At 41.3% G+C, this 72,089-nt stretch overlaps 1 long non-coding RNA gene across 1 annotated transcript; it reads right to left on the bottom strand.

Annotated features, from left to right (window-relative positions):
- Positions 1-6,551: 6,551 nt before the first annotated feature.
- On the bottom strand, positions 6,552-25,302 carry LOC308586315. The gene is made up of 3 exons (XR_014007798.1): positions 25,175-25,302; positions 8,675-8,829; positions 6,552-7,040 (listed from the first exon to the last, which is right to left on the bottom strand). It is a non-coding gene; the product is annotated as an uncharacterized lncRNA (long non-coding RNA).
- Between the last annotated feature and the right edge of the window lie 46,787 nt (positions 25,303-72,089).

The following is a 72,089-nucleotide window of genomic DNA, read 5'->3' on the forward strand; positions in this document are numbered from 1 at the left end:
TGTGGACAGTCCAGAGGCATCTAGTTGGTCCCTGTGGGAACTTGGATGCTGTACTAAATGCACCTTCAGTCTAATTGAGCAGGGTTTGTCTTACGTTCCTGTGTCTTATGTTAATAATAATAATAATAATAATAATAGCAACACAACTAAGATTATGTCTCTTGCGGATTCAATTTTTGCTGATGAGAGAGTGTGCCAGCTTCCATGCTTTACTGACTTCTTTAGGCAGAATGAGAAGGCTAAAGATAACTTTGACTTTCCAAATAAAGCAAGCAAGACAGCCAATTAGCAAGATGCACATTCTAATTTAGTAGATGGGGTGAAAAATAATTCTCTAGCACACTGGAGTAGGGCTCAAATGAATTTAACATTCAGAATCTGCCTTGAGGTAGATTTCAAGGTCAGATGTTCAAGATGAAACAATCAGAACCAATCTCCTTGCCACAGTTTGAATATCAATATTGAAAACGAGTAGGTATTAAGCTTGTTCCTTGAAGCTCAACCCTTTCATATTTTTCTCTACTTCCCTGTAGCAATAGTTGCAGAATCTTGAGAGCAAGTTAGACCTACTAATTGGGTAAATAGAGATGGCACAATTCAGCTAACGATGGATGGATCATTTCCAGTTCATGTTTGTTTCACTTGTGTTCATTCCATCCTGTTTCCACATTAATCTGTCAATTATTTTTTTTAAAGTCTGCATGCATATCCAGTATAATCCAGTATAAATCCACCGTGGAATGCACAATGATTGAGCCAAAGACATGTTGCAGAATACAGCCCCACCAGAATACAGAATGCAAACCCCACCAATCTGGAGGGACCCTAGGAGAAGATACAAGAGCTTCCACTTACCCTGATTTGCAGTGATACAAACTGGACCTGGAGGGCAAGCCAATGGGCAGTCATGACAGTGGAGGTGTACCTACTTGAAGAAGGACCATAGCTCAATGATAGAGCACCTGCCTTGCAGGCAGAAAGCCCAGGTTCAACCCCCAGCATCTCCAGGTAGGGCTGGGGAAAAGACCTCTGCCTGAAACTCATCTGCTGCCAGTTAATGTAGTCAACACTGAACTAGATAGACCAATGGCCTGGTTCAGTATAAGACAGCTTCCTAAAGGAGTGGGCCTCCTGGGGGCAATGTTCTTAGGCTCATAGGAAGCTGCCTTATTTTGATCAGACCATCTGTAGCAGTATTTGACAGTAGCTCCCCAGAGTTTCAGGCAGGACCTTTTCCTAGTCCTATCTGGTGATGTTGGCAAAGGAACCTGAGATGTTCTGCATACAAAATATGTACTCTGGCCTGTTGAATGATGGACCCTTCCCAAGCTCCACCCCACAAAATAAAAACCTGAAGGAAGCACTGTTTACAGGGTGGAGATGTCTCACCAAGGAGTTATGCTGATATGCATGGGCAGACGAACTAGTATTGCAAGGTAGTAGTTTTTTGGTTGTGTTTTTTTTGAAGTTATGTGGTATCAATTATATTGATTTTAGAAATGTCCTTTTTGAGCTGCTTCCTATTTTGCTGATGAGCTGGCATTTTCTTCCCCCACAGCCACCCTTTTCAAAACTGGTCATGTTTTCTTGTTTTCTTGTTTTAAATGCCATCATACTCAGAAGCCTACTAATATTGGCAGGAGGCAGCCCACATTAAAGTCTGTTTGCCTCAATAAACACCAAATTGTTTTATAATCTTGTCTCGCGTAGGTGTTGAACAAGCACAAAACTGTACAAAGGTCTCTCTCCTCTCCAGCTGTACTCAGCGTGACAGAAACCGTAACAGGCCAACAGTCAAGGTCTGCAAATGGCTCCATGGTTGTGTATACAAACACACAATAGCCTTCCCGTTGATTTATAATTTCCAGCAGTGGCAGATTACGCTCATAAAAGAAAGTGGGATGGCTCTGATCCTTCCTCATCTCGCAAGGGAAGTAGGCAGTACCTTTTGAGCGCAACAGAAGTCGAGCTTCTCAGGTGCCGTTCCTGGACCTGTGGGAAGGTCACTTAAGGGAAGGAAGAAACTGCTGAGTCTCCCATGCTTTTTATTCCCCAGGGTAGCATGCTGTACAACACTTCTGCCTCCACTGCTGGAGGCAGAATGCCTCTAAATTTCAGTCGCTGTCCTCGACACTGCTTTTGGGAAATTCACAGAGAGGGCTTCCATTGGCAGAGCCCAGCAGAGGCAAACCTCCGCCAGCTTCAAAACCCCACTTGAGGCAGAGGTTAAGGGCAAGGGTTGCTCCCTAGGTGTCATTTAGGCTGTGTACACAATCCCATTTAGTCTGCATCCAGCGCTCTCCCACTACTGAGTTGGGAATTGGCCTAGCTGCAGTCCATGTCTATCCTGAATCTATTCTGTCATTTCTTATGAAATACTGCATTTTGATGTGTCCCCTCCCAAAACCATCTTCGATTGGAATTGAGAAAAAGAACAACCTGGCTGTGTTTTTAGCTAGTAATGTGTACACAGCCTCAGACAAAGAGTACTAAATGAATGAGTAATGGATGCCATCCAAACATCCATATGCGCAGCCTAGTGGCCGCTAGGACATAAGCAGGGGTATCTTTCCTCACTGGACCCTTTTAAAATGAACTATTACAATCCATTCTCCTTGGCCAGGGCACATAGGTGACATCCACACCATACACCTGAAGTTCTCATATCCCATTATAACCCCCTAAATAATCCTGGGAAATGTTTTTTTTTTTAAAGGATGCTTTAATTACAGTTCTTTGATGGGTAAACTACAGTTCCCGGGATTATTTTGGGGAACTTGTGACTGTTAGTGCTTTAAATGTATGGTGTGGATACGACCACAGAGACCTACAACCATGTTTTTTGGAAGGAGAAGGCCTCCCTGTGTTTATCTAATGCTGTCATTACAATTTAAGGTAAAATGAGATATGATGTGGTAGGCTTGCATAAATAAGAAAGACCACAACAAAGCAGGGAGTTCCTGATGTGATCTTTGTAATCCTGATGACACCCCTGATAATAAATATGAAAAAAAACCAACCCACACAAAGACAGATCACCAAGTGATGTGTTCAGAGTCTCTGTCAACACTGGTCCTCAGTAAGTCCCAGTGTTTTTTAAAATGTGCTAATTTTTACTATTATTTTTTCATGCAGTATTTTCTATTTGAATCTGTCTTCTCCAGTTCTTTGCATGTTTGCACATTCCTTTACCGTGTCAAGCGCTTTGATTAACTATTCATCTGTTTAGAGTCAAGATGAGGTGCTTTGTTCTCTCAGGTAAATCAAAGACATATGTTTGGGGCATCTGCAAGATGAGCAGGAAAGTATTTTCAGACTGATGACACAGAGCAAAATTAAAGTAGCACACGAATATGTAATTATTTGCAAACTTGTTAACCGAGTCACATTATCTTGTTTTTAGAAGTGTGTGTGGTTTTGTGACGGGTGGGGAACCTGTTGCCATTCAAGTGCTTCTGGAGACTCTAGCCCCCCACTATCCCTCACCATTGATGATACAGTGTGGGGCTGATGGGAGTTGGACTCCAATAATGGCCATAGGTTCCCCATCCCTATTTCAAAGCATTGCCTCCTACTGCGAGCTGTTGGGAATGGGCGAAATGGTCAAGTGTGGTGTAGTGGTTAAGAGCGGTAGTCTTGTAATCTGGTGAACCGGGTTCGCTTCCCTGCTCCTCCACATGCAGCTGCTGGGTGAGCTTGGGCTAGTCACACTTCTCTGAGGTCTCTCAGCCCCACTCACCTCACAGAGTGTTTGTTGTGGGGGAGGAAGGGAAAGGAGAATGTTAGCTGCTTTGAGACTCCTTCGGGTAGTGATAAAGCGGGATATCAAATCCAAACTCCTCCTCCTCTTCTTATCAGTGAAATAGTCTGCAACCCCTCATATAACTATTTGTGCATTATTAGTCCCATTGAAATAAATGCATTTTTATACATCAGAGTGGGACCTGCAACAGAAAGTTGAAAGGTGGAAGAAGAAGAAGAAGAAGAAGAAGAAGAAGAGGAGGAGGAGTTTGGATTTGATATCCCACCTTTCACTCCCCTTCAGGAGTGTTCCTGTTCAAGTAGACAGCCAGCCAGTCAACCATGGGGAAGTGTGTCCTTTGAGATAGGCCTGTGCAAAGTTTTGGTATATTGCCAAAACTAGACACTAAGCACTGAAATTCTAGAACTGTAGAATTTGCTGTATTTTCTAGCATTTGCTTGTGAAAACTATGTCTCCCTCTTTTTTTTGGCTTATCTTCCTGTATTGTACTATGTCCCACATATATATGATAATAGAATTAATGTATTCAAGTTGCAGCTTATAGTGGTTGTTTTGTTCCGTAAGTCAACCATTGCTTCCTGAAAACCTGAACTTTTAAGAGCTTGAACACAGGAAGCTACCTTATACTGAGCCAAACCATTGACCCATCTAGCTGACTGGATTCCAGGCAGCAGACTTTCCCGTCACTGCTTAGAGATGTCAAGGGCTAAACACGGGAATGTTTTCCATGCAAACCATGCACTCTATCACTGAGCTACAGTCCTTCTGTGGGTGGGCAATCTGGGGAACATTGACTTTTTTCTACACAAAGGAATCTTCACCCCCCCCCCCAAGATGTACTAACATAACTGAATCCATGAAAGTAAAGCAATTCTTTTACGTTCACTGTTGTGGCAATCCAGACCATGGCCTCCATGATCATTTGCTTTTTAAAAGCCACCCATACAATTGCTAATTGCATGAATGGTGTCTTGTCTAGTTTGGCCCAAGTGTGATGCTTTCAGAATTAAAATGGTCAAAATTCATTTTCCAGATAGCTCCCTGCCTCCCTCCTCCAACAATTAGGGAGAGTTACATATATTCTCTTTCTATTCATATATTATATCAATGCTGAAATAACAGCAGCAGCAACAACAACAATTTGGTTGTGTGGGCCAAGTATATTTTTGTGTTTGTGCATATTTTCCATCGAATATCTATTCTGAGTGTTATGTAGCAGTAATTCTTCAAATTTTGAAAAGCATCACATGCCTTGGGCTTCATACCGAATGGTTATCTACTCCAACCCCTTGCAATGCAGGAATCTCAGCTAAAGCATCCATGACAGATGGTCATCCGACCTCTATAAACTGGTAAAAAAAGGTAAAGGTAAAGGACACGTGACAGTTAAGTCCAGTCACAGGCGACTCTGGGGTTGTGGCGCTCATCTCGCTTTACAGGTCGAGGGAGCTGGCGTTTGTCCGCAGACAGTTTTTCTGGGTCATGTGGCCAGCATGACTAAGCCGCTTCTGGCACAATGGAACACCGAAACCAGAGCAGTGCACGGAAACGCCGTTTACCTTTCCACCGGAGCGGTACCTATTTGTCTACTTGCACGTTTTGGTGTGCTCTCGAACTGTTAAGTTGGCAGGAGCTGGGACAGAGCAACGGGAGCTCACCCCGTCACAGGGATTTGAACTGCCGACCTTCTGATTGGCAAGCCCAAGAGGCTCAGTGGTTTAGACCACAGCACCACCTGCATCCCTTATAAGTTGGAGGTTACCCAAAACCTGCTAATATAGCATTCTTTTGGTTGGCTTATACCATTTCAGCTACGTAAGGAGTGGCACTCACAGCCTGAACATTGGAAACTCACTCGCTCTCCCCTCCCCTCATCCTGAGAGGCTTGCAGGAATCTGCCCCTTAGCTGGTTATCATATAAATGTCTATGAATGTCTCACCCAACACAACAGGATTGCGTAAACAGCTTCTGTTGCACTTGCCAGACGGAATGGCTGGCAAGATTACTACCCTTCCCGATAACAACTGTTCCTTCAGTTGTCACTGGAAATGTGAATCAAATCTGGCATGGATATCTCTGAACATGTGCTCTTCCAACTGAACCTTTTATTTACAGTCATCTCCTAGGCCCACAGCCTTCCTTATATAACATTTCCTGCAAGTATGTGTGGGTTTCACAAAGAATCTTGCAATAGGAAGGATTGCACCACTAAGTGGCACAGACATTCCTGCTTAGATTTGGTAGGGCATGCTTATTTGTAATATAACTCAGGAATTGACTTCCTAATTGGTAACTGGTTCAACCTTCCTAAACCTCTCCACTTCTCAGCCTCTCTGTTCTCTGCTGCTGCCGCCGCCTACCTTTCACTTGGCATTCTCAGTGTCTTTGATTATTTTGACTTCTGTTGGCATGTTTCATGTTTTCAGACCCTTTTGGATTTTCATTAGTCCTTTTCCATAACTTGAATGATTTTTCAAACATAAGGTATGAGTGATCAAATGCTTTTACTTTTACCTTACACTTTTGTTGATGCTGCTGTCTATAGTTAGAATGTTTTCACCATATATGGGAGACAATCTATGGTCAGAAATCATGTATAAAATGTCTGGTCAGAACGAGTCCTTCCATGAATGAAAAGGGCCTTTGATGAAGCAGCCATTCCTTCCAACAGAAAGAAGGTAGGGGTGTGAGTAATTTCTACTGATCACTGTTCTAGAGGGCACCCCATCCCTCCACAATAGATTTTATGGGAGGACACGGGGTTCGATAGAGGGGAGATCGGTGAACCTTGTTGTGGCGCTCGCACAGAGCCCCCGGTCGTTCCATGGAGTATTGACCCTACACCACCACGGCTTATCTCTTCCACTGCCACCAACCAGGTTTCCCCGGTAATATATTCAGACTCAGTCAGGTTGTAATGTATTAACAAAGATTCCAGTTTATTGTGAACGCAAACAAGTTTTAAATACTTTGAAACACTGTACTCCGATTCACTGTCTCCCCTCTGTCTCTAACTCACTCTGACTCCTATGCCTCCCACCCACAAGAAACCAACTAAACTCACTGCCAAAACCCCTGTGTTGAGCCTTAAACACAGTTAGGCTCCACCCCCAGGCTTTCTTATTGGTCAGCCTATTAACACTTTCGCTCTCTCTGCCAGTACGACATCTCTGTAATGAGTGGGCAAACGCTTCTTCCCCTTCTGTTAGACAGTGACAGGAATATCCTTCTTGGAGTAGAACTTTGGCCACATGCTCTTGAGAACCGATCCTAAGTCTGGAGATAAGGGGGAAGAAAGATTATCACCCATCTAGGACATTGTAGGGAATTTGCAGCCAAATCCTAAGAGCATGGGCTTTTTCCTAAGAAAAAGGAGGGTGCAAGTACGTTGCTTTGCTTTGCTTTATATTTCATTTTATTATTTAAACAATTTATACCCTACCCTAAAAAAATGTCCAGGGCACCTCAGAGCATTTAAAGTAACCTTACAAATTCAATTTAAAACAGCATAAAAGAGAAAGGTAAAAAAAAAAAAGTGAATTCCATAAAATAGTAGCAAAACAACGCCAGCAAAATTAGCAGAATTAGCATAGTAGATTTAAATCAGGCTGTGTGTGTGTGTGTGTGTGTGTGTGTACAGTGGTACCTCTGGTTACGAACAATTCTGGTTATGAATGCTTCAGGTTACGAGCTCTGCTAACCTGGAAGTAGTTGCTCCTGGTTGCAAACTTTGCCCCAGGATGCGAATGGAAATCGTGTGCCAGAGGAGCTCAAGCAGCGGGAGGCCCCATTAGCGAAAGCGCGCCTCAGGGTAAGAATGGTTTCAGCTTAAGAACAGACCTCTGGAATGAATTAAGTTGGTAACCAGAGGTACCACTGTAGTTAGTTACAGCATTATATATGCATTATACAGCACATTTCTGAATGATCAGATCAGATCATAGATCATATATTATACTACATTATTATATTAATCACCATTCAGTGCTTCTGTGTTAACCTTGAGTCCTGGTTTTCTGGGTCTGGTGTATATTTCTTTATCAAAGCACCAACCCAATAGTGAGTTAATACATATTATAGATGATTGGCTTACTCAAGTACACTACGAAGAAATTTAGTTAATAACAGCCCCCCCCCCATATCTCCTATGTTTCTAATGTCTCCTATATCTGTTTCTGACTTTTATTCTTTCTCCAGTTCCTTTTCTGCTTCTTTCTTTTGCCCCCCCACCCCGCATTTGTAGTGGGAGGCTGCAGGCTTCTTTGATTAGTCTGCCTGACGAACCACGAGCTAAGATGGATGAGTTCTCCAAACCAATCGAAGTCAGATTACATTGACAGTAAACAGAAAAAAAGGAAAACTGTGCCCCTCCAAAAAGCGGAGTGTGGGAGGAAAGGGTGAAGCGAGGGACATAAAGCAAGCTGGTCTAACTCCAGTAAGATCCTGTCTCTGTCCCACCGGTTGCAACTGATACCTGCTGAAGCCCCTGTGATATATTCAGATCCTAAGAGGAGCAAATCTTTGATTTCAATGACGCATTGCCAAGTAAAGCACTTAGAGGTTCTGCGTGCCTATAATACCCGATCACCCTGTTGTTCATTTTAAAGAAAGGTCTGATAAAATTCTTGAGTGTTGCGCTGTGTTCATATAGCGGGAGATCTTTAGAAGACTTAAGTGCTCCTAATACACGGTTCTTCAACTACTTAAAAGTGGTGACCACAACCTCCTGTAGCCATATTTTCAGGAGGCTTCAGCTTGCTAACCTATTCCTGCAGCAGATAGCATTATAATTTCCAGAAACCAGTGTTGGTAATTCTGATTCAGTGAGACCTACATCTGAGCCAAAGTACATAAGATTGTGCTATAAGGCTGTGTATTCCGGAAGACCCACTAAAGTTACTAGGTATTACTTTTGCAATACGCTTTATATCCCAAGGAGGGTGGGAGGGAATGTTCTCCACCCTCGTGTCTTTTTTTCTTTTCTTTTTTGGTGCCAGACATATTTCATTGAAGGTGTCCACCAGACTGGCACTAAAATATTGTCTTAACTGGCCATCTGTCTCGCCTGGTTGAAAAACAGAAAAACAAAAGCATGCCTCATTTATGAAAATAAAAGTTTTTTGGTCTGCTTAGCGTAAAAATTATAATATGGGAATATGGAAAGCAGCTGGGGCTTCTGGAGGAGAATGAAGATGGCAAAGTTCTCTTTTGAAACTTTGGAGGATAGATAGACCCCACCCTGAGCAATTTTGAGGCCGTTAGCACATTATACACATACTTTCATTTGTCATAGCTTGCTCTGTTTTTCTAGCCCATGAATGACTGTATTTTCTGGATAGTTTATATGTACACAAATTGTGTTGTAGAAAAGGGAGCTGATGTGAAATATCAGTCATGATTGTTAAGAAATGAATTCAAGATACTTTTCCTATAGTGCTTTTCCATCTCATTTTTCAGAATTGAGGGTAGCATTTGGTACTGTAACTGGGCAACAAGGTTTTCTCCCCACCCTCTGCAGCTCAGGTCATTCACTTCATGATGCTTCTCTTGCACAGCTTTGAACAAAAAGCCAAAAAGGTGTGCTGTGCTCTGTGGCTCTTCTAGAACATTACATTCTGATGTTGCTTCATTCACTGTTCTTTATAAGCAAATAAGCAATTGTAGAACTTCTACGTACACTATATTTTGCATAATTCACACCTCCCAAAACAACATGTGAACTGAAACATCTCTGTCTTTTGAAATTCACATTTCTATGAATTTTGCATTGTAGTTCTCCAGTTGAATATTGTGTACAAAAAAAATTCATACATTAGGTGTGAAGAAGAAATATGTGTATTCGTGAAAATAACATACAAAAATTGCATTGTATTAGGGAGAATTGTTCTGTAAAGAATGTGTATTTGGCAAAAGTGTGCATTAGGAGCTATTCACACTAAAATGAAAATTCAAACTGACATGAAAATGTGGAAGACACTAAAGTTAAGTTTGGGGGGGGGGGAAATGAGAAACCGAGGAAACCCGAACTTGATAGTCACCTATCACTATTCTGTACATACTTTCTTACACAGTAACAAGGCAATATACAAAAAAGCAAGAATACGATAAAACTGCAATTCAGAATAAAGCAGCATTTATTTTGCATTGCAAAACATCAGGTTAATTTTTGTACATGGAAAATGCTGGTTGCATTTCATATTTAGTATTAGCTTTGAGTTGTATTTCTAAATTTAGAGCAAATGCTCTTTCCTGAAATTAATCCTGTTAAACTGTTTTATATGTAAACCGTGCTGAAATTCTGATCAGTTCATAGCGTTTAAAGGAGGTTGGAGTAGCGGGTAGGGAATGAGATTTTCCTGCTGAGCAAAAGAACCTGTTTTGTCTGCCAAGTTTTAGACTCAAATGCAGACATCTTGGACTTTGAAATGCCAGCCAACTAGGCCACCAAGTAACCTGTGATAAACTTTGACTGAGTACTTTAAAAAATGTGTAGCCAGACTGCTTGCACTTTGTCTATTTTTCCTACCAAGTATGAAATCACTTAAGTATAACCCAGACAACAGTTTTGCTGACGTCTCTCTTTCCCTCGTCTAGCAGCTATGCTTTTAGACCCCAGCACCCTTAATATAGTTGTATAGACATCAGTCAAAACATGGCCAAATAACTGATTTACTTCTAAATTTTACAAAACTCTTCCTCGGATATTTCAGTATTTGATAGTCATGCCAGATCATTAGTAATATTGGATTACTGAGAGGAGGATTTATCGACATAGGATCTCTTCCTCACATGTAAACATTTTTTAAAAACTGCACAATGTTAGACACAAACACCATTCTAATTTTTTAAAAAACAAAGGCCTCAGACCTTAAGTCAGCCAATCTCTGTACACAGCCTTAGCCCATGTAGCCTTCCTTTCTCCTCAGCCCACCCAACTGGTACATGTGCAAATCCAAGCTAAACCAGAGTTGGGGGGGAAAGATGCTGAACAAATATTGCACCTGATAATTCACTCTTATTTGCAAGTTAAGTATCATGAAAGGTAGTGTCACATATTTTCAAAGACTGTGCTTACGACTGAAGTACAATAAATAATTTGTACACAAACTGTCTAAAGGCGTTTATCCAATCTCAGACTTGATTACCATTGGTTGTTAATCTGTGGTGTGTAGTACCAAGTAGATACATTGTCAGCTGTTATCCCATTGGTTTTTATGAATTAGTTAACTGATTGCAGGAAACAGAAGCTGCTTCTAGTGGTACTGGTAATGGAGTTCTTGCTTATATAGCAGTTGTCCAAAGTCTGCAGTCTCTCTCTCAGTTGATATTTGTGCATTGTCTAGATAAAAAGGAATTCTATAAACTAAGTCTTCACTATCCAACCAGGTCAGTTTCAAGGTAATGGTGTACTGCATCTGTTTCGGGAAGCTTTTAATGTTTGATGTATTATAGTATTTTAATATTCTTTTGGAAGCCACCCAGAGTGGCTGGGGAGGCCCAGCCAGATGGGCGGGGTATAAATAATAAATTATTATTATTATTATTATTATTATTATTATTATTATTATTATTATTATTATTATTATTATCTGGTGCTATTGGTTGGATGTTGCACAACACAGCATCTAAGGTGCGCTAAAAGTAAGTTGGAAAAATGCAATTAAAAACAACATTTCTATTTAGCACATGCTACTTGTATGCTGAATAATCCAGAATCAAACTGTTTCCTTGAGGAAGCACCTAGTGATTGCAAAAGCTTTCAGATCTTCTTTCGGTTGTTGTCTGCGCTATTTCAGATGCTGCTTTTGAGCTTCCTCAATCCACATTTTGAGGGACGCAGTCTAAGCCATTGAATATATACTGACACATGTCACAGCATTCAGTTGGGATTATTTCCATCTTAATGTGCATAGGATTGTGCCCTTTATCTGGGATAATGCCTGTTGTCTGCAATCTAGCTGTGATACAGATTAGTAGGATTAATTGCCAATATAATGCAAAATATAGAAGAATAATAATATAGAGGGGAATCTTGCAATAGGAGCTGTATGGGTCAGTGAGTCATAATGTTTATTACTCTTGTATTAATAGTCATATTTCCAAAACCAGTCTGAATGTACAAACATGGGAGAAGTTTCAAGGGTGTATCTGTTGGAACAGTTACAATGTGGCTTTCTCAGCAAGAGAAACTATTGATCTGTACCAGCCCAGTGGTAATGGTGTTGACCTGCAGTCAGTCTGGGTAAGTTATTTGTTACTCATGCAGCAACAGATATTCATTATAAACTATATATGCTGTTAGTTTGCTCTGTTTATACAACCATTTAGTGGTCATTTATTAAAAAGTAAAAATTATGTATAGTTATTGCATGTACAATTTGGCAGGGAAGTGATCCTGGCAGAAATTTAGCCAAAGAAACCACACTAACACCAGTCATATTCCATGTTGTGATAGAAACAAATTCTTCTTCTTTAAATGTTTGGAACTGAAGCTCTTTTATCTTTGCAGATGTCGAGGGACTGTAAAAGCACACAATTTCTTGGCTTCCAGTGTAGAAAAGATGCTGTTAACTGAAGGCTGGAAGGAAGAGTAAGAAATTATCTGCCCTTTCACAGGTATACCCATTCATTGCCATTTCAATATAGTGTTGCAAAGTAACCTTGTTGACAGTTCCTGATAGGATGAAGTGCAGTGAGTTTGAGGACTGAAGTGGGCTGGGTGTGATGTTATTCAGACTGTTTTCTCTCCACATACTTTTCAAGGAAATGTTACAGAGGTAAGTGCCTTAGCCATGGGCACAAAATTATAGGAAGTATGGCAAAATGAAGGGATTATAAATGGTTTTTGGAAGTAGAAATGGAGAGAGCTCATTGGAACTGATCATGAATGGAAGGTGGCAAGTTGTCTAGAGGATCCATAGCTGTTGAGAGTCTTCCTCAGGCCACAGATTAGGGCCACAGGGTAGAGTTGTGTGTGTGTGTGTGTCCATGCACAGCCCTGCTCCATACCTCTGGTCATCTTTGTTTCCCTCCACTGAACCCATCCCAATTTGTTTACATCATTTTCGCATTCCACACCTGAATTTCACACATTCCATATTCATGGAATGGATGCACATCTTGTGAAAGTGTAGGCCAGTTGAGAATTATTGGAAAGAAGTTTGATGCATGATGGATTATTGTATAAGATGCAATCTATTGGTTGTTCTATTGAATTACTGCAAACACTGCAGAACCTCAGGATAGATCGCCTATTGAAGATCTAATTCTAGATGCAGAGATTGTCTTGGCTGTGTACTAGAATTTCCCTAAGGTTCCATCAATCTCTGAATAGCTCAGAAAGGTTTTGAATCTGGCTGAGATAGAAAAATCTTACTTTGGTTATGAAAAGAGAGCCTGACTCCTTATGATGGATGGTTTTGTAGGGAACTTGAATCCATTCATAAATTACTGGACTACTCAGTTCTTTGAAGCAATATGTATATTCAGTTCCATAATAAAAACAAACATTCATTGAGACTTTGATCAAAATGAGATTATTATTTTTTTGAGCTAGCAGTTTAGGTGATGGAAAATAACAAAGAAGAAATGTTGCTAATGCTGTGATTCCCAAGCATATCATGTTTATTCAATCTAACACTTTGTTCTTTTTATAGCATCGCTCTTAGTACTATGCACTACTTTTCTTTAACACCTCTGTCTATTTGAAGCCACTTACTGCATAACACTATTTAGAAGAAGCTGAACATATCTACACGAATTTCCTTAAACAAGCCTCAATAGTTAGTTTAATTATAAGTCATTTAAAAAGTGGTACTTACACAGGGACATTTTGTCTCTGTTGTTGAAACTGCAGATGTGAGCAATAACAAGAAATGGCATGATTCATTATGTGTCAAAGACTTTTCTGTAGCTGAGAATTATTATTATTTTTAATTATTGTGCTCAGGTTCTGCTAGCTAGCTTACCATTGGTGTCTGTGAGAACAGGATGCTGGACTAGATGGGCTATTGGCTTGATCCAGCAGGACTCTTCTTAGGTTCATAAACTGAATGGGTATAGCAATATTTAGATGAGCACTGTAAAAATGTAAAGGACACCTGTATGGTTAAGTCCAGTCAAAGGCGACTATGGGGTTGCGGCGCTCATCTTGCTTTCAGGCCAAGGGGGCCGGCATGTGTCCACAGACAGCTTTCTGGGTAATGTGGCCAGCATGACTAAACCGCTTCTGGCTCAACAGAACACTGTGATGGAAACCAGAACACACAGAAACTCCATTTACCTTCCCACCACAGTGGTACCTATTTATCTACTTGCACTGGCGTGCTTTCGAACTGCTAGGTTGGCAGGAGCTGGGATCATAGCTGTCAACTTTTCCCTTTTTTAAAGGGAAATTCCCTTATTCTGAATAGGATTCCTCTCAAGAAAAGGGAAAAGTTGACAGCTATGGCTGGGCTAGAACACGGGAGCTCTCCCCGTTGAGCAGATTTGAACCGCAACCTTCTGATTGGCAAGCCCAAGAGGCTCTATGTGGTTTAGACTACAGCATCACCCACGTTCCTATGAGCACTGTAAGACCCACATCTCAAGATACACATGCATGACCATTTAGGAGTTCTTATGTGCTCATGTCAGAAACCAGAACTTATGGAATAATGGAAGCAGAAAAATTGGTCTCTGACCCAAGGAATCTAAATTTTAACTGTGGGGGAAACAAACAGAGGGAGTGAAAAAGCCAGAGTAATGAGTGATGAATGTGAGCAAACATAGTGTGGTGTGGTAGTTATAGTTATAGTTATAGTTATAGTTATAGTTATAGTTATAGTTATAGTTATAGTTATAGTTATAGTTATAGTTATAGTTATAGTTATAGTTATAGTTATAGTTATAGTTATAGTTATAGTTAGGGACTAAGATTCTGGGAGTCTGGGGTTCAGATCCCCAATCAGTCAGGAAGCTCACTGGGTGACCTTTCAATCACTGTCTCTCAGCCTAACCCACCTAACAGAGTTGTTGTGAGGAGAAAATGGATGGGGTGGACGGACCATGTGTGCCAGCTTGAGCTCCTTGGAGGAAGAATGGAATGTTGTTGTTGTTGTTGTTGTTGTTGTTGTTGTTGTTGTTGTTGTTGTTCTTCTTCTTCTTCTTCTTCTTCTTCTTCTTCTTCTTCTTCTTCTTCTTCTTCTTCCTCCTCCTCTTCCTCTTCCTCTTCCTCTTCCTCTTCCTCTTCCTCTTCTTCTCCTTTCTTTCCATGTATCTCATTTGGGTTGGGAATATGGACTAATGAGGTTTAATGGAATGAGAGAGAGGCAGTAAAATGTATGAATTCTGGAAGTAATTTAGAGGCGTATTTATTTGATTTTTATATCCTTGGTGGCTTTGAGAACTGCATGAACTGGGTAAAGTAATAGAAAAATAGGTAGTCAGGCATCACATGTCTTCTTTGAGCTTTCTCTGTATTTACGTCTACTGTCTACGTCTACTGTCTGTAGTCTCAGAAGGAAGAATATTATGCTTTTGTTTATGGCAAACTGTAAAGGCAGGGATGGCTGTTTCAGTACATACACTCCTGTTTCCCAAACAAAAGAGAGAGAGATTAATTCTCAGCAGTTTCAGCTGCCTGGCACGTCCAAGCCAGTCAGAGTATCACTTCAAAACAGCAAGTTCCAGTATGTACGCTAAAGAAGACAATTCATTCCTAAGGTATTTTGAGCTGGTTGATCTTTTCCAGCGGGGGAGGGGGGACTTATAAAATAGAGAGCACATTACACACCATCACATTCTCAATTTTGGGATTCATTAATTTTGTTCAGTAAAACATTCCCATCTAACAGGATACCTCAAATTATCTGTGATACCCAGTGTCTGGCATGTCCAACATAAAAGACTTTCCATTTGTCATATAGTGCTTGTTCAGTTTGATGGGATAGTGCCCCAGTAATGCATCTTGCCGATTCAGCTGCAAATCTTTGCGCCAGGTCTGTGGTAAAGGGCATTTTCTGTGGTTTTGCTGCACAAGTGACGTCACAGATATTCTTAATTAAAAAGGACAGTAAGCAGAATATAAGAATTTTATAGCAATGTTTCTTTAAAGTTAATTTCGCTTCACAACCATACCTAATACAACAAATTCTACCTGTGCAAAGGCAACAGAGAAGGACGGGCGTGTTTGCATCTTGGGTCCTGAAACAGCAAACTAATAGTATATACAGACACTAGTAAGAATGGCCAATTTTGGTTTTTCTTACTTTCCCCTTTTCCCTGCCTTCAGTCTGCCAAATTTCTGCAAATTTCTGCCAAAAAGTCTGCAAATTTTTAAAATTGAAAAATCCTCGTGAAAATTCATCAGCACATTTTTTCCAAGTGATTACCTGTAAAATAATGTATTTTATATGCTATTATCACAAATATATGCATTTTTATGCACACTTTACCATAATGCACACATCTTGGTACACAGTATTTGTTTGGAGGACTGCATCACAACATTTGGAGAAGTGCAAATTTCAAAGAATAGTTGTGTTTTGGTTCACATACCGATTCAGAAAATGAGAATTAGGTAGGTTTGTATTCGAATCTGAACCAAACCAGATTTGTCTCCCATCCCTGGATACAAGTGTTATCAATCTGTCCTTCCTTCTTTGTTGTTTGTCCTGGCTGCTTTTGCAAACTGCTTCATTTTTTGTTGAGTGCTCTTTCACCAAATTCCCTCCTCACAAGTTTTTACTTGTACACGTCTGCCCAGGGGTGGGAGGAGGGTACTCTGCTCGTATGCTAACTGGGGATTAGGAAATGGCTTGCTTGATGATGGTAGACCCAGTTGACATTATATCCAGCTCTCACTTTGAACTGGGTTCAACTGGAAATGAGCTAACCCCCTGCCTCTGTCACTCACTCCCCCAGCCATCTCCAGAGATGAGGGGTGGGAGACCTTACAGAGAGAGAATTCTTATACCAGGACTTTTAAGTAATACTTTTAAAAAATACTGGCTCAGATCAGTTTTGATACTCTGCCAAGAAGACATTCCCAAATAATATTCTTTCTGCTTCTGAAGAATATGAGTACCAGAGCGCTGAGAGTGGGGCTATTTGAATTTCTCAGTAGCTGGCGGATACAGGGAGATGAATAGGTGCAGCACACTGACAAATCCAATTCTGCCAGAAAGAAACAGCTTCACTTTAAAAACAGCTTTGCTCAATATCTCGAAGATGTGTACAGAAAGCAGCCGTGTAGCATTTATGCAAACAATATGCAGCATGGAGCAACTTGCCTACCCCGTCTTGGATACCCCCACCCCCTTGTTACGGGGTGAGCAATATTTTGTACTGATGCATAAGCTCATCTCATTTTTTAAAAAATAATTGGATAAACAATTGTAATAGTTTATTATTTATACGCTGCCCCACCTGGCTCATAATAAAGCATTAAAAAATGTTGAACATTATAAACTTCCCTAAATAGGTCTGCCTTCAGATGTCTTCTAAAAGTTGTGTAGTTCTTTATCTCTGTGACATCTGATGGGAGGGCATTCCACAGGGTGGGTGCCACTACTGAGAAGGCCCTCTGCCTGGTTCCCTGTAACCTCACTTCTCGCAGTGAGGGAACCACCAGAAGACCCTTGTAACTGGATCTCAGTGTCTGGGCTGAATGATGGGGGCAGACATGCTCCTTCAGGTATACAGGGCCGAAGCCATTTAGGGCTTTAAAGGTCAGCGATGACACTTTGAATTGTGCTTGGAAATGTACTGGGAAGCCAGTATAGATCCTTTATATGGTCCTAATATGGTCCCAGTGGCCAATTATGAACATTACTTGAGGACATCCCATATATATAAATAAAGTGCCCCCTTTTTCCACACCTTTCTCAAACATGCATGTGTTTTTGCATGGTTTAGTGTGTGTGTACATGTGTGTGAATAGAAATGGTGATGAATGTTTTGAGTTGGCATTCAGTCATTCATTATATGTGTGTTCTGCTCTTTCTGTAATGTTCAGGTTGTGATAGTAACCCACCAGCACATAGTGCACTTCATGGTAGAATAGGTCTTTTAAATCCAGGACTTCCTGATCTATGACAAACACAGTGCTGTACCATATGGCATGGGTAGGGAACTTGTGACCCTCCAGATATTGATGGACTACAATTCCCATCATCCCTGATTATTGGTTCTGCTGGCTGGCTGGGACTGATGGGAGTTGAAGTCCAGCAACACCTGGAGGGTCACAGGTTCTCCATCACTGCCATATTGGTTTGCAATATTTCAACAGAGACGGAGAACCAGTAGATACACTTTCACCCCATGCGTCAGGCACCAATATACAAAAAATCAGCCCATTTCACAACAACTGATATTCAGTCCACAAAAGAAAGTGTGCAACAATTTAAATTCAGTCTGGGTTGAAAAATAAAAATGTGGTTGGCCACATTCAATCCTGGGATCTGTTGCGTATGTAAAAGAACAGCAGTGGAGGGAGCAGAACAAGTATGTGTGTGGGTGGAGAACTGTGGTAGTGGGTGGGTGATACCAAAAGCGAGTTCCTTGTTCTTGCTTGCTTTTATCAGAATGCTTTTCCTTTCAACCCGGACTGAATCAAAGCATCCATGCGAATGGGCCAGGTTCACAGAGAGCACCCCTCCGCACAGCTGAGAAATACATTAGCAGGAACATTGCCGGTAGATTATGACAACAGAGAGGTGGCAACTAGAATCTGCAGCACCTTCTCTCTCAACTCAGGGCTTTCATGTCCTTGCAATCATCAGGTTTTGCTTAAAAAGCACTCCCAGCATCTCTGAGCTGGGGTGACATCACCACAGTGGTATTTTGGGCTTTTGCCAAGTTACTTCTAGGCTTCCACTTTCAGGGTTTCCAGCTGTCGAAATCAGCAACAGTCTCTTTGTATACACAAAACCACAGAACTGTAGAGCTGCAGAGCCCTTTGTCGAATGCTTGCCTGTGTCTGCATTTCATTTTGCCTCAGGTCTTCCTGCCCTTTCTGGAACTTGCCTTTCTGTCCCCATCTCCTGTGCAGCACAGCCTGCCATTCCTGCTGCAGCAGACCCTTATCTCCAGTCACGGCAAAGTTCTCTCACTCTCCTGCCCAGGCCCTTGCAGCATGAACTCCGGTTGCCCCTGTTTACCAGCTGGATCATCCCTACTTTTTGCATGCATGGTGGGCTTCCCTGGATCATTGCCCCTATTTATTTATTTTGCCTTGTTAAGGTTTTAGCACAAACATGTAAATGCAGGCACATGAATGTTCAAGGCGCAACATAGGGCAAAGACTGCCATTTCACATGATGCTGAGGCTCATTATGAAAAGCTTGGTGGTTTATGATCTTTGGGCATCTCTTTAACTGAAAGAACACACACTTTAGGTTTCTTTACAAAAACAACATGTAGAGAGGAAACGAGAGACAGGGCATTTTCAGTTGTGGCCACCCAACTGTAAGGTTACTCTCCCCAAACATGGCATCTTCTTTGGTGTCAATCAGCACACAACAAACATGTTATTTTCCCAGGCTTTTAATACCCGCCGTAGCTTTAAGCTGTTTTTACTCTGTGCCTTGAATAGTTATGCTACATTTACTGTTTTTATTGGGATATTTTTAAAATTTGTATTTCAAATTGCTTTATTTCTTCTTTTGAGCTCTGAGAACTTTGTTGAGGTGAAACCTAGGAATACTGGCTTGGATTCAGACTTCACTTCCATCACCAGAAGTGGAAGAGGAGGAGATTTTTGCCAATTCTCTCTTGTGCCCTTCAAAAGTCTGCTCCTGAGGCTTAGGGGACATCTCTCTGGAACAGTTGGGTGGGAGGAGGCACTGGCAGTTGTAGAAGGAAGAGGAAAGTTGGCAAAGCTGCCTCCTTCAGATTGGTGGGATCCTCCACTAGACCAAAAGCCTTCAGTGGATGGAAAGAAACCTTCTGTTCATAGAGGGTGAAGAATGGACAAAAGCCATTTAAAAAATAAATACCTGTGAGTCGAATAAATGTCGTCTTATAGTGTCCAACATGCTATTGCAGATTAACCGAATATAGCATTCAGCAAAACTAGAGCCTCCAGCAGCAAGGAATGGAGGGATGGCATGGGGCTCAGTCAGTGGGAAAGGGGGTGTTACAATAAAGTACCTTTTGTTATTTGGAGGGGTATAGAACTGGATGGTGCATTAAGTTTTTAGATATGCTGTAAGCCACCCAGCCAGATGGGCAGGGCATAAATACTAATAATAATTTAAAGTTTTGAAATACATTCAACAGGATCATCCATTTAGTATTTCTCTCCTGATTAAATTATATGGTCAGGATTCTCTTCTTTTGTTTAAACAGTATTGTTATCTGGTAGTATCTGCAGCACAATGAGTTTAGAATAATAATAAAAAGTCTCTCTTTTCAACTAGTATATACTAACTGGTCTTCAGTTGGTGGGTTGGGAATTGTCAGTGGGTTGTCACAGCCTGATCCAAGGCATAGCTGAAAATGTTTCCCTTTTTTAAGGGAAATTCCCTTATTCTGAATAGGATTCCTCACAAGAAAAGGGAAAAGTTGACAGCTATGATCCAAGGTGAGTCACATCAGGAGGATAGTTAAAGAATGGTTCCCCAAATGCATGTTTGGGTCAAAAGTGGGTTCTGGGTCTGAAAAGGTTGATGAATTTGGATGCCGCTAACTCAGAGATAGAAAGAAGACATAGTACGTACCAGAGAGGAATGGCAAACTAAGCTGTTGGACTATACTGAAATGCCAAAACTGACTGGAAAGCTCAAGGACCAAGAAGACAAGAAATTCAAGAAAGAATGGGAAAAGTTTATAATTTATTTAGGAGAACTCTGTAAGCAGATGAAAACATTAGCAGGATTTTAATCTCACTTGTAATGTAACAGATATTACGGACAACATGGACAGATAAGAAATATAGATTACTAAATAAAATGCAGTTGAAAATGTTGATAATAGGACCCGTAGAGGGGATGGGGGAAGTCTTGAGATTCAGAGTAATCTCTTTAGATGGATGTGTATTTGGTATGGTTATAAATTTATATTTGTAAAATCAAATAGAAATGATTTCAAAAAGAGAGAGAGAAAGTTGATGAAATCTTCACTAACAACAATAATTACTAACAACATCAAAAGGCACAATATACCACAGAATTTGACCTGGTCTCTGTAATCTATTCAGCTGGAGGTAACATTATATTTGATTAAACAAAGCTGCTGGGGGCTCATTGCTTTCAATAAGAAAACAAGAGTGTTTGCTTCCAGTGGGGCCACATTAGCATTGTTTTAAAATGATTATACTAACTAATACAATAAGGCAAACTCAAAATACAACCGCAGGGCCTTGATGAGAATGTAGATTGACTTGTTCTACTTGGTGGAAAACCCTCTGACCCAAAACACACCACTCCATCTGTCAACGTCTAGGCAGCAACAGCAGGGCAGAAAAATGAATGAGATGGCTTCAGAGGAGTAACTTTCTGAAACACATTTGCTCACTTAACATTTAATCTGTGCCCTGCACTGAAATATTGTTCTCTGCTATATAGCATGGGTAGGTCATTCCCAGAATTAAAAATGACTTGATAGAACAAGAATGAAAATAGCCACACTTTTTTTTTTAAAAAAGCACCACTTTCTTCAAACACTCTGAGTGAAAGAAGCAGTATTTATTTAAGTCAGCCTCCATGCATAGCAATAAATGAACACAAATTTGAGATCAGAAGCAACCTCATCTAGAAATCAATGGTAAACTTTTCAGTGTCCCAGGGCACTGATGCTGACCTTAAAGGGCTCCTTCAGATGATCTGTTTATTGAGCATTCATCCTGATTCACTTGCACAAAGCTTACATGTTTTTTAGATTATGCCTGGTCTTTACTGAACATTCATTTGAATTCATTTACAGGGCAGTTGCATGGCAATCAGCATTCATCCTGATTTGCTAATGGGGCATTTAAACATTTTCCCATTGTTCATTCAACACTTTAAAATGCATTTCCCCATCACTTTCCAAACCGCGAAGAGTTCATGGTTTTTGCATTTGTTTAATGTGGATTTGCCAAGTGCTTTGTTGTTGTTGTTTAGTCATTTAGCCGTGTCCGACTCTTCGTGACCCCATGGACCAGAGCACGCCAGGCACTCCTGTCTTCCACTGCCTCCTGCAGTTTGGTCAAACTCATGTTCGTAGCTTCAACAACACTGTCCAGCCATCTCGTCCTCTGTCGTCCCCTTCTCCTTGTGCCCTCAATCTTTCCCAACACCAGGGTCTTTTCCAGGGAGTCTTCTCTTCTCATGAGGTGGCCAAAGTATTGGAGCCTCAGCTTCAGGATCTGTCCTTCCAGTAAGCACTCAGGGCTGATTTCCTTAAGAATGGATAGGTTTGATCTTCTTGCTTTAATCCATGTTAAATCAGAAAACCTAAAATTCCACAATGTGCTTGACTTCCTCCTGAAAAATAATGACCGCCTGGAGGCACCCATGGTCAGCATACTACAATTTTCTTACTTTACTTTACTTTTTTTACTTTAAAGTGAGCCTTCACCACCAAATTGCTGAACTACAGTGTATCAGCAAATTTGATTCTCCTCAATTTGGACTTAATCAGAACTGTGAGTTTCTTGCACACTATGCATGTTCAATGGCATAGGCATAGCTATGACTGCAGTTGAGAATGCATCACTCAGTTCTCATCATGTATTGATCTGGATTCTGCATAGAAATGTCACAAGCCTACTCCTAGCCCTTTCAGTTTTGGGCTCTTGGATATGCTAGCTATAGCCACCTAAATCTATGTGTGCGTATGAAGCATAAGACTCTTTTTTTGTATGTGACATAATAGACTATGAGCCATAAAGGTCCGTGCCACAACCAGTTGTAAGATTCCACAGAACTCTTCCTTTTGCATTTGCTCTGGAATGTATGCCTACAATAGCTCACCAATATGTCAGGACATTTTTTAACAACATAGGCAGCCTTTAATTAAACTACTTTGCTTTCCATTGGCCTTTTTGACCTTTTAATGATGGTGTTTGGTTTCCTTGTTTATCTGACATGCTGTTATCATGCTCTTTACATTCCAGGCGTGGTATCTTTCCCATGCATGTGCGTAAAAATCCTCAGATCACAAATCAGTAAACAAAGTAAAACCCTCGAGAAATATCATGTTCTGAAGATACCCTCCTGGAGGAAGTGAGTGACGGGAAAGAAAATGTGGGAGAATAATGACTTCAGAATTCATTTGCTACACATTAGTATGGTAACGTTTCTCAGGTCACTTTCTATGAAAAGCCACCTCTCCTACAAATGAAATACGCAACGTTTTATACAAATCTGGAGTTTTGCAAAAGACCTGGGTCTGCTGGTTTTATTGTTATGCTTCTCAAAAATGGTTGTGTTTGCCTCGTGCTTTGCCAACATTCATAGGCCTTTCTAAGGCACACTCCTGTGTGCATGAATTGGGGTTTAAGCCCTGTTGAACACAGTGGAACTTGCTTCTGAGTCCCTGTGAATGGGACCAGACTGCATGTATGACAGAAGTTGATCCTGAAAGACGTACACCATATAATGCACCCAGGTTGTAGGCATCCTTCCCTGTGGAAATCCAGCTGTTCATGTTGGTACTATTCAGGCAACAACTTGGACGATACTTGCTAGTTTGGACCTTTAGTACATTGGTGGAGTAGACCTCAATAGCTGTTGGTTGCTTTGTATTATTATTATTAGCTGGCAACTGCAGTGGCAGTTCTGCCAGCATGCCCCCTACCTTCCCCTTGCTCTTCTTCTCCCTTTGTCATTGCCTTCTCTCCCTGCTTGCCCCCCTCTGGTGGCTACTCCAGCAGTTGCAATGGAACAGTAGGTGGTAGCAGCAGTGGTAGGGGAATGAGCCCCTCTCAGTCTCTCTCCCTACTCACTTCTTCTCCGATACATGAAACACAGTTGAAAGTAGTGTGCCAAGGGACCTCTGAGAATTGCAATCTTCCCAAGGTGTTCTAGATCTCCTTGGGAAATTGACTTTCCCACACATTGGATGAGGAAGAAAGATTGAGGAAAAACAGGAGAAACTGAGAGCTGTTGCTACTGGAGAAGGTGGGCATTCTTTTCTGGCTTGGATTCAGATCTGAGCCAGAGAAGAACTCAAGTACATAATGTTTGCATGTTGAGGTCCCCAAGCCACCCCTCAAATAACTCACAACTCACACATAATTTTTGTTTAAGGGCTTTGGCACAATTTTGGCCACAACTTTATTAAAATACGTATCTGTGAGTGGTTGCTTAGGCATTGGTTAAGACTATCTGACCCCCCCCCCACCTAGGGACAGAACTGAGCTCCGCACTCCCTCGGAAGCCAGCAAGGGAAAACAATATTGGGGAACAATGGAGCTGAGTCACAGGCCCTCAGCACTCACCCACATGCTTCCCGGGGCTTGCCGGCCCTAGCCCCATTCTAGGGATTCGGACGAAATCGTGGCAAGCCCCTGGATTCCTTTAACGGAATTCCCTTCCGCAGCAGCATGGGAGGGGCAGGCCCAGCCAATCCTTATCCCTCCTCCAACCAATTTGATAACCAATGCCTAACCGCAACCTTACAAGTTGTGACGATTTGCTACGCAGTAGGCAAAAACCAAATGGCCCAGCCAATTGGCCAGATGGACAAAATTCCTACCAGGCCCCTGCCCCAAGAGCAGATGACCCCATGACAGACATAGCAAGGTCAAAGCAAAACCCTCGAAACTCAGGGTGGGTGGGCGGGTGATCTGGTTCACACAGCGAAAGAGAAAGCACCAAGCTGCGTGCCCGGAATTTAAAAGCTTCGATCCCTCCCACCAAAATTGCAACAAGTAAATTTCCCCGGCAACCCAGCCAACCAATCAATTGCCAGGGGTCAGATTGGCCACCTTGCCTGGCAACAGAGGGGTGACTCAGCGGACCCCACCGCAACACGTGCTCTCATTTCAAGGAGAACACGCTTTGCCTTAATATTGAAAGCTAGTCTAAGAACATCATCAGTGTGGCCCTCATAGCATGACTTTGTGCACTTCGATTGTCATTGTTTAGGAGTGGGATTGAATCACATACTGACAAATTCAGGTTGCACAATTAAAGCTAGCACTCCACCAAAAGAAGTGACAGAAAAATGCAAAACCTCTTAATACATACTGATAGAAACCCTTTGCACAACTGCGTTTCAAAGACAAGCTACTAATGGGTCTGCTGCTGAATATTAGAATGCGGTGTTGTTTCCATGCAAACTTTTCATGCATTCTATATCTGTTTCAAAGCAAAAATGACCATCACTCCCACACAGTAATAACGTTAACATTAATTAATATCACACTTTCAAAACAAACGAAGTAGAAAAGGCCTCCAAACATCTGCTGAAGATATTAACACTGGTCAGTGCTATTGTATTACCTTTGTAGCATTCTGAAGTACAGTATCATGCTTGCAAAAGAATATCTGTGCAACATAATTCTTGCTTCTGATGGCCTGGAGAATACCTCATAGTAGTTCTCAAAACAAACACACTTCTAAGATATCCTGCAGTTGAGAGAATGTCTGAGGGTGGACCTGAGTGATTGTGTGCTTTTGTAGTAGAGATGTGATATCGTCCATTCACATTATATGTATTGCTTTCTATCCAACAAATGGCCCATGACAAATTGAAAGAAGCCATGCACATTTTTTTCCTTTTTTTAAAAAAAAAGACTTAATACTTTGTTTTTAGGGCTGCATTTTTGATAGCCCCCCCCCCAATTGATTGCGAATAAAAACAACAGTATTCCACAAAAAGAAGCCAATTTCAAGAGTTGAATTTGCAGGAAAATGTTACAGAAAGTAGCCTTTATCAAAATTTATTTTCAGTGTTAAAATTTAGCAGTTTATTGAGATTTCACAATACCAAATCAGAATATGCCAAAAGCTTGAGCTCCTGCTTAACCACCAAATCATATTCAGATGGGCATGCAAAATTTTAAAATATATTTCAGTGCAATATCTTTCTTTGATACTGAGAAATTAGAATTTAATTTCGTGTGCAATTTTACATTTAGTGTTTTGATCTGAAGCTCAAACCCAGCATCAGTGTTCAAGTAGCCTGGAAACCATTTCTTTCCTTGAGTGCTAATACAGTGTAACCCACCTTCGGACTACATGGTGAAGGGTGGATTAAAAAGTCTAATAAATAATTATTTGATTATAAAACTTCATAAATACTCGTATAGCACAGTTTTCCATTCAAAGTCTGAATTCTAATGCGATCCCCACACAGGAGAGCAGGAGAAAGCAGTGTATGACTCTGTAACTTCTATTTAATGTTTCTTATATTTTAGATCTATTCTAGGTCGTGGAAGCAAAAAGAGATTAATAGATTTCCGAGCCCCTTGAACAGTTTTATTAATTGTCTGAGAGCAGAAAGTAATTTGATTTTGTAGAATCTGGTTTTGGAATATCATGTTTAATTGCTTTGGGTTACTAAAACTGTAAGTGCTTCGAAGCATGTCTGTTTAGATCTAAATTGCGCAGTTTAGTATGTTGCTGGACATAGTTTAATTTGTGTATTATTCTTGGTAATAACTAACGGAAAATATCAATGGAACCCTATCAAACTGTTCCTGCTAATTTAAAATTATGGATTTTGAATAGATCTGTAACTTGGATGTTGTTGTTGCTGGAGAAAGCGTGTTCATTAAAATGAGACCCTGAGACTCTGAAAGCTGCTGCAGACTATAAATATTCAGCCTTGAAGAAATATGCCAATAATTCAGGTACAGAGTTTGGAATGTTTAGTTACAGAGTGCAACTAATATTCGTTTGCAATTTGAAGGGGGGATTATATGATCTCTCTTCCATCTGCCACTCTTAGGGAGGAGCAGTTCCATGCGCAAGAAGCTTGCATAAAGCATGCCAACGTAAATTAAGCTGATGTAAAGAAATGGCCTTTTAAAATGAGGCATACATCTTTTTCTTTTTAAATTGACATTTGCCATGATGGAATGGAAGAAGGAGGATTCTCCCTGAGGTCACTGTGTTATGCATTATCTTTTACCCTTCTTTTACCACACTGGAGAGCCAGTGTGGTGTAGTAGTTAAGACCAATAGAGTCGTGAGGACTTCCGGGTTAGCGCGATCGGCTAATGGCAGATTCCCTCCAAGCTCCGGAGGGAATCGGCTCTGCTGGGGACGGGTCTTGCCGCGACGGCGACGCGGAGACCCTTAGAAACCGCAGGCGCGGATGCCTGCGGACTTGGTGACTCGGTGGGCACCTTAAGCGCCCCCTCCGACCCACGAAGAGCCTTTTTAAAGGCTTCGGAAAGGGTACGGAGAGCGGCGCGGTGCTGAGAGTAGACCGCTACTCCAGCGGAGCGAAGCCGTGTGCCATGGCCGGAGAGCGCTGACTTTTTTTCCCTAAATTTGGACCTAAAAAGAAATTACCCGTGAGTAGAATGGAATTCGGACTTTAAAATACCTATCTTTGAATTCGGTACGACCGGGGGATGTGTTAAAGGGAAGTCCGCACCCCCCCTCTTACAAATGATCTAAAGCAAGAACAGGAGAACTAAGGTGGAGAGTCCATCCTTCTCGGCGAGAGCTAAAAGATATTAGCCTCCACGATTTGACAAAAGAAGTTTTGAGCTGGAGTGTGAGAGTGGAACTTTAGAAGTTTTATTTTGTGTAACCCCCCCTCCCGGACCCGGGAGCGTCCTGTGTCTGAGTCTGTTGAAGAGGAATAAGGAGTTTGACAGCTGTCAAAGCTGTCAAACGGGCAGTTTGAAGTTAAAAAATTTGATATTTAAGATCTCTCTGGACTAAATGTTATAATTGAATTAAAGTTGTTGGAAACAAAGAAGCAAACAACGAGGTAAAGGATTGTTGGAAAAAGACTACTAAGTAACCAGAATCCCTCTAGGGGGAATTCTGAGACATTACAATGGCTACAGATGGAAAATTACTAGCTGAGATAGAAAGAATGTTCTTCCTTGTGGGAATTTTACAAGAGCAGAGTCTGGCTATGAACAAACAACTTACGACCTTGATTTCTGGAACAAGTAGCTCTACTGAATGTACCAAGGACTTGAATGAGAAAAAATCTGCAGCTGAATTAGAAGAGATATCTCAAGAATTGAAGGAGACTAAACAAGGAATGGAGAAAGTACAGATGGAAAGTACCTACCAGAAACCTATACTAGTGGATTACAAGGAAGAAGACCCTCGGATTATATGGATTACAAATCTGCGAAAGATGCGAAAGATGAAGGAGGAGGCCCCTGGAGTATTTGGAATACAGGAACTTAAAAGAAAGAAGAAATATGATTGGGGCCCCCACTCTGAATATGAAGGATTGGTGGAACTTTTGCAGCAGCTGTCATCAAGTATTCTTGTGGAAAGAAAACCTGGTTTGATTGGGATAGAGCTCCTTCGAGATTCGATGACCAACAAAAAGGACTACCAACAAAACCGGCAGAGAGGGACTGAAAGAGATTTGAAGGCCTCGGACGTGAGGAATCCAGGCTAAGAACTGTTATTCTGGACATGTACTTGGGAAGGGACGGAAACCGGGGATGGGAGGGAGGGGAAAACAGAACCTTAAAAGCGCTTAGGATTTTTGGGTTTAGTTAGTATGATCCATATTTAATATAAAATGGGAAATCGATGGAAGGGAACTTGGGTCCACCTTAGGAAAGAACTTAATTTTTCACAAGAGACGTAATATTAATACCAATATGATAAGGAGGAGAAATAACAACTTGCTGACTTAATTATGGGAATTGGGATGTATGAAGGGGGGGTGGGGGGAAGTCAAGGAATAAGGTTAAGAAAGTAAGGTTTTGAAATTATACATGTTTTTGTTTTTGTCTTTTTTGTGTGTGGTATGTCTTTATAAAATGTGAAAATTTAATAAAAAATTTATATATATATAAAAAAAGACCAATAGAGTCGTAATCTGGGGAACCGGGTTCGCGGGATATCAAATCCAAACTCTTCTTCTTCTGGCTTGAGTCGGTGTCCTGCAACATGGGGCTAGGTTTTTAAAGTTGCCTGTAAAAAAATTTATTGTTTAATCTAGCCTTTCAAGGTATGTACAATGTTCATCTGTGCTTTGATCTGGTTTTTAGTCTACTGTTGATTTCAATGTTTTGATCACTTAAAATAGCTGTTTTAATGTTTTTAAAACTGATAATTTCATCATCATCATTATTATTATTATTATTATTATTATTATTGACTGATTTGAGGTGCGTTCCCTGCCCCCCCCCCCCAGGAGGGCATACCAATGAAGTGGTCTGTAAATTTTATGAAATAAAAAGAAAGTCTATTTGACAATAAACGCATGCTGGAGAATGTAGGTTTGCTCAAGCAACCCCTTCCTGTTTGGGGCCCTTACCCTATATTCCACAGGCTTCTGCCCTGTAGTCTTCACTTATAACAAGAGTTTGTAGCCCTTGCAATTCTATCTGTGCCCCTGCAGGGAAATTCAATGAATGACATTAAACCTTCATTGGAGGAAACATGGGATTAAATGCCCTAACTTTGAAGTAAGGATGCATCAGTTCCTATCATGCATATTAAAAGTTTGGTGTGTGTGTGTGGATATGTGTGTGTGTGTGTGTGTGTGTGTGTGTGTGTGTGTGTGTATTATCCTGCTCTGCTTTGCCGTTCTTTTACGTTAGCATGATATATGATATTTGCTGCTATTAAGTGAAAATTATGTGAAACAGCTGCAGTGACAGATAAGATTAATTATCTTTTGCACTGCTGACATTTAACCCTGCTTGTAACTTGGGCTGCTTGATCAGGCTTCTGTAGCAAAGAAGGCAGGGCAAACCAGGGCTGCTTGCCTGCCTTAGTAAGGGCATATCTGCATCAACTTGTCGTGCTTTGACATGGCAGGAAGTGGGAAATGAGGCCCCGAGGCATGCTAAACCCTTCGAAAAAGGAAGGGTATGATATAGGAGGGACCCCACACCAACACTGTTGGGCAGCTTCACGTGGCAGCTGTAAGATTGCAACAAGTATTGCACCAACATACCATTCGGTTGTTGTTTTATGGCCCACAAAAGTCCCCAGGTAGCCCTCTTACTATTATTTTAAAAAGTGAAGGCAGATTGCAGTCGCAGGTTTAGGGTGGGACCTGAAAAGACACACTTCAGGTGTCAGCATTCAATGAAATCTGCATAAATATAAATAAAAAAATTGTCCAGTAGTACCTTAGAGACCAACTAAGTTTGTTCTTGGTATAAGCTTTTGTGTGCATGCACACTTCTTCACACAAAAGCTTATACCAAGAACAAACTTAGTTGGTCTCTATGGTGCTACTGGACAATTTTTTATTTTATTTTATTTTTTATATATTTTGACTGCGTCAGACCAACATGGCTACCTACCTGAATCTGAAAACTGTATAGTTTGAAGTGACTGGAAGCATAAGCACTGACTCCTTTTGGAAATAAAGCATTGTCCAGACCCATAAATTTTTTATTCACAGTTTTACTTGTGGAACTTTCTTCACAACAGAATTAAAACATCAAAGGTACATAAAAAAAATACCTGTACAATATCTTGTGCTGTCCATCACAGGCTCAGCATCTTATAAAATATGAAATAATTCAAACAGACCTTTAGGCATCCATTTTGCCTGGAGCTGTTTTCTTGGAGAGCTTCATCTACATCTTCCTTCCATGGAGTTTTGAGATAAGAGACTTAAAGGCAACTCCCTTCAGAATGGAGATTTGCAATCAAATACCTTTGTCACCTGATCTAAGGTTACTCACTCACGTGTCAGCTAGCAAAAAAACAACAATTAGTTAATTATCAACTCGGCAAGAGCTCAGAGTGCTCTTCTTGCTGTTCTAAAGCTTCACTGGAATCTCCCCATGTTAAAGCTTTTCACTACACAGACATTCCCATTTCAGTGTCAATTAAAACAATTATACTTAACAGTGTTGTGGAGTGGTTAATAGTGGTAGATTCGTAATCTGGTGAACCGGGTTTGCATCTCTGCTCCTCCACATGCAGCTGCTGGGTGACCTTGGGCTAGTCACACTTCTCTGAAGTCTCTCAGCCCCACTCACCTCACAGAGTGTTTGTTGCGGGGGAGGAAGGGAAAGAAGAATGTTAGCCGCTTTGAGACTCCTTCGGGTAGTGATAAAGCGGGATATCAAGTCCAAACTCTTCTTCTTCTTCTTGGTTTAATCCAGCCCTTGCTGGATTATTTCCTGGGGTAAAATCCTAAAAACCCTCAACAACTTCAACCCTAAAAGCTCAACAACTTTGAGGTAAAATCCTAAAAAAAGCTCAACTTCAATTCTAAAGAAAGATCAACAACTTTGGTTGGCCATTTGGTCAGCCCTCTTTGAAAAAAGTTTGGACACCACTAGGGGTACCACGGAGAATGCCTCTCTTGGGCTACCTGCCCCCCTCCAAGGAGGTGGAACCAATCTTGAGCTTGTTTGGAGGTTCTAGCAGGGGAGATCAGCTATCGTATACACTTGACCAGAGAACGGTACACTCCTTCTATCTGGGATGGTCGTCCTCTTCCACCGAGTGCGCAGCTTCGGGAGGGACGCACATGGAGCGGTGAGGGAGGAAGGGGACACCCGCCTAGCCAGCCAGATCAGCCGAATCAACCCTGGCGATCAATGGGGTGACAGATGTCGCAGCCAGATCACCCTCACATCTGAGGTGGAACCAATCTTAACACCCAGGAGGACCTGGAGGGGAGGGAGACAGCATTTAGGGGCTTTAAACACAAATGTGAGCACCTTGAACTGGGTCTGGAAATGAACCAATGGTAAAGGGGAGTGGGGCTGCCCTGTTCCTTCTGCCTAAGTGTTCATACCACTTAGATCTGCCACCCTGCATCTGGACGTCTGCAAAATACCACTGATGGCGTGAGTTAACTCAGTGCATGTAACCATGCTTCTGTATGTTTACGCAAGAGCCAACAGTAGGGTGCTGCTGGAGAACTGCCACTTACCAGAATGGAGCAGGGCAGGGGGGCAGGGGCACATCAGTGGGACCACTGGATCACTTCATAATGGCTCTCCTGCCATGAGACAGCAATGCCATGGCTGGGAGGCCAGCTCTGCAGCTCAGCTCAGCCCCTCCAGCTGCTCCTGTGCTGAACCACTAATGCATAAGCTCCCCTCTGCAGAAGTCTGTACAGATGCAGTGTGGGCAAGGGCCATCGGTACAGCTCTGCTCTCCCTTATCTTGCATACATGGATAATGATTGACTAAGGCTTAAGCTGTACAACAACCCGGCTTTCAGGTATAACAAAGAACTTCAATACCTTTTGAAATGTTTCCTTGCACTTCTATCAGAGCTAGAAACGAGCAAATTGGAACAGTTCATTTCCTCATTCTTCCAATCTTAAATTCAATTTGTCGCATCCTACATCAGTTTGAATTTTTTTATATATATAAAAAAACCACCAGAAAATTCATCCTCATGTTTTTCCTAATGCACACATTTCTGCATGCAGTTTTGTGCAACAGATACTTGTTTGGAAGCAATTCCCCTAATATCATGCACTATTATTGGCTTGAACCCTACTGCATGTATTTCCAGGAGTGGGACTGTCACTCCGGCAGCCCCTAAATTGTGGAATTCCCTCCCCCAGGAGTGCATCTAGCACCATTATTGCATCACTTCTGCGGTATGCTAAAGACTAACCTTTGACACCAGTGATTTATATTTCCTTGAATATTTATGACCACACTTTAATAAAATATGTCTAGGAAGCTTACAACATGAAATATAATAAAAACAATCTATAGACAGCATAATTAATATAATTAAAAACATCAATAAAACACTAGTAGATAGTGGACAGTTAAAAAGAGAAGTTCATATTGTGAATGCCTGTCAAAAACATAGTTTTCAAGAGATCTGCTCAGTCCCTAGTGAAAATATACAAATATATCTGTTTTGGACCTGCCCTTTTTTCTGATTGCAATACAATTGATTTTAATATTGGATTTTTATATTGCTGTAAGGATTTGAATAAAACCATAATAGTTGTCATAACAATAACAGTAACAATTGAACACAACAAATTAATAATAAGAAGAATACTGCCTGCATAAAATAAAAAAAGCTCAGCCCCCCTGGGCTTTCTTTAAAAAGGCGCTCCGAATAACAAATTCAATTAATCTCAATTTCATAAAGTAAAAAACAACACGCAACCCTCAACTGAACGGAAGGGACCAGCTCTTAATAGGATTGGAGAGGGGGAGGGAAAAATACTTAATTGCATAGTTCAGCTGAGTTAAGAAACATGAAAAGCGGGAGGTAGTGCAAAGTGTTAACTTGATTTAATTCAGCGCACGGCCCCTACACCTGTTGTTCTCAATATTCCCAGATCTGCAACATGACCCTCTGAGCAGCGCGAGGTAGGAGGGCCAATGAGAGCGAGCCGTGACATTTGGCTGTTTGGTGCCTTTTGGTCAGTGGGTTGAGGGGAAGCCAAAGATGAAGTTTTCCTATTGCTCACCCTCCCCCCATACACACACAAGCTCAAATTTGCTTGGCATTCAACATGTGCTGACCTGGAAGCTCTCTGTGCTGATTCTAGATCAGCGGGATGTGTTTACTTAGCGAGGGGTGTGGGCAAAGCACTCTGTGCATGTTCAAAAGCACAATTTATTTTTTTTAAACACTCCAGGTTTCAGAGAATTGAACCTGGCGGTGAAAGTTGCTTGGTTCATCCTTCTGGTTTTCTGTTTACATGTCAGCTGTCACGACTAAACTGACCCAAGCGAAGTCTTTTGGATCGACTCTGCTGTCAAATGTGTGCCTGTTTGCCCCAGTCTACTAGTGCTGTGGTTTTAAACTAACAGAAGTCTGCTTACTACATGGAAACAAAAGCCAGTGTTGAAATACAATATTTATTGTGATGGCTTTTTTGAAGCAGTTCAGACTTTATCACCCCAATGTTCTCTGGTGCTGACAACCTAAACAATTTTCTGTTCAACGCAGACTTACTTCTAGGTTTTTATCTTTCAGTATGAATGTTTCTTGCTGAAGCACTTTTAAACAATTGCACATATTATTCCTCCATAGGACTGTCCCTGAGACTGAACGCTCCCACTTTTCTTCTGATAGAAGCTTTGTGCCTTTCAAACAATTGCAGGGCAAAGATTAAAGTGCAGCAAGGAGATGCAATGAAAGGGAAAGCAACACCTGTTGAATTTCTGGCTGCCATACAAAGTCTCCGTCAAGAAAAAGAGGTGGTGATCCTAAAGGTCAAACTTAAGCATGAGATGGCTGGGATTTTCCTTCCCAGCTGTGGGCAAGGAGGCAATTTGGATTGGGGAGTTGTGGTCTCATGGCATGATCTCCACACAATATTGAGCATGTATGTACTTGATAAATGTAGTGTGGGAATTTTGGGTGGATAGCTGCTTTAGAATTTGCGTATTATTTCAGTCAGTAGGAATTCCCCTACCTGCCACTGTTTTGCCTAATATGAAAATTTTTGCAAAGCAAAATCCCCTTATAAAATTCATTTTTGTATCCTATTTCCACTAATACAGTGGTACCTCGGTTTTCAGACATAATCCATTCTGGAAGACCGTTTGAGTTCCAAAACATTCGATAACTGAAAACTCAATACGGAAAACTCAATACAGGAAACTCAAAACGGAAGCTGCGTGGCATGTTCGACTTCTGAGACGTGTTAAAAAATGGAAGCATTTACTTCTGGGTTTACAGCATTCAAAAACTGAAATGTTCATGCATTTTTACTAATATGTCCACTGTACTCTAGAATATTATTTTTAGGACATGTTACATGGCCAGAAAACTACATTGCAAAATTCAGAGATGTGCAGCTTTTGAAAGGCGGCTATACAAGTTTGCATATTGTTTCAGAATGTGCAAATTAGATAGATTTACCTATCAATGCAAACAGAATCAAAAGTCTCCTCTATCCCTATCTGAGTGTAAGTTCCATTCAATTCTTTGGGGATTTTTTTTCTGAGTAACCATGGATAGGATACGATAGGATTGCAATTTTCATGCATTGTAACCTCTGCAGCCAATTTTGTCTCCTTTTTTACGGGGAGAGGAATCTGGTACTATTTTTCTTTAAATCTATGTGGTCTATACCTGAATTTGATACTTCATTTATGTCTCTGTGACCATACTTGTGCCCTCACTAATTATCCAAAGATGGCTTTGACTTTCAAAATAGATATAGAAGCGCTCAGGTACCATTTGCTATTGGATGACACTTAGCAGAATAAGGAAGTTGTGTTTGTGCGTGTGTGTGTAATAGAAGTAGATGTCACATTTCTAGAAGGATTAAAAATTGTATTCATCAAAATGTCTTTGGCACCACATTTTGAAATAGCTGTATGTATTACATAAATTATAGGATGTTCAGTGAAGATATAATTTACATCTTTGAGAATCACAGGGATTTCATTGTGAAGTGGATTGAACATCCTCTAAGCACATCTTATTTTTGAATCCTTTCTCTGTGTGTCTGTAATTTAGGGCACTTAAGTGTGGCTGAGGAACAGACAGTTATAGTTGGAAAACTGGGCGCATTACAAAGGGGGAACAGATCAACGCCATTTATGTTGCATGTCATTGTGGGAACGCCAAAACTGAGTGGCTCTTTCTACATTCTGATAGTAAATGAAGGGGCTTTTTAAGATGGGAACTTGACAGCTATCAGTAGACTGGATATTAGAGAAACTCCATTTTAGATTAGCCTGTGATTGTCAAAACTGACTTAACTTTGGTATGATATCTGGTTTGTAAAAGTGAGTGCTACTAACTGTGGCCCGCATCTGCCCTATACATTTAAAGCACCCTTATACCACTTTAATAGTAATGGCTTCACCCAAAGAATCCTAGGAATGGTGATTTATTAAAGGTGCTGAGAGTTGTTAGAAGGCTCCTATTCTCAGAGTTACAATTGCCCGAATTTCCTGGGAGGATTGTTAAACCACTCTGGGAATTGTAGTTCTGTGAGGGGAATAGGAATCTGTGAGGGGAATTGTAGTTCTGTGAGGGGAATAGGAATCTGTGAGGGGAATTGTAGTTCTGTGAGGGGAATCGAACAACTCTCAGCGCCTTTATCAAACTACAATTTCTAGGGTTCTTTGGGGGTTAAAGTGGTACAAGAGTGCTTTAAATGTACAGGGCAGATTGAGCATATAAGGTTTTCTTCTAGTCCTTGCTCAAAAGAACATTGGCCGTGCTTCAGTGCATGTCAAAACTATAAATTTGATGGCACTCTTGGCATCAGAAAGGCTACATTCTGCTTTTACCTGGAATAATAGGGCAATAGAGGATTGCCCAAACCTTCACCAATATCATTTTTGCTAGAAGTGAAAGTGTCACCAGACTCATTAATTATATTTTCTTCCATGATGTTTGGGAAGGATGTTGGCCTTTGAACCTATTGGCTCTGATTATCCTTCTAGTTCCTTCATTTTTTCACTTGAATATCATGCTATTAAGGTGGGACGTGTAATACAAGCAGAGGACACATGTTTTAAATTTCTAGGGAAAACAAAATGACATAACTTGTATCTTCCAGAAGACAGTAATCAGTGGAAATCTATGCATTGGTTGTGATGTGCTTCAATTCCAATAACAAACCTGATGTGCTGGATTAATTTTTCACAGATGTCTGTACAACTGTTTAATTAGAGTGTGCTGGCAAAGGCAGTTAATTCCTTCACCCAACTGTCTGCGCAAGGCCCCTCTGCTGCTTGGGAGGGAGAGGGCAATTGCTGGGTCAGCCTTCCCCACCTGGTGCTATACAGATGCTTTGGACTACAACTCCCAGGGGCTGATGGGAGTTGTAGTTCAGAGCACCCAGAGGACACCAGTTTGGGGAAGGCTGCATTAGATTGTGACCTTTGGCTTGATTCACATCACGCTTAAGGCACCCCACAGCCTTGCCTAAGAACTTTGAACTGTGCTGTTAAATGAAACAAAGCAAAAGGGACAGAAATGAAGTAGATAAAATGAAAAGTGCAGTGGCTCAGGTGAGCTGTTTCAGTAAGTGAGTGGATGTGACCGGTTGTGGCTTTCTAGGACTCTGGCACACATGAGCCTTATAAAAGGCTTGCTTGAGGAATGGGCTACTCATTATGACTGCTGTACCACCACAGTGCATGGTGCTCTATGTAGTATAGGTCCCTGCCCTGAGGGGCTTGCAATATAAAATTTGACACAGAGGAAACAATGAAGGGGGGGGGGGTTGTAAGCACCACTATGGCCGACTTTGAAAAAGGCAACCACTGTGAGTTTCTACTCCTTAGACCAATGTATATGGGTTACGTCAAAGTATTCTGCAATACCTTGTTATAATTACGCAATTGCTCAGACCTCTACTATATTTGCACTCATAATTATACTGGCAAGCCGTATTCTTTGAAACTTTGTTGCCTTGATGTCTTAAAATAATATGTAGCTGCAGCTTTCAAGCATACAAACACAAGACAACTCAGATAATATTTGTATGATTCTGAAAATACGTCATACTAGACAATCACTGATGTCATGAAGCAATGCAATTTATACTATCCAAGCTGCAATTATAAGCACATTCACTTGGAAATCAATCCCCTTAACCACAGTGGGGCTTACTTTCAAGTAAGTGTGATTAGGATTGTATTATAAATGGATATGCCAAACATGTAACATACACACACTGAAGGGTTGCTATTTTTTTTCTTTCAACATTAACCACCTTGCTATGTTGATTTGACTGTGATGTTCACAACAGTTCTATTTAATGCAGATATGCAAAATCAGCAGTAATATCTTTATTTCCTTTTTTAATGAGGTACGCAGTATTATAAGCAACTTTGATGTTCATCTATCATTTATCATGAGTATCCTTAGGACATTTGCAGTAGAACTTTCTCAATAGGAAAGAGAGAGAGAAAGATAAATGCTAACACAGGGCTACCATTTTATTTGTGTAATCCTAAGCCTTTCCCTACAATATCTGGGTCTATTTGTTCTTTTGCACAGGTGCTAGGCTGTCCGTCTTCTGTGGAATGCAGGAGGACCTTGGGTGTGGATGATGGCATATTTCGCAGTGGAAGGCGAGTAGGTGAATGAATTCCTGATGCTGTGGATGACATAAATAGGTCTTGTAATAGTTCTGCCAAAGTAGATATGTGGACAGAGGTGGCATTTGGGTCTGTTGCAGGGGCTGGTCCCTATCTCTGCATCTCTATTATGTAGCCCGCTGCCGCTGACAAGTAGCTTTGTTAGGTACCAAACTACCAAACCATCTGAACATTTACCTGTGACTCAGGATAACACTTCATGCATCTGATAAACCTTATGCCATAATAAGCACATTAGCCTTTAAGGTCCCACAAAACTCTTTGCTGCTTTTGCTGCAAGAGACTAACGGTGCCATCCCACTAGAAATTCAAACTTAACCCAGAAATCTTAACTGCATTTGGGACTGAACATTTACATAATCATCAAATTGTCTATTCTTCTTATGCCATGAACCCAAGGAGATAGATTGTGCCAGATGGTGTCACCAGACCCCTTGGGAAACTCCGCAAAGGATGTTTACAATTAGAGACCAATAAATTAAACTTTTGTATCATTTTAAACTATTTTTTTTTTTTTTTACAGCTCTTGTGAAGGATTAGCTAAAATTCTTCCTAAACCTATCGGAAGGGACTGTCTTCTAGACTCCCCAAAGTAAAGATTCCTAAATTATCTCATAAGTCCATTCAAGAAAACAAATGTTTGGTTTCCCAAAGTTTATTTAAACATAAATCAAAACAGATCGTTAGCCGAACAATGCTCATTCTTTTCCCAAGATCATGAGAAGCAAAAACAGGGAGTTGGGGCTGTTTCGTTCGTGGGAAAACACACTGCGGAAGCAAAAAACTTCTAGGGGTTTGCGGCAAATACTCCCCTACACTGCTGAGCAAACCGAAAACCAGGAGCTAAAGGCTATTAAGTAGCATTTGGTGGGAGTGAGAAGATTGCTAGGCTGTCTCATAGTCTGTAATTGAGACATACCTGGAAGGGGCAGTGCCTTCCTTTAAAGGAACTCCTCATACTAGGGATGAGGAACCTATGGCCTCCTAGTTATGGTTCAACTCCAACTCCCATCAGCCACACCACAACCAGACGGGCCAATGGCCAAGGAAAATGGGTGCTGGAGTCCAGTAACATCTGGAGAACCATAGGTTCTCCACCCGTTTGAAAGCCATTATTGTAAAGCAATGGTGGGGAATATTTTTCTGACCAGGGCCTCATTCCCTTGTGGGCAAATATCCAGGGGCCTCATGCCAGTGATGTGTGGGGTCAGAGTCAAAATCGAGAAAACTAAGGCGAATCTTTGCACAGCAGGTTAGTTTTAACACACTTTCACATGCCACTCTCTGAGCCCCATCCAGGCAACCAAGAGCCATTGTCAAGTTCAAGGACACATTCCAGACAGGCAAAAACAGTAAAGGAGCATAAAAAGTAGGCCTGGTAAGTGGTGTGGGCTGGGGAGAAGCCCAAGGATCAGAAAGGGGGAACTAGAGGGCTGCATTTGGCTCTTGGCTTGAGTTTCCCCACCCCTGCTACTTAAGAATCTCTGGCATCCATCATTTTAGTCTCCACAATTTATTTTATAAGCTCTTTGTCAATATCTGATTTTTGTCACAGGCCTTTGTTTCACATTCATTCAAACAACCAGGTTAAGATCAGTTAAACATCTGGTTTAAAATATAAAAAATGAAAATGAAATTGTACAAAATGAGACATATTCTTTTTTAAAGTGTCAAACTTATGTTTTAACCCCCCCCACGATTTTAAACCTTTTTATTGCCTTGGCAGTTGAAAGCTATTATCAATTAGTCAGTATGAATTAAAGATATAGACTTTGCATTTAAAATTAGGGGTAAGAATATATTTTAATTTAAACCTAATAAGCCACTCTAACCTATAAGCCAGAAAACTTGTGCATGGGTGGTTGTGCAAAAGATAAGTTAAGAAATTGAAGGAAAGGTTTTCCATCAGCAATATTTGTCCTAGAGCAATAGGACAAGAGAACTCAGGCCATCTTCCTAATGATGGTATGAAGGATTAGATTTGTATGTAGCAGGGTTAGGATAAATTAACAAAAATTAACAAAAATTGAGAAAGATGGAAAGAATTTGCTGAAATAACTAATTAAACTAGAATACAAAAAGGGAGGTGTGAGGAAGTCAATGAAACAAGCAAATGGAAGTTTTAGATATGTAATCTGGGATTTGTATTGTTTTCTTTTTTCTTTTTATCTTTTTGTTGTATTCTTGTATTGGTTTTTGTGTTTTTTCTTTTTTCCCCTTTTGTCTATTATAGTGTTGTTTTTTAATGTTTTTCTTTCTTCTTATAATTCTGAAAACTATTAATAAATATTATTTTTTTAAAAAATAGATTTGTATGTAGCAGATTGGATGGCTAATTCACGGTAGGACATTCTCAGCAGAGCCTGCTGTAGACATTGAATAACAAATTTCCCTAACGTGAAAAGGCATATCGAATGAAGTTTGCAGCAATACAGACAAACTTCATGACGTGCCTATAAGTAAGAGACGACTTGATTTGCTGAGTGTATCTAACCAGGTGGCGCTACCTATTAAAAACTAAAGTGGTCTCCATCCTATACTTTACAACTCTACAGACAAATCCATCATGCTCTTTGACAGATAAATTAAATTGGATTAAAGCCATTCAAGGAGTGCAGATTGTATTCCCACTGGACTGTTACAAATCATGGAGATTTCCTCCCATTAGTTTTACTTCAGCTTCTCCCCACCCCGGCTATCCTACAATGGATGGATAAAACCTAGCTACAAAACAGAAAGGAAAAATATTGCATGGCGGTAAACCCTGATGGGGAAAAAAATCAGGACACATTTCTGAGGTTACAAAATTTTCCAAAGTAGATTTATTCAACGCATACTTACTATCTGTTAAAATTGGACAGCAAAATATACATTTCCTGCTAAATACTGATGCTAGCAGTTGCCCATGGGGCAACAGGAGATTTCTGGATCTGGGGATTAGAGGGCTCTAGCACACAATTTAACACATACAAGTCTTGATTAAATTCTAACACTTATTGGACCCAGGAATTTAGAGGAGTCTGGCACCCACAAACTCATAACTATATATATATGTATCCATATATATATGGATGGTGGTGGTGGAAACTGTTGTATGCTATGTTCCACTTTCAATATGGAATTATACATGGTACAATTAATTAAGGGTGTGCCTGTATATATCTATATCAATATATCACAGCCAACGTCATGCTCACCAGATGTTGTTGAACTACAAGTCCTATTATCCCTGTCCATTAGTTATCCTGTCTGGGGATGACAGGACTTGTGGTCCCACAACATCTGGAGATGACATCTGGAGCCCATCATGTTGGCTACCACTGGTGTATAGATTTAGTGTGTGGTTGTGTCTTCCTTTTCATTGAATTTAAAGTGTTTATCACTCTTTTCTAGACTTGCATGGGTCCTGCCTTATTGAGATTTCTGAACACTTAGCTAAAGATTAAAGACAACAGTCTCAGCAGCTCTTTGGGGTTATGAGTACCAGCTCAAACCTTTCCTTCCAACTGTTTTTCTTATTGCAGCATGATTGCCTGTGAGATATTTTGTCAACACGCATAGGTGGGAAAATGAGGCCACCAGCTTGTTAAACAAACAAGAAGGCCCTATGCTGTTCCAGAGAGAGAGAGAGAGAGAGAGAGAGAGAGAGAGAGAGAGAGAGAGAGAACCAAGAGAACCACTGAGATGAGATTTCCCATTCCCTTATCTTTTGTGTTGAGATTTATTAAGGTTTTGAATCCCTGAAGGTAAATCTATACTATGTACAGCGGAAGCCAGAAACAGGAACATTTTACCCATACTGCCTACTAAGAGAACATAACTTTAAACACAAATCAAGATGTTGCACATCATTGCCCTTTGCTCAGTTAATAAACCACTACCTTTCATTAATTTTTTTGCATTTTTATTCATTCACATTGGTATCAAAAAAACCCTATAATTTCAACTTCATTTACAGTTCTGTCAAAATGGAATGATTGTATTTGTGCAGATGATGGGCAGTCTGAGACGTTTTTGAATTGTGCACGGGCCGCTGTACAAGAGTAGATCTTGACCTGTCCGGTACTATAGAATAGGAGCCAAGTAAATTGACTTCATATAGTGCAATTCTACATTCTACACTGAAGAAAATCTAACAGAATTCAAGTAAATGGGCATAGGGTTGTAACTGTTGAGAACATGTTGGAGGTGGAAGAGCAAGTATATGCAGGAAATATAGTCTAGTTTTTAAAAGTCGTTAACATTTTAAAAGTCAGTTATCAATAAAATAAAAAGAAGAGCAGATACAACTAAGTTGGTGCACCAATAAATCATAAATTACAAAGAAAGAAATCAAGCCAGCTTGACAGGTCAAGGTAAAGAGATCCCTGACCATTAGCTCCAGTCGTGGCTGATTCTGGGGTTGTGGCACTCATCTCGCTTTATTGGCTGAGGGAGCCGGCGTACAGCTTCCGGGTCATGTGGCCAGCATGACTAAGCCGCTTCTAGCGAACCAGAGCAGCGCACGGAAACGCCGTTTACCTTCCCGCCAGAGCGGTACCTATTTATCTACTTGCACTTTGATGTGCTTTCAAACTGCTAGGTTGGCAGGAGCAGGGACCAAGCAATGGGAGCTCACCCTGTCACAGGGATTCAAACGGCAAGTCCTGATCGGCAAGTCCTAGGCTCTGTGGTTTAACCCATAGCGCCACCTGCGTCCCTGGTGGAGCTTAGCACCTCACAAATGGTCAGCTCTGCAAACTTTGGTACTTGGTGTTCAGCGGGCAGGGGGAGATATTTCCCAATGTGTGAAAACTTGGATGGGAAACAAAACAAACAAGAGGAATATTTCTGGGGAATTTAACATAGAAACTAATAGATCATATCAGTCAAAAATTTCAAGCCTGCATTTAAAATACTATTTTTAAAAAATCTTTCATGCCTCTTTGTGATATTCTTAGTTTGGTGTGGTTTAAATTATTCTTCTGGAAGAAATTCAAGTTTCATCTGCCTTGGAAGTCTGTGATCGTCGGAGAACTATTGAGGTGGTGACAGCACCTGAGTTCAAGTAAAAGTTGACTCACTGGAAGCAGAGGGAAATTTTAAATAAACAGTGCTGACAACTCTTTCAATTTGATATTGTGATATTTGGTGTTTCCAGAGCTTGATGTTTTCCATATGCAGCTGTGTAGCAGCATTAGGCAGGATGTGATATTTCACAATTACTATTCTCCCTAGTAAAGTACTTCCAGGGATATTTAAAGTCTTGTCTTCCTATGACTGCATGCTACATTACAAGTGTGGACTTTAGTGATCTAAAGATTATCCAGTTTGGCTTGCCTGCATACCTAAACATTACTATATTGCTTCATACAATATTGCAGCTTGCATTTTGTGACTACTGCTAATGCATGTAAAATGCTGAATGGCAAAACGTATGTTTGTAAAGAATTGCCAGCATAAAGAAAGAATTAGGAAATGTTTTCTTTACATAACAGCACAATGTGTTCTGCTGAAGGCTGAAATATGATGGAATAAATGACGGGTGTCCCATACCTATATATAGGATGTACAAGGTTTCTAATGTGCAAGATCTTATTTCAAAGAATGTTTAGACATTATTTTACAGAACAAAATGCACATTTTGATTGTATGGACCATGGTATGCCCAGTGCTTAATTTGTCAACATTAAAAGCGGGAGAAGCAACGTTTTCGAAAAGCTATATATCATATACTTGTGGTCCTCCAGTTGCAGAAACCCCAGCCAGCATGGTCTCTGGTCACAACCAGATGGGTTTAGTGGTCCCACAACATCTTGAGGACTGCAGGCCCCCACTGCTGCATTTCAGCTTGCCAGACTGAACAATACACCCTCTCCTCCACCTCTATAATGTTCTGCTGACCCATTCCCAAGCCCATAGGACCCACCTCCTAGGGGCTGAGCTCTCTTCACCCCTCATAAAATATTTGAGGGGGGCAGGCCCCCCAGGTTGATAGGCATTGCCATTCAAATGGTGTGTGTGTGTGTGTGTGTGTGTGTGCGTGTGTGTGTGTGTGTGTGTGCGTGCGTGCGTGTGCAAATGGTGTGTGCAAATGGTGTGTGTGTGTGTGTGTGTGTGGAGGAGGGCTGACCTGGAGACCCCAGTATTCAAGTTGGCACCCCGCCCTAGCCAATTGCAGGCGGTGCGCAGGGGGAAGAGAGGAGGTAAAGCCATATTGTACAAGCAGAAGTCCTTTTGCTGGGCTTCTACTGGTGGGATTCATTAGATGAATCCTACCCAAGGGTTATTAACCAGCAAGGCTACCAAAGATGTGTAGAAAGATTTTCATGGTGCATTAGAACAAAAGTCACTGGTTCATACTTCAAACCATGGGTTGTAGCTGACATTTGGAGACCCAAATTTGTTCAGATATTTGCACATTAGGCACAGCAGATACATTCATTTAAAATGCAGTAAGGAATGTGGTTATTTTATATTTGATTATACTGTGCTGCTCATGCCTCATACCATCCAGCCATTATAGAATAGTTACTCCCTCCAGTAGCAAATTCAGGTGGTGAATGCCAACACAAGTGGAGTCAAGAAGGAGTCACTGAAAAAGTGGATGGTATCAACATGGGTGGGGAGCCCCAAGGTTTGCAGATGCAAAATACAAAACAATGAAAGCGCCCCACAAACATCCCAGTGGGGATTGAGCATGTTCCGTGGCTAAGGCTTTGAGTGTCAATTGGAAAAGGGAAATGAAAATGGCAGAAGTAGAATGCCTGGATTGGGTTCCTTGCAGCTTATCCTGAAGTAAGGCATGGATTACAGAACAAGAGCCCTATGGCTAGGAGGTGAGAATACATTTTAGTATTTTGTTGTGGGTCCCACTTGTTACTTGTTAACTATGTTCAATCTATTAACGCTTAGCTGGTCAGTTCTCAGTGCACCTGATAGATGACATATTTTGTTCTAAGGACAAACAATATTCCAGTCTAATGTCAATGAGGCATCCTTACGTGGCCATGATTGCAAGAATTCTTGACCTTCCCTATTCTTAAAACACTTTTTAAAAACCAAAAATGTAGCAAAACCTGAACCTGCTTCATCATCACTCCTCATATCACCAGCAGGAGTCCTTTGCTTCCTTTAACATCACTCCAGAGATATCTGGTGGGCTGCTTGAAGGAATGTCAATTCATTCCTTTCAGAAGAAAAAGTGTCCACTTGTGTACAGTTGAGCAACCTGAAACACACCTGGCAGATGTTTTCCAGGGGAAAAAATGCCTTGCAGCTGTAAAGCAGTGTGATGGCTCCCAGATTCATCATTCCCCACTTCTTTTTACATAACAATGATTTCTATGACCTTTTGGTCTGCGCCCTCCATCAAGAATTCAAAGCGGCACTAACAGTTATAAGCCACACTTAGTCCTACACATGCTGGAAGAATCTGGCTACTCTGTACCTACGATGACTTGCAACAGCCTTCCCCACCTGGAGCTCTCCAGTTTCTTCGGACTACAATTCCCATCATCCCTGACCATTGGCCATGCTGGCTGGAGCTGATGGGAGTTATAGTCAAAACATCTTGCTAGTACTAGGTTGGAGATGGCTCCCTTATAAACCTTTCCAGGACTGCCCTCCAGCAGCAATGTTATTCTTTTATTTCCACTGGCTTCTTTTCCATCTCCTTCATGAGGCCCCATTAGCACTTTGCTATTGTAATCCCACTTTAAACAGGCCTTACTCGGCACTAGCATCTGTGTTATCGTGTAGCATTACAACACTGCGATGCATGGAAATTCTCCTCCATGCAGTAACAGATTGCATTTCCAATGAAATTCCTGAATTTCTGCTCATAAAGCAAAGGTACAAATGACGCTACCAGTCAGTAGGCCATTTTTCTATATTGCCTACAACCGATCAGTTTGGCAAGGATAAGTGTAAGGAGGGGAGATGGTGCCCAGACAGGCAGCTGGAGTTGTTCAACCAATATTCCTGCATCGTATATGTGGCATCTAAGATGTAATCAACTTTGATCACCATTTTAGGCACCGGAAAGGAGGAACACACGCCAGACTCATTCCATATGCTTTCTATGCAGAAAGCTCCTTGTTCAGTTCCCAACATCTTGTCTGAAACCCTGAAGAGTGATTGCCAGAATGCCAGCCATTGTAGGCAATGCTTGAGCTCCATGTTTGGTGTGATGCAGCTTCCTATGATACTAGCCAAGTAGGCCATCGGTGCAGAAGAGGGCTTCGTAAGTGCAGCAACATCTGAGCAGCCATCTGAAAAACTGGCTAGTGTCTGAACTGGAGCCTCAGTCTTTGAAACTTCCTGGCCCAGCCTTCCCTAACCCAGTCTCCTCCATGTTCTTTGGAGTACACCCCCATCATCCCTGACCATTTGCCATGCTGGAGGGCACCAGGTAAGGGAAGGCTGCTCTAGGAAATCTTTACATTCCATTAAGCAGCTCTCATTGTTCCACGTGCCAAGATTCCTCCTGGCTCCATCTCTCCTTCTACTTAACTGAGCCTCTCACTTTATCCCAGTCTTCACACATCTGCCTTCTTTGCCGAGCTCCTAAGCAGTCTTATCTCTCCAAAGGGGCTATTACATCTTGGCTGTGATGTGCCTCTAAAGCTCAGACCAAAACCACACTACCAGCTGTTATTATGCCCAAGTTAGCTCTTACTGTCAGCTAATTGCCATTCTATCAAGTAGGACATTTTCCATTTAGATACAATTAGGTGCCATTCTCCAAGGCTGTTTTGTTGATGCCTCCCTGTAGTGACATAGAGAACAGGATCCCCAGCTTCCATGAAAATGCCATGAGTAGATCATTTGGGTGGGGGGTGAGGTGGGATAAACAGATGCATTAATTTTTATACTTACATGGTTGTCACCTGACTATATATCCCAGATATTAGGACAAAGCTAGTAAAAATGTCATTTGCTATTGTGGAGAACCCCTTACTCCCCACTACTTACTTACTTACTACGGAGGGATGTCTCATACATTAGTTTGTGTCCTAAGCTATGGTCTGTTACTTAGCTATGACCTGTTTTACCTTACCCTTTATAACCACTGACACCGCACATCTTAATATCATCTATTTTCTATCTCATTTTAAGTACCAGTAGCTAAGGATAAGGATAAGACAAAACACAGATGCAAATATAGAGGGGAAAACAAAGGAGGCTATATTTTATTTAGATGATTTATTAATATAAGCAGATGGTGATGGGTCCTTAATAAATGAGATAGGTTAACACTATAAATTTACTATTACTTTCAGTTGAAGCTATGTGAGCTTCATTTCCTCCCTCTATTTAAACCTAAAGCCAGTTCCCCTTTATCAGTTCTTCTATATCCTACTTGGGGCAGTTAACGCTTATCAAGTGGGCACCAATGACTTCAGTCAGGTCCACACTTCCCCACCTCTGGAGTCTCTCAGGACTTCTGCCGCTGTCACACCCCCTCCCCGGTCCCACAACCACTGTTGCCTCAGGTCCTCAGCAATCCTGCTTAAATTTGGCTGTTGAAGACTCCTCAAGGCTGCCGCTGGAGTTGCAAGTTCTTCCTGGCAAACCTGCTCAGCACTAGCTAATGATATCAATCACTGGCTCTTCTCAGACTTCCTAAGTCTCTCTGAACCAACCCTTGTCCCTTGACACACACTGCCTAACTCTAATTTCCAGGTCTTCCTTCAGCTGCTGAGGGAACCCAGTCAGATGGGCAGCTTATAAATAATAAAATAATAAAATTATTATTATTATTATTATTATTATTATTATTATTATTATTATTATTATTATTCAGCTGACCAACAGCCACTCTCAGCAATTTTCCACCTTGACTGGAGCTTGGCTCTTTAATTCTCTCCAGCCAGGGCCAACTTAGCCAATCATTTCAATTTAGGTTGAATTCTGCCACCCTGCCGGCCTATAAGCATTGCCCAATAGGATGAGGTAGAATGTAAAATAACAATGATAATTTGCAGCTGCTGCCACTTTCTTGACTACCAATCTTACAGAGGCTGTGAGAGACAGCAACAGTAGTGGAGGAAGACCTGACCTATGAAGACCTAACATCTGGCTGTTCTAGCAAACCAGTTCCAGACTGCAGAGTAGCAGCTGGAGCACTGGAGGGAGAGAACTTTGCCCTGCCATAGTAACTGTTGTCCTGCTATATATTATGCCAGCTGCCACAAGAGCTTCATTTAGTAGGCGGGGTATAAGCATGCCAAATGAATGAATTCAAAACTCTTCAGGCAAGCTCCCTTCTTGACTTTCCCCATTGGGTTCTTTTTCCTGCTACAGCAACACACTGCAAACATACATAGGTTTCCTAAACATGGTCAAATTCACTGGTGTTCTTAATATAAGCTAGTTGCTACAGTGGACTATTTCAGCTTATTGGCAAATGATATGGTTGACCACCAGAACAAAGGCCACTGATCCACAAGGCGGCACTGATGATGAAATTTACTCATGTATACGCATAAATATAATTCATTTCCAGGCTGTTTTGTGCACTTTGACTGGCATGACACCCCTGAAGTGCTGTGTGCAAATAAAACTATTTATTTAGGCTTTTATCTTAACCATGCATTTATCTGTGATTTAAGTGCATGTAATCAGTCAAGAACTGCAAAGCAAAATATCCCAATGGGAAATGTAGGCTCTACCCTTCATTTAATCAATATGCCCTTCTAGTGAAATTATTGATTGGAATGTTAGCACAATTCCTTCCAGTTTTCTCCTCTTACCTTTCTAAACAGCTTGGGGGCGGGGATGAGGGGGTAGAGAAGAAAGTCTTCCAGTTTGACTTGAAGATCTACATATTTGCATTGTAAGGAGCAAATTCCAACCAATTTCCCTTCTAATATAGAGACTCTATGTGAGACACGGTACAATTAAGTATATAGTACTGTCTCTCTACAGTTGTGTCACACTGTAAGTACTTTTCAGACATTAATTTGAGGGTTATTTTATTCTATTTATTTATTGAAGGAGGGAAATACAGAACACTTAATCAGAAAAAAAATCTAAGCAGTGTACATAATAAAATAATTATCTATAAAACCATTTTTTTTAAAAAAAGGGGGACCAAATATAACACTTTAAATTATCAAGAAAACGCATATTTTGGCTGCATAAACACCATCCACTTAAATCACATAGCTTTCCCCCAAAGAATCCTGAAAACCTTTATTTACCCCTCTCAGTTCCCAGCACTCTTAAAAAAAACAAACCTACCGTTCCCATGATTCTTTTGTACACAACAACAAAAACTTTGTACAAGTATACATAACTAAATTATGTCTGTATAGCCTTGCAGAAATAACAAAAAGTTTTCAGTAGGCATCTATATAGTGAGGTTGCCTGCCTAATGTTAACGAACACATGGTGGGGAAAATGGCATTGTGGTGGCAGGCTGCCTCTCTGACCTATACGTGGTCATTAGAGGCCCATCTACTTTAAAAAGGCGGGGGAGCCTGCAAGTCAGAACTGCTTCTCAACGCTGAGTGGCAAGAGTCAATAGTTCTTAAAGGAGCCCACTGCCCTGCTGGTCTGTTGGGCCCTCTTAAGAAGAAATAAATAAAATCCCTTCCTGCTCAGTGCTGAGTGATGCACCAAGCAGCTGCTGTGGTAGGCAAATGAGTCTCCTTAATCCTTCCCTGTAGCAGAACGACGCTACTTTAGAGACATTGGGGAGATTGAAATGGCAGCTCCCACACTCCGGACAAATGGCTGCAGCATTTCTCAGTTCTGATGCTACAGCATCCCACCTGACCTTGCCACCTGGGAAATCATGGGCAGGTCCCACTTACACAAGGGGGCTCAAAATTCATGGCAGAGCCCTCTCAAACTTGCACCCAGTTTTGACTGTTAAGCACCAACTTATTCCAGGGGCAGCTGCAAAATCCTATTCCAACCCCCCCCCCCAATTCTTCTGTTCAAGTAAATAAACTTACACGAGCATTTTGGACCAGAAGCATAAAAACACAAAAAGGAAAGGCATGTGTCTACCACAACGCTGACCAGAATTTCTTACAGAGCATCTTGTTGTAATGTTATATTTTGCTGTCAAATGTTATATTAGACGAAAGTTTGGTATTTGTCCAAATTTTGGTGGGTGGTTAAAAGGCTACCCTTTAAACCTGTCAGTGACCTTTTGGCATACCTCTCTGTGTGAACAGATGGCCGGACAATCATTTACCTGTGATTTCTCTAGAGGCAAAGCTGTAACATTATTGGGAAATTATTTAAAGCTAGGAGAAACATAAATTACAGATTTCCGTAGTTCCTAAGCACCTCACCCAAAATGCAGTGTTTTATATCTATCGATTGTATGAACCTAAGCTAATTTTGTGTGAACATACTTTGGTAGGTAATAATAATTTTAATATGGTTATTGCCATTATATGCTTAAGTTTAAAATAAGGTTTTTTTAAAACTATTCCACTTTACTCTAATTTGATTGTGTAACATTAGAGTTAAAAAATGACACAATCCTTAACAATTTCATATCCCTTGTCTGATTCCCTGCCTTACCTGTCTCATTATACACCTGATGTTCTCTACCCACAGTATTTCCCTTAAAAACCTTAAGAGCACGCAGATATAAGGGCAACCAGTGAAGAATTCCAAGAGATGCTAATAGTCTCCTTCAGCTCAACAGAAATCAGAAAAGATTGCATCAGTTGGCATTGCTTATTATTCCCGTCTCAAGGAACAGCTGCTTTTTCCTCGCAGCTGGCAGTCTGCCAAGATAGGGGGAGGAACAGCCAGATGAGACAGAACTGTCAATAATTTTATGGAAGCTGGTCTTAATAAAGTAATTGGGATGGGAAATAATTGAATTAGGTCTTACAAACAGTGTGAAATAATCTGGATTGCTAATGAGCTGCACACATCAGGAAAAAATGGTATTTTGAATGGATCAATTGAATCAAACACATTGCAGGGATTTTTGAGGGAAGGCTAGGACTAGCTGCTAATCTCCGTTTCATGCTCCATGTGCAAAACAGGGCAGTCCAATTCCTCCTGGTACCTTTGTCTTCTTAAATGCTGCGGCTGATCTTAAATGCAGCACTTATATTGGCTGGCTAGGTACCTCTGGTTTCTCCCAGCCTCAGTGAAGAAATAAATATACAGAGATCTAGGAATCAGATGCACAACATACAGAATTGTCCAAGATATATCTGTGCATGTGTTTGTTTCTCTTAATACACTGCAGCTAGTTTGTATACATATCTGAGTTGTGGATTTCCTTTTTATAGATATATACATAACAGCCACATGCTCAGAGGGTGATATCTAATGTGACTACTGCACACATATGTGCACGACTGAAATTTCACAATCTCTCGACTATTTTTGGAAGAGCGGTAAACAAAGCTATTCTATAACAGTGGCACTGGAAATATCACAGCTAACTGGTGGAGCACAATATTTGCATGCAAAATGTTCTGGTTAAAGGATTAGGTAACAGGGACCTAGAAAGATGCTGACCTGAGGCTCTGCTCCTGCTAGCCAGAGTTGATAATGTTGGACTGGATCTCTTTATTTGTAATATTCATAATCCGCCCTTCACCAAATGATCCCAGGGCAGGGAAGCATGACATCATTGAAACAAAATGCAGTCAAATAAAAATCATGCACACTTTGTAAAGCTGAAATCTTGGTTAAAATACACAAAATCATATGCAGGGCCAGTAGGCCAGTGATCTAAAACAGTATAAGCCAGCTTCATATGGCCAGCATGGATGGAAAAGTATTTGAAGGAATGTGACAGTATTTGTGCCCGAAGCGTTTTGATTTCCTCCTTAAGAACTGGGGCTAGGTGCATGGCATGGGATAGCAAGGTTAGTATGATAATTGCTTGTTATTCTGGAATAACAGAGTAATTATCCTAACAAACTCCTGCCTGACTTGTCAGCATATAAATTAAAGCTTCCTGCAAGCAACAGCTTCTTTTTTAATGAATAGCACAGAATAACCATATTGTCTCACACTACTACTACTACTACTACTACTACACACACACACCACACATCCCATCTCATTTTCACTTTTATCTAGAAAACTCTCTTGCTTTGTAAAATGAAGAAAGAAATGCCCTTGAAATATGCTTTTCATATAAACAGGTGTATTCTCAACGACATGAAGACAAATCAGTTGTCAGAACACCTATATGTTTCCTAAATTATTCTGTGGAATAAATAAGATGCTAGCTGAACAGGAAGAAAACTGTGCTGCATTAGACTTTTAGCGCGGAAATCCTTAAAATACTGATGCATTCGGAGTTGTTGTAGGTTTTTCGTCCAGCATGGTAGCAGCGTAGGGGGGGGACTTCCGGGTTGGCGCGATTTGGAAATGGCGGATTCCCTCCGAGCTGCGGAGGGAATCAGCTCAACCGAGGACGGGTCTTTGCCGCGCCGGCGACGCGGGGACCCTTAAAAACCGCAGGCGCGGAAGCCTGCGGACTGAAGACTCGGCGGGTGCCTTAAGCGCCCCCCCGATCCACGAAGAGCCTTTTTAAAGGCTGCGGAGAGGATACGGAGGGCGGCGTGGCACTGAGAGTCGATCGCTACCTCGGTGGAGTGAAGCCGCGAGCCATGACCAGAGAGCGCTGACTTCCTTCCTTGAAATTTGGACTGAAAAGAAAGAACCCGTGAGTAAGACGGAATTGGATTTTAAAAACATTACCCTGAATTGGAGACGACCGGGGGGTGTGCTAAAAGGAAGTCCGCACCCCCCCCTTGCAGACGATCTAAGCAACGACAAAGTGCTAAGCTGGAGAGCCTACCCTTGGAGGGGTGAGTTAAAAAGGACACTAACTTCCAAGATTTAGTTAAAAGAAATTTTGAGATGGAGAGTGGAGACTGGGAAGCCTTCTTTTTGCTTTAAACAACCCCCCCTCCCGGGCCCGGGAGCGTCCTGTCTCTGTGCCTGTGTAAGAGCTGCGGAGTTTGACAGCTGTCAAAGCTGTCAAGCGGGCAGTTTAGAGTGGAAAAATTGCTATTTAAGATCCCTCTGGACTAAGATGAGCTACAATTGAACCAAGATTGTTGGAAACAAAGTAATAAAAATAAGTTAAAGGATTGTTGGAGAAAAGACTAATAAGTAACCAGATTCCCCCTAGGGGGAATTCTGTGAAACTACAATGGATACAATGGCTGTGGATGGAAAGTTACTAGTGGAAATCGAAAGGATGTTTCAATTGGTGGGAATTCTACAAGAGCAGAGCTTAGCTATGAATAAACAACTTATGACCTTGACTTCTGGAACAGGCAGCTCTGTTGTATGTATTGAGGACCTGAATGAGAAAGAATCCACAGCTGAATGGGAACTGATATCTGAAGAGGTGGAAGAGACTAAACAAGAAAAAGAGGAAGTAAAGCTGGGAAGTAATAACCAAAAGCCGACATCTGTGGAATACAAGCAAGGAGATTTTTGGATTACATCTACCACAAGTCTGCGAAAGATGAAGAAGATGAAGGAGGAGGCCCCGGGAGTCTATGGAACACAGGAACTTAAAACAAAGAAATATGATTGGGGCCTCCATTCTGACTTTGACTTTGAAGATGCAGGATTTGTGGAAATTTTTCAGCAGTGGTTTTCAAATGTCCTTGTGGGAAGAGAATATGGTTTGATGGCGAAAGAACTCTTTCCAGATTTGATGACCGACATAAAGGACTACCAACAAGACCGGCGGAGAGGGACTGAAAGAGACTTGAAAGCCTCGGACGTGAGGAACCCAGGCTAAGAACTGCTATTCTGGATATGTATTGGGAAGGGACAAAAACCGGGGATGGGAGGGAGGGAAGAAGAGAATCTTAAAAACACTCAAGACCTTTAGGTTTAGTTAATATGACTTTTAATTAAGACAAAATGAGAAATCGACGGAAGAGAACTTGAGTCCAACTTAGGAAAAATCTATATTTTGTTTATAAAAAAGGTAATAAGATGGTTAAGAGGAGAAACACCAAATTGCTGACACAATCTTGGGAATTGGGATGCACGAGGGGGGTGGGGGGAAGTCTGGGAATAGGGTTAGGAAACTAGGATTTTCGGAATTTATACATGTTCTTGTCTTGTGTCTTTTTTGTGTGTGTTTTGTTTTTATAAAAGTGGAAAAACCAATAAATTTTTTTTTAAAAAAAGCAGCGTAGGGGGCTTGCAAAAAAAAATGTGATGATGATTTGTCATGAGCAACAATCCCTTTCTGTTCCTATAGCATGATTCACTCATGAGAAGCAGACAACAGGGAACAGCATCATGGACGGATGTTCGGCAGACAATGCTGTATGTTTGTAAGGCCATGATGAAGAGCCCATGTTTGGGATGGGAGAATCTGTTAATTGTGGCTTATCTCAGTTTCTTATTTTTCCAGGCTTCACTTCTCCACATTTCCACATCATTCATTCATTCATTCATTTACTTACTTACTCACTTACTTACTGATTGATTGAATTTATATACCATCCTATACCCAGAGGTCTCAGGGCGGTTCACAGAATAAAATCAAAATATAAAACTACAAAATACATAACCAAAATAAAAACAACCCAATACCCCACCCCCACAAAACCCCCACATTTTAAGAGGGCACGGGGTGTCAATCACATCAACCAAAGACCTGGTTAAAAGGGAACATTTTTGCCTGGCGCAAAATCTCGTTTATTGCTCTCTCTGCCTTGGCATTGCGTTTCTTCTTTCAGTTGTAATATGCATCCTAATTTGCTTGAGAGTCGTCTGGTTTCAACAGACCTAGCTATCCCTCAGTAGTATTCCCCTCCCCATCCCAATAATTCTTAAGTGGAAAAATGCAAATCAACTGTCATCATGCAGTGAAGGAGCCACACCATCCTACTTTTGCAGGTTTAGGGCAGATATAACTTCTGACTGCTGCACACCAAATGACGGGCAGGCCAGTCAACAGCCCTGACCTGCCACACTGGAGGAAGTTAGGATGCAATGGATGTTTCTCTCCATCTGGCTCTGCTGGGTTCTGCCATTGTGGAAGCCCCCACTGTTAGAATTCCTGTCCCATGATTGCAGTCATGGGATTTTTGTCTATCACATGACGGTGTATGTTTTGACTCCACAAAGTGGGAAGTGACAGAGACAGGATGCTTGTGTTACTGTGTTCCGTATAGTGGCACTATTGTCCTTTGTTCTCTCTCTTTGCTGTCTGATGCTAGAGAGAGAGGGAGCCATGTTGCAGTGCTCTGAGTGTGTTTATATGTAAATAAAGTAGATTAGCCAAAATGCTGAGTTGCTGAGGTCTGTCACGCGAACTGTGCAGACTCTGCGGATCCCTAAGTGTGCAGGTGTCTGTTGGCATCGGTTGCTGTGATGTTTGGGCAGAAGAAAGCTTTTGAAGCTCCAGAACGAACGACCAGGAGGGAGAGAATGTGCCAGTCGGGCATGTGTCTCTGCCAGGGTCCTGCTCCAGTGCAGGACGAGCTCCTGACAACTGTGTCCATTGAAAATGTGGATGAGCAGAAGCTGCTGGAGGTGGCAGTAACTAGCACAATGGGGTATTAAAATGGGGTATTCAGGATGGGAGGAGGTGGGTCATCTAAGAATCCACCGGATTCTAAGCTAGTCCAGTAAAACCAGGATGCAGAATTGAGCAGCAAGCCCAAAGTCAGGATTGGTGGGCAACCAAAGGAGACAGGATCATGCCAGAGCTCAGGAGGACCTTGTGAATAAAGCAAAACTAGAAACCCTCTTCGGAGTTGGAGTAGAGGAAAAATTGGAGTAGAGTGGCCAGTTGTAATTAGTTGGGGATCAGGCTGATCTTCATTTGGTAGTGCTCACTATAAGGCAGCTTCCTGTGTTCCTACAAGCTATTTATGCCAAAGAAAGCGAGAGGCAAGCTCCCTGCAGCCTGTCGGAAGGTACTACAATCAAGCGTACAGGTGAAATCAGACTTTTGACAAAACTCAGAAGGCAAGGGACTATTCTGGCAATAACCAAGGCGAAGGAAAAATAATACTTAAAAAAACCCCAACCTATTGAAACAAATAAATATATCAAACAGGGAATATGATCTAATTTTCTATGCTAACTATTCCCATTTAATAGCTTCCCAGGAAATGAACAAAACATCCAGGAGGAGCTTCAATGCTCTAGAAAGATCCCAGGGAAGGACTAAAGGAATAATCCTTACAATACAGAGCCGAATTGCTGTTTAAACTCTTTGCAGGTGAATGTGTATGATACTGTGAAACAGGAGTCCATCAGTCTTATTTAGTACCATATCCTTAGCATTAGACCACATGCTTTGTGCATTATAAAAAGATGGTGTCGGGGACTATCTGAGAGACAGATGCCAAGGAAAACCTTATTAACATTAGACAGCAGAATAAAGGTCGATTCACATGCTCTTCTGGATTTATTTATTTATTGTTTGGCTATGTGGTGGTGCATGTTGCATGGCTCCCAGTCTGTATCAAACAGATCACATGTACCTCCTGACATATGGAGGATCAGTTTTTTGGCATACCATCACAAACATCTTTTTTTTTTTTGAACATTTATGATTGTTGCCATGCCAAGATCCAAAGATGTTGCATTTGGCTAGTGACAGAAAATTGGAAAGGAACCAGCATAGGAAGAAATCTCGAAATATTTTGTTATTTGTGCACCTTTGGGGTCTTCTTTTCTTTGTTTGGGGCCTGCCTGGCATCACCTTAATATATCTTTAGGTGCCAGGCAAACACTTTCTTCTAAGACCAGGCATTTGGCCTTTAACTCTCTGTGGCCTTTTAGAAGTGGGCAGGGTGGTTTTAACGTACTTCTTTTTCTTTTTGGCTTTAATGTCCCTATGAGTGTTTTTTTGTAAGTTGCATTGGGTTGCCCTAGGCAAGATAAAGCAACTAACAAATTCAATGAATGATTAAATAACTAAATAATAAATGTAAATAATATATATTTGGATGGCATACGTGCAGATTATATTTATAGTATTGCAAATGTGACCCAATGATTCTGTCCCCCCTGTATTTTTAATATATTTTCATTAACAAATAAATATAATAAATAACAAATAGAAATAAATAAAATGATGGATGCTGTCCTTTTATACTCTCTTTTCCCATTTCACTTCATTCTTTAGCATGCAAAAAAGAAAATATAGATAGATCTCTCCCTCCTGTCCTGCAAAGCAGAATATCCTCATTTAAAAAGCCATTGCAAATGTTGAAATATGTCCTTCATTAGATTGTTTCAAAATAGTCTTGGTCACTTGCTTTTGGATATGAATTTGTTCTTCACACACACACACACACACACACACACACACACACACACACAGAGAGAGAGAGAGAGAGAGAGAGAGAGAGAGTAGCAAAAGGTTTTAAGTTGAATATTTAACAAAAAAGATATTTCAGATTTTTTATTAAACTGCCTTTGACCTACCAAGTAGCATTTTAATAATAAAATATCATATTATTTTTAATACAAATGTCTCTTTGTGATATGATTTACTTCAGAACAAATATTCATATTTCTACAATTTTCAAGTAAACATTTTTAAATTTCCATATTAAAAAAATGAAAAGAAAAACACATTGGACATGTATGAATTTAATCTGCAGAACAGGGTTTTTGTTGTGGTGGTTTTACTGCTCTCTCTCTCTCTCTCTCTCTCTCTCTCTCTCTCTCTCTCTTTTGCCTGCAAATTGTTGTATATTATTATTGCTGTTGTTTGGTCTTTGCAGAGCACAAAATGAGATGCACCTGATTCCTCTGGAGGATTTGGAATTTGAACCCTTGACCCAGCAGAGCAAATGCTAGAGCCAAAATTAGAGTTAATGGCAGATAAGGTAAAAATAGTCAAAAGGAACAGGGAGAGCAGGCTGAAAAACCAGTAGTGCTTATAGTGAAGGGTTAGAAAAGGCACGTGATATTTTGCAATCCTCTTATTGGCTTCATTTTTATACTTAAAATAAAAATTAAGGTCATGTTATCTGCTAGTTTGGGCTGAAGCAATAGGGGTCACTTTTTGCAAAACGAACAAACAAATATCTTTAATCAGGAGTGAAAAGTATGTTCCTTTTTGGCAATTTCCCGGTGTTTTCTCTAAAATGGGGTGAAAGTGTTTACTCATTCAGAATGATCACAGGAAGTATTGTCCTCACTCTCAGTTGACTTTGCACTGTTGCCACATTGTGATCCTTGGCACTCTTGTGATTGATGAAGTGTCTGATCCTCTGAAGACTATTGTACACCAGTTACAAACTTTTAAAATATTAAGAGGTTTAGAAATGCTTTTAAATGAAGAAGAAGTAGAACCCTGAAAACACTGCATCAGCTTACAAGGAAAATAGCTTGAAGAGGAGGCAATAAAGATACTAAATATTTGAAGAAATATTTTATCACTTAAAAGCTAATAGCACATACACCTGCGATGATGATCATGATGAGTCGGATTGAAATATTGCATTATCAAGAAAATGTGGAGAGTTAACTAAATAATAGCTAAAAGGAACAACAAAGTGAAGATTATTAATTGGAATCTCCTCCCCTTGTGATTTTGGAGAAGTTCGTTTGCATTATTTATCTTTCCGGATTATGAAATCATTATCATGCCACACAGTAGAATCGGCAGATTGGCACTGTTATAGAATGCATATGCCAGAGGTTCCTAACTGCCCACCTCACACCAGAGGGGGCGTGGAGGGGGTGCCCTTCAAAGATATCTCTCGATTATGTTGCAGTTTACACCAGGAGAGAAGAGGTTAAGCTGGTTGCTCAGCAAATAAAAAGAAAAGCAAGGAGGGCTTTGCAGTTCTCTGCCTCTGATTTCACTGCTCTTCCTTCCCTGGACTCCGGTAAGTAAGACTTCTGTGGGGTGGGAGGACAGCAGGGGCCAGAGGCGTAAGCCAGCTGCTCTGGCATCTGAAGTGGCGGGGGCGGGGTGAGCTACCCACGGGGGCACCACATCAATCTGCGCAGGGGGTGCTGTGGCGATCTGCGCATAGGGGCGCTGCGGCGATCTGAGCGTGGGGGCACCATGGCGATCCGCCCAGGGTGGTGCTGTGGCAAGCTGCCCATAGAGTCTGCCTGGTGGACTCAAGCCCCATGCTGCCATTTCGGGCAGCATGGGGGCCCAAGCCACCGCCTCACTCCCAGGAGAGACGCGTGGCTCAGTCATGCTGCAGGCCAGGCACCACAGTAAGTGCCGACCCCCGCGGTGTGCCATTTGTCACCCCCCTCAAGGATGATACCCGGGGCGGTCGCATCCCCCGCACCCCCCTGGCAGGGGCATTAACTTTCCATTTTGCTGATGGGTTGTACCTGGTTGCACTGTAAAATTGGAAGGGCTGTGCCCGGCACCAATAGATTTCAGGCTGCACTGAGAGCTCAAGGGACAGAGAACCATGGTTGTTTTTCCTTTGAAAATATAGAAGCTTGCAGAGGTGTTTTTTTTTTTTGGGGGGGGAGGTCTGACTCTGCCATAAATCAGAACGCAAATGCAAGGTGGAGAACTGGAAATTCAATTGTAGTTGTGCATAGAACTAGGATGCCATTTCCCCCCTTCCATAAACAAGTAAGCAAAACTTTTCTGAAATGAGTCTAAAAACCTGGAAAGTAGCCTTTGAGTTTACAATGTAAGTGAAGGCACAGTATTAATTATTCCACTTTTTTGTGCTTTGAATTTTGCTGCCAGGTAAACTGAGGAGGGGAGATCAATTAATCCTTTTTTTATTCCGCCCTCTCTTCCAAAATCAAAATGTATTATTACATGTATTTACTGATTAATAATTTACAAAATTGTTCTGCTAATGCAGCACTTGGCTGAAACATAAAGAAAGCTTTCAATCATTTCCTCCTTGAATAATAAAGTGGTTAGCCCTCTGGTAATTTGGTTGAAAGAATTTTATTAAAAATAAAAAGATGGGAAGCTTCTCAAAATGTTGCCTGATGTCCTTTTAATTTGAAGTTAGCCAGATAGTTATGATTATGACTTTTTTTATTTTGTGCATGTATTATCTTTTGACTTTTCTGCAGCTCTTTGAGTGCAGTGTTTGTTATGATCTGCAAAAATGGATTCATGTATGGTCTGCAATGTGCATTTCTTCTTTACAGATGGTAATTTGTGACCTTCAAGAGGTCAACTGATAGCTTTATTCAGATAACTTAGTATGAACATGCAGGTATGTAATGCAGGATCTACTAATGGCTACCCTCTTGCCTTTCCTCAAAGGCAGACATTTTGCTGCAACTGCAGGAATGTTTGCTGTGGAATTACAGGCAGATAAAATGATGCAAATGAATAAGACCAAATATTTAAGATCAAACCATGGTTTAGGAAGCTGAATATGAGTGCAGGGCCTGCAATCCTTTCCTTCTCCTTTCACCTTGATTCCTTACCCTCCAGCTGATCACAGCTCTCATTACATCTGAAATAGTAAAAGAGGGTTGAGATTCTGTTTCGTACACCGATATTATTTGTCGATTTTGGTTTCTCTCGGTTTTTCATTTTTCCAACCGTCACTTCATTTCTTCATCTATTTGCGAATTTTTAAAAGAATGATGATTCATATGCATTTTTCTGTACATTTATCTTAATATATGCAGTTTTGCACACAGTTTTGCTTCATACATCATGTTTGCAAGCAATGTTGCCTAATGCGATTATAATTTTCACTTGCATATATATTGTATTTGTGCACAGTTTCTGCATCACAAAATTCAGACAGGTGCAAATTTCGAAGGAGGTTTTGGTTCACTTATTTGGGAAGTGCGAACTAGGTATGTCTGGATTAAAATGGAAATGACTTCCTGCTCCCCCACATTAAATAATATTTCCCTATTTGGGATGTACTGGGGAACAAGGACTGAAGTGCTGAGGTTGGTACGCAATGGAAGAAGGGTAGTGTGTGTAGGACATATGCCTGTTAAAGATGTTTTATTAGGCTAGAAATGTTATGTCCAGGGCTTTTTGTATGATAGAACTCACTGGTACCGGTACATTTTTTCTGCCCGTGGCAGCCATTTTGTGCTGCCACCCACGGTATTTTTAATCTGAAATTAATGCTGGCACCTCATTGCTATTGTGTTGTTGTTGTTTTTACCCCCAAAACACTGGCTATGTCTAAAGCAGCCCACTGAATATTTAATATGCAATGCAAGCAATATCCTCTTCTCTACACCACATACACTTGACACTGCAGTACCTAATTCATTTGATGTTAATAAGCCATTGGCCCAGAATGTAGGTTCTGTCAGTTTTAGGGCATTTCTTTTTATTAAGCACCTTTTAAATAAATTCTGGTGTGCTTCCCCCACCCTTTATTTGTGTGTGTGTGCATGTGCAGGTGTTTTTTCGTTTTCTTTTTAAGCATTTTAAGTTCTAACAGGCATAAGCTCATCACATGACAAATCCCCGACTTTCACTATTAAACTTGCACAACATCAGATGTCATTGTGGAATTTCATGCCTTTTGATGTCTGATTTATCACAGGATCTATTGGTAGCAGAAACAGCTGCTAAGAAGTAGTTCCTAGAAGCAAAGAGACCTTCTAGAACTCTTTGCACTAAAGCTATTTTCTGCTGGTTCTTGACACTTTCTGATTTATGTTGACAGATGTTCATCCCAATAACCCCCAAGAGAAGATGTGGTGCACACATTACATAACTTTTGAACTTGTGCGTTACAATGGCCAGAAAGCTTTCCAAGGCACCAGAAGAATAATGTCACTAGTGGAATATCTGACATTTACGAGTAAACATAACGTGTTGCCATTTGTGCTAGCTGAGCTTTCATGCAAACCACATGAAGAGCTTATCTATATTCTGCTAGCGGTAGGTGGTTGCCTGTGATTTGACTTTCCCTGATCTTTTGTAATTTCTGTGTCTGTCCACTTTATGATGTTCAGCTGTAAGTTTGTCTTAAGTACAGTGGTACCTTGGTTCTCAAACTTAATCCATTCCGGAAGTCTGTTCCAAAACCAAAGTGTTCCAAAACCAAGGCATACTTTTCCATAGAAAGTAATGCAAAATGGATTAATCTGTTCCAGACTTTTAAAAACAACCCCCGAAACAGCAATTTAACATGAATTTTACTATCTAACAAGACCATTGATCCATAAAATGAAAGCAATAATAAATGTACTGCACTATAAAACAAATAAGACAGTATTGTAGATGATAAAAATTTAAAAAAATAATAATTCTTACCTGCACTGATGATAGTCATTGTTTGGATGGGGGGCTTTTATCCATTTCCACAGTCACACAATTAATCAATCAGTAGCTGAACTGGGGTCTACACAGTTACAAAAACAAATTACCCAAGAAAGCCTTAAAAATAAAAACACAAAATAAATAGCAACAAAAAAAGCGCCAAATCTGTTCCAGAAGTCCGTTTGACTTCTGAAATGTTCAAAAACCAAAGTACAGCTTCTGATTGGTGCAGGTGCCCCAGAAACAACAACTGCTTTGAACATTCATCTTCCGAAAAACGTTTGAAAACCGGAACACTTCCGGATTTTCGGCTTTTGAGAACTAAGGCATCTGAGAACCAAGCTACCACTATAATAGTATATAATGTACTTTTCCGTGTAAAAGACTAGGTTTTTTTTACTCTAGAATAATGTTAAAAAACTGGGGTTGTTTTCTACACGGGGGTCTTCTCCCCCCATTTTCATAAACTTGAGTCCCCCAAAATAGGGGTCATGTTATACACGGTGTGTGTGTGTGTGTGTGTGTGTGTGTGTGTTATACACAGAAAAATATGGTAGGTGTTTATACTGGTACAATTGCTGGCCTCACTCTTGGTGGGCAATTTGATCAATAGAGACTGTTGACGTGATATCAAGATTGAGCAACCAGAACTGAGAGTTTGTGGGGACTCTGGCTGCAATCCAGTGAGCTCTTTCATAGGAGTAAACCCAATTAACTCAGTGGGACCCCCCCCCCCTCATTCCAAGTAAATATGCATAGGATTGTGTGTACATAGGATTCCTGGGAAACAGTAAATCCAGCTGAGCTAATCAATATACAAGGGGAAGCTATGTACCGTATGCATTCAATTTAACAGATCTGGTAAGAAGAAATGGTTTCATCTATCCAACTTCTTTGGCTGATGAATGGAGTCCTGCTTATTAGAGCATATATTGCAATTCTATACCCATTTTACTGGGAGTATACCTCAATAAACTCAGTGGGACTTACCATACTTCTGAGAGGAGACACATACACTGTTAATAGACTAGCATTTGTAAATTTCCACTGATTTTTAATAAAGACTATCCTCCAAGAAGGGAGCAATCCCAGGCACAGAAAACTGGTGTAAATCAAGCTGGTGTAAGTTAAGCTGGAGAAAGTTGTGCCGCATCCAAACCTTGTTCAGGAGCAAGGCTACCACTAGATGAGCTGGCTGAAGCTTGTCAGAGGAAAAACAAGCCTTTAAAAAAGGGTTTGACATAAACTACCCTTTTTGTCAGGAGGGGCGTGGGTGGCGCTGTGGGTTAAACCACAGAGCCTAGGACTTGCCAATCAGAAGCTTGGAGGTTTGAATCCCCACGACGGGATGAGCTCTCATTGCTCGGTCCCTGCTTCTGCCCACCTAGCAGTTTGGAAGCACGTAGTGCAAGTAGATAAATAGGTACCACTCCGGCGGGAAGGTAAACGGCATTTCCGTGCTCTGCTCTGGTTCACCAGAAGAGGCTTAGTTCTACTGGCCACATGACCTGGAAGCTGTATGCCGGCTCCCTTGGCCAATAAAGCAAGATGAGTGCCGCAACCCCAGAGTCAGTCACGACTGGACCTAATGGTTAGGGGTCCCTTTACCTTTACCTGCTTTGTCAGATCACATGACTTGGCTGAACAGTTAGGATCCAGCCTAAGTCCCTCTTGCTGAGTTCTGCCCCTGCCATACCTCCGGAACACAACTTTTTTGAGACTTACACTCACCTCCACTCACTCAGCTTCTCCTCAGCTGGCTTATCCCCATCTGACCTAGGATGAGCAAATTAAACCAGCATATCTTTGGCTGATTCTGGGTAGGGGGCTTATTGTGGCTGAGCCTGGCTGAGCCAAGAACCTCCTGGTTAAATTGGAGTTATTGGTGCATCTTGAACTGCTCAACCTGGCAGATTATGCCACAGGAATGCCCCCTTAATGTCTTCTATTGTTGTGCTATCACTAAGCAAGTGGCTGTTATTAGAAGTGTGGATAATTCTTCACATTTGATATTCAGACTTAGGTACTTTGTGATTATTCATCATTTATAAATTAAAGTTTTAAGCAGATGATATGCTAAATGAATTAGCATTATATTTAGCTGCAGAAAAACCCAGTAAGAAATCTGGTGCTGATCCTAGGTTCCGTACCATTCCACATGTGCAGTGCCACCATCATTGTCCTGTTTGGGGGACCTTTGTGTCTAGTAGTGAAGCTTGTGTGTGTTAGTTTCTGTTTCCCTCACTGAGCAGCAGCTTCTAGTCACAAGACTATGTTTTCATTCCACAGTCAAGTTACTGTTGGGTTCCCACGGGAAAGGGAGACTGGATGTGACGTTCACTGGTTTCCTGTTTCTTTGTTCTTTCGTTTCTTTGTTGGAGTTGCTCTCTGCGTCTCACAGAGGCAAGATGTACATTGGTGTGTTCTCAGTATAGCTTAGAAATAAAGTATAGCAATGTAGCCATACCTGCCTCATCCTTTTGTTTGCGGACTCTGGGATTATACTCTGCTGGGCTCAAGTCAAGATGAGCCGTATCAGCTCAAGGGCCGGAGCTGAATAAACTAATAGTATGATCACTTATCTCCCAAGGTCAGAGTTCTAAAACTGGATAAATGGGATGCATGTCCACTGCTGAACCTGCCCTTTTTCTCCTTGAACTCATTCTTCTATTGGGGGGAAGACTCTCGTTCCCCCACCAACTAGCAAACTGTTCAATGAGATGAAGGGGAGATCTGCAATCTCCAAATCAGGATATTAATGTAGTTATTGTTCTTAGCTTCTTTCTTCTCTTTCTCTGCACGATGTGGAGTGCTGTGAGCTGGATGGATTGACTGGTGAGGATAAACTATCTTATAATTAAAAAAGACAAGATCTAATTCCCTTGTACAGCCCTACTGCTTGTTATCACAGTTGTCACTCCTTAATTAATTGTATGTCAGGGCTGGCATAATATAAACTCATCAGTCTCTTGTCATATTCATATTAATTTTGTAATTAATCTCATGTATAGAGCTAGGTGGATTGCCTCTAACAGAGAATTTCTGACATTGCCCTCCTATCCGATTCCTTAATTGTTTGCAAACAGATAAAATGTTTTCCATTTTATTATTCTTGTGTGCATATGCTTTGCAAATATTCCTTGATCACACTTTCGTGCACATTTTTGCCGCTGTTTGACATTTGAATAGTTTTGAGTTAGTATGCAAATTATACCCATTTAAGGCATTTATGTAGGGACGCAGGTGGCGCTGTGGGTAAAACCACAGTGCCTAGGACTTGCCGATCGTATGGCCGGCGGTTCGAATCCCCACGGCGGGGTGAGCTCCCGTCTTTCGGTCCCAGCTCCTGCCCACCTAGCAGTTCGAAAGCATCCTTAAAGTGCAAGTAGATAAATAGGTACCGCTTTATAGCGGGAAGGTAAACGGCGTTCCATGTGCTGTGCTGGTGCTGGCTCGCCAGAGCAGCGATGTCACACTGGCCACGTGACCCGGAAGTGTCTGCGGACGGCACCGGCTCCCGGCCTCTAGAGTGAGATGAGCGCACAGCCCTAGAGTCTGACAAGACTGGCCCGTACGGGCAGTGGTACCTTTACCTTTACCTTAAGCATTTATGTACATACATCTCCTAGTGACACTGAAGGGGTACCCATGAGGACACCTGTATGCATGTCTGCAGATTTTGTGAGAATCCTGTCTGCATGACAGTCTCTCCATTTTAAATTCTGCCCGAGTGAACCAGTTCCTCTTAATTGAGCTACTGTGCTTGATTCAGAGAACCATGAACGTTTTTCTGCTCATGGAATAGGGCTTTCATCCATGTTACAACTACAACTACCAGTGTGCTCTCAAAACCTGCTTTTGGAGTTTGGGGAGATCAATAGCGTTGGTGCATAAATATGGTGCATCGGCTGCCAATGGTGGGGGACCTGTGCTCCTCTTGTGCAAACTGAAGTACCACAAGGCATGTCTGGAACCCACACAGTCTCTGTGGCTTCTGTGCAGATTTTGTGCGGCAATGCCATTTCTATACAGCTAGTGCCTCCACATTATCACAGCTATGTCATGAATCTGCTGATGACGCCATGCACTCCTGCAGGTGATTGTAGGATTACTGGCTTAACTGCATCCTTGGCAAAATCATCTGATAATACTGAGCCAAGTACTTGAAGCATTCAGTTAGACCTCCTGTTTCTTGACCTATTCACAGCTAAGCTCCTTAAAACATGTAACTGTATAATATTGAAATTATGTCTGATATACCATCACCCTACCACCCTTAAGCATGCTATCAAACAAACCCTTACAAGGCATTTTTGGAAATTCAGTTGATGTATATGGGTGGGATCACAGAAGGCGTGTGTTCATTAGAATGTTTGTTGGCCCAATACATTTTGCTGTCTGAAGGCTCCCCTCCCCCCAGTGCCCACCATTACAGCCGACATTTAATATTTTCCCCCCTGCCCTAATCAGATAACACTTCTTACTAGGGGGTGAACATTGGTTCTCTGTGTTCCCCAAATAACAAGGTGTATTAGAGTAATTTGGGATAGTAGTTCACATTATTAAGTTACCTTGTGCAGTGCTGAATTTTGTATAACCCAAACAAGCTATAGCTTAGGGCCCCACTCTTTTGCCCCCCCAATTTTTTTAAAAGAAAAAAAAACAACGATGTACATTTCCAAAAATAAGATAAAAAACAAATAAAATAAAACCTACATGCAGCGACAGTGTTTTGTGTTGTATAGGCTCCTATTTGTTATGTGCAAATGGGTTTAGATACCTATTAGGTCCATAAATTACCATTCAACACAAAAAACGATGACAATTTGTTGTTGACAAAGGACAGCTGGACATATAAAGGGCCCCATTACCTTCCGTAGCTTAGGGCCTCATCAGACCTAAATCTGGTCCTGACCTTGTGCCATTAACAAGTTGTGTTCAAGCAGATCAGGGAGTGACCAACCTTCTGAGTAGCTCTGTCGTATTGTTTCCCCCCCCCCATAAAGTTAAAAGTAGAGCTGTTGCCAATCACCCACTCTTTCTTCTTTTCTTTTTTGAGAAATGAAGCCCAGCTGACTGGGGAAATACATAGAGCTCAAGAGGGGAGGGGGCGATTTTTCATTTTGATAGGCAGGTCTAGCTTTTAATCAAAATGAATTATTTCCCCATCACACTCCAATCACAGTGATTTGAGGGAGGGATACTGACATAAACATGTGAGTCACCCTCCCACAGGTTTTCATTGTGAGGGCAGGGCATAAGTAGCAGAGTTAAACTATTTGCATGGCCTACTTCTTTACCAAATATTCTTTTTCGTATGAATTAAAACCAGGTCTCTATCTCTCTTTTTCTTCATGGGGGAAAGGGGGACACTGAGGAAAAAACTGTAACTCCTCCAGTTTTTTTAAATAACAAAAATGTAATCATCCAGAATGGTAGACCCTGGACCATATTTGTCTGAGATTTGACAGATTTCTTTCCAAAAGTGCCTCCCTCATGCCACCAGCTTTAAAACTGATTGCCTCCCCATAAAAATGTATGGCAGGGGATTTCTGTATCTATTTTTTCACTCCCCCAATGGTAAAGTCTGCCCTTGAACCTATCTTTCTGAAATATTAGAGGCTTCACCACCTCAAATGAGTTGACCATGCTGTAATTTGCACCCAACTCTGACAGAAAATCAAGTTAGAGGCTTTGAAGAAACCAATAAAATAATAAGGCATCCCTATATGAAACCCTGTGGGTGGGGTCCGCCTGGAATTTGGTAGGCTTAATCTGCTCAGGAGGGGCTCAATTGCTTTCAACCACTTTTGTGAGAAGGGAAAAAAAGTTACTGTCTATAACTGTCTACTGAAACCTATTGGGCCTGCCACAGATACAAGGTGAATCCTGTTGTCACTGCAAGAACTCCTAGTTCTTACATCTATACCCATCCCATTGTGTCACCTGAAACAGGTAAGAATCTACTGTACAGCAGGAACTAGCCCTGAATGTCTGAACATATAAAACACAGCGCCCTGCAAAACCGTCCGAAAGAAACCTTTGAAAGGAGCAATTGTCATATTTTGTTTTGATCAGTTTCTCACCAGTGTTGGAGCTTTGTCAGTTTCCCTCCATTCTGCAATTATATCTTTGCTTTTACTACCCAAGGTATAAGGTTTCACATTTCTCTACAGTCTGCTCCATTCCATTTTGTCAATGTCATCTTGAATTTGTCAATGACATTTAATCTTACCCCATCAACGTCATTCTGAATTTCATGTGTCATTTTGAATTTGGACCTATGTTTTATCGTATTTGCAAAGCTGCAATTGACATGCCATCTGCATGCGCAACTGTTACTGCCCAGTAAAATGGTGCTCTGCATGCTACTTCTGAATGTTTCAGTTGACTTTCAAGGGTTTGCTTTTGAAATGTAAGGTCCTTCGGATGGTGCATCATAAACTCATCCAAATGAACTCATCCAAACCAGTATTTTAAAGCTTTCTATTTTCTGGGAACACGTCCTATACCAACTTCTCTGCTGAAGAACTTCTGAACATTGTAGAGGATTCTGATGCGTGCTCAGTTAATGATGGGCACTAGCCAAGCTGCCTGGGCCTAATCGTTATCCCATGGGAACTGAGATTTTAGCTTAGAATGTACCCAATGCTCTCTTGAATGTACACACTAGAGCAGAGGATTGATTGTGGCAGCCAAATGTCTTCCAGAAAATTTCACGCCACTAATGATCTTCTAGCTGGGGAATCTTATAAGTTTCCAAGGAACCCAGTCCCTTCCCCGAACAGTTTGAAAAACACTGCCCTAAATTAGCTGTTTGCATTGCTGCTTTCCTCACCACCTCTTGTGCTCCACTGATCTCATGATGAGGGAAATGTGGAGGGTCTTTGCTAGGATGGTGTATCTTCAAGAAGAAAACTGAGCTGTAAGGAAGGAGGCTTCTTCATGCCTCTGGCTTCAAGACCATGGGGCTAGAAGGATAGGTCCAGGAACTCCAGCTGGGGCTTGCCCAACTCAATGACACAAGTCGCAAGGCCCGGATAGTGATGCAGGCAGTCTCCTCAGCACATCAGTGTGAGGGCCATGGATACTGTTCGTTTGCCTTGAGACAGTTCTGTTTCATCCATTTATAAGCCCGCCTTTCATGTAGTAATCTGAGGGTGGGACATATAAAACCAGTAATAAAATCATTATAAACAATATAGCAAGCATCATTTTTGGAAACAAATAAAATAAATAAACAACCGCACCAGTGTTCAACCCCCACCAGAACCCTGGGCAAAGTGGTGTATCTTTGACAGATGCTGACAATTTTACAATGTTGGTGCCAGGTGGACCTCAGAGTAGAGGCAGCATCATCATGACTGAGAAGGCCCTATTCCAGGCCACCCCACTATGCACTTCACCTGCTGATGGGACAACAAAAAGAGCCTTCTTGGCTGATCTTAATGCATGGGCAGGCTCGTATGATGTGTTACATACATCATTTGAAAGTTCAGTAGTTGTTGTTTGTGTGAACCCAATGGTATGAGTCTTATCTCTTCATTCTGGTGGCATGGGCATAAATGAGCTGTTTGTAGCTTTCCCCCCTCTAACCTTAAATGTGTGTGAAGGAAAGCTGTTGCCTGCTCCTTTTACAGTCTGTTACCATAGTTCTCTTACATTTGTTTTTTTTCCATTCCAAATGAGATAGACTCCTGAGATTCCCATTACTTCATGCTGTCCACAGCAGAGCAGAAATTCATTTCAGCAATTCCCCAAGTTTTCTTTATGTATTTACAGTGCTTGGGGCCAGTCAGATGACATTCCATCTCAGCTACTCCCAAGAGGTTCTCATGTTCCCAGGCCACCCATGGTATTTAAGGGGGTATATATTTTCACCCTCTGTTTCCAGGCAAGCAACACTTTTTATGGAATGGACTTTTATCTACATTCTCACAACAGGCCCCAAATATTTGAACTTTCCCCCCTTCTCTTATCTCTCAAGACTTGTTCAGAGCGTGGTGTAAGAGTGGCATGTCAGGAATCTTCATCAAGAATATTGCAATCATCCAAACTGCTTTGGCCTTGCCACGTTGTTAGCTGTTATCTGCTGTGGTAAAGTGTTCACTCTTCTAGCAACAAAATAACTTACAGCTTTCCACTATAATGGTGCATAATGGATAATAGCTCTGCATTGCACTGCACATAGCAGTGTGAAGGAAAAAGGTTTGGAGAAACTTTTGAGGTGTGTTTACAAGTGGTCCAATGTGACAAGAGAATCTTTTTGTCTTCCAGCAGCTCAGGAGATGTTAAATTTTTCTGCAATGGAAAAATGTCAGGAAACTACCTTTATTTCTTACAAATGTGGTTGGACTCCAATTTCTATCAGATCCAGCCAACATAGCTAACAGTCAGGGGTGATGGGGGTTTGTAGGCCAGCAACATCTGTAGCACTACAAGTTAGCCACCCCTTTTTTATAACATTTATAACATTTTAATGTCAAAGGACTGGGTATTTTTTATTGTCTTTATCCTTTATCCTTTATTGTGAAATCACCATTTGAGATGCTGCATAGGAAGTTGCACATAAATGATATACATTGGTACCTTGGGTTACAGACGCTTCAGGTTACAGACTCCGCTAACCTAGAAATAGTACCTCGGGTTAAGAACTTTGCTTCAGGATGAGAACAGAAATCGCGCTCTGGTGGCACGGCGGCAGCAGGAGGCTCCATTAGCTAAAGTGGTGCTTCAGGTTAAGAACAGTTTCAGGTTAAGAATGGATCTCCGGAACAAATTAAGTACTTAACCCGAGGTACCACTGTACGCAGATAAATAAGGAACTTAGGGTAGCACACAAATTTCTCCCCATTTTAATCTAATTTGACATTTGGATGAGTTCTACAAACATACTCTTTAGTCTACAGATAACCTTTCACAGAGTTACTGTCTCTGCTCTTGTACTCCATTTGTAACATACTGAAATGTGAAATGAAATAGGTAAATCCAGTGGCCAGTGCTTTCAGAGCACTTGGGTGTGATGGGGTGGATATCCCTAAACCATCACATCCCTAAACCATATTCCAGCTCCCATGAAAAAGGGCAGGAGTCCACCCCAAGACAGACTGAGAGAGACACACAGCTGGCACAGACATAGATGAAACCAATGTGGTTCCCAACTTGCCAGTCAGTCATCCTTGCCTTGTGTGGTGTTAGTTAGAAGTATGATTCAGTGGAAGTGGTTAAACTGAAAAGGTTCAAGTTTCACCATTTTTCTGAATATAAACACAAAGCGTACCCAGATTACGAACAAGATCCCACACTGCTGCATTTGGATAAATGAGATTATTCTGGGTTTGGATCACCAGTGTGTTGGATTTGGACCAGGAAGACCCAAGTACAAATCTCTGCTCAGCCATAAAACAAATGGAAGAGATTGTTTTCTCTCAGCCTAACCTACCTCATGGGCATAAATGGGTGGGAGTACCTGTGTATTAGGGACATGGGTGGCGCTGTGGTCTAAACCACAGAGCCTAGGGCTTGTTGACCAGAAGGTTGGCGGTTCAAATCCCTGTGACGGAGTGAGCTCCCGTTGCTCAGTCTGTGCTCCTGCTAACCTAGCAGTTCGAAATCACGTCAAAGTGCAAGTAGATAAATAGATACCGCTCTGGTGAGAAGGTAAACAGCGTTTCCGTGTGCTGCTCTGGATTCAGTGTTCCATTGTGCCAGAAGTGGCTTAGTCATGCTGGCCACATGACCTGGAAGCTGTCTGTGGACAAACGCTGGCTCCCTTGGCCAGTAAAGCAAGATGAGCGCCGCAACCCCAGAGTTGTCTGCTGCTGGACGTAACGGTCAGGGGTCCCTTTACCTTTTTGTTTTTTAACCTGTGTATTACTGCCATGAGTTTCTTGGAAGAAAGGCTTGATTAACAAATGTACTGATCCTTTACAGGTGATCATTTGCCTTCTCTCTGAATCAATAGCATTGGGGAGCGATCTGATGTTTCTCAGATATGCCATATATTGTTCCAATTAAGCTTGCTACTCAAGTCTAAATCAGATATGT

Source organism: Podarcis bocagei (assembly GCF_964188305.1).
Source record: "Podarcis bocagei genome assembly, chromosome: 4".
In the NCBI taxonomy this organism is placed as follows: Eukaryota; Metazoa; Chordata; class Lepidosauria; order Squamata; family Lacertidae; genus Podarcis; species Podarcis bocagei.